At 41.6% G+C, this 72,089-nt stretch overlaps 2 protein-coding genes and 1 non-coding gene across 3 annotated transcripts; 2 read left to right on the forward strand and 1 right to left on the reverse strand.

Moving 5' to 3' along the window:
• Positions 1-8,690: 8,690 nt before the first annotated feature.
• Positions 8,691-8,793, reverse strand: LOC118993735 (U6 spliceosomal RNA). Its single transcript, XR_005067932.1, has one exon. It is a non-coding gene; the product is annotated as a U6 spliceosomal RNA (small nuclear RNA).
• Positions 8,794-21,109: 12,316 nt separating this feature from the next.
• Positions 21,110-32,388, forward strand: LOC118993694 (putative serine protease 47). Its single transcript, XM_037056172.1, is given in 4 exon segments — positions 21,110-21,216; positions 30,477-30,659; positions 32,080-32,360; positions 32,363-32,388. Coding segments are annotated over 4 exon segments (597 nt in total).
• A 1,814-nt stretch (positions 32,389-34,202) lies between these two features.
• LOC118993696 (putative serine protease 47) lies at positions 34,203-41,819 on the forward strand. Its single transcript, XM_037056173.1, has 3 exons — positions 34,203-34,206; positions 34,603-34,769; positions 41,472-41,819. The coding sequence occupies exons 1-3, from the start codon at positions 34,203-34,205 to the stop codon at positions 41,787-41,789; spliced, it is 489 nt and encodes a 162-aa protein (XP_036912068.1). The 3' UTR covers positions 41,790-41,819.
• Positions 41,820-72,089: the final 30,270 nt, after the last annotated feature.

Genomic DNA, 72,089 nt, shown 5'->3' on the forward strand with positions numbered 1-72,089 from the left:
TAGGGATTGTTTCTTTGTCATCCAGTAGTTTGTGAGACTCTTCTTGTTAGCTTCAGCTTCTTAAATTGATTTGTTCTGGTTTCCTGGGTTTATGGTATAAACTTCTTTCATATAATAGCTGTGAGATTCAGTGTTGTAGTTTCCTTGATCTTTGGAGCTCACTGGTCTTGGGCTGTCCTTTATGTTGGCTCTGAGTTTTTTGGGGTTTTGATTGTTTTGGGTCTTTCTTTTCTGGGTCCTTCCCACCAGCTGGTGAACTGATGGTCCATCTGTCTATCACCCATTTTAATTTGTTGTGCTGGTGAGGTGGGGTTGTATTGAAGCTAGTTCTGTGTGTACAGGGTTTTGAGGATTCTCTTTTGCTCTTGTTCAGTTTTTTTGTACTGGGTAGTTTTTCCACTATTTACTTGTATTTCCAGATAGGTCTTGGATTGAGGTTTGTGGGGTTTCCACTCCCTTCTTCACCTTCTTTTGTTGTTATCTGTTGGTGGCTCCTTTGTTGTTGGGTTTCCTCTTCCCATGAGTATCCTGGTGTTCACCACTTCCACCTACTCTTTTTTTTTGTGATCAGTTGGAGGGGAAGGCATAATGGTTTATGACAGCAGGAGAGTGTTCTATGATATTTACAGTAGCAGCCAGTAGAGCAGAGATGGGGGATCCTTTGGGTATGTATAGTGATAACCATAATCTTCAACCCAACTAGCCATATTTTAGAAAGGATGGAAAGAAGATAAGGTTATTGTTGAGGAGGAAAGGTTTGTGACTTGGATCTAGAAAGGAGTGAGGTTGAGGGAGGTCAGATTCTGAGGTAAGGTGAGAATAAAGGATGGTAAATAGGTGTAGTGTATGAGAGAATAGAGTTAACCACTACAGTATTATAATTCAGGAAACAATGAAGTGGGCTAAGATCTGGGAGGGGTGTTGTGTTGTATTTACAATAGTATGGAACAGCTATTATTTACAATAATACTAGAGAAACAATCATATGATAGAATCTATGAGATACCAAGATTAGGGACTATTGGACCTTCAGTAGTGTGCTGATGGAGCAAGGGGAAGTAAAAGACAGTAAATTAGCAATACACTATGAATGAGGGGACAGGGGAAACCTGTCAAAGGATACAATATACCCAGCCAAGGCAAAGAGGACTATAGAGAAAGAGGAGAAGAAATACAGAGACACTATTAAAAGGTGTAAGAATAATGAAAAATAATAATACAAATATACAGTAACTTGTAGTTTCTCTGCTATAGCAGAGTGAAATTTGTCTCTCTGTCTCTACTGTTGGGATGCCCCCTCTTTGGGTCCAACTCTGGTCTTTTTGCTGTTCCAAGTTTTTGTGTCACTTCTGTGGGGGGGATGGCAGCCGAAGGGAGGAAAAGGTGATAAGTTTTGAACTAAAGGACAAAGTAATAAAACAAGAAAGAAGGAAAGAGAGGGGAAAAGTATTGAAAGATAAAACAATAATAAAGTTTAAAAAATTAAAGATTACTTAAAAAACAACAACAAAACAAAACAAAAACAAAAAAAACACCCCTTCTCAGTTTCCAGCTGGCCAAACAGGTTTTTCTGGTCTCATTGGCTGCAGCAGGCTGAGGGGTGATTTGTGTGGCTGTCCTCCCTTATCAGTATACTCAGCCGGTCTCACAAGCACTCTCCCACGATCCGGACCAGTGCTTTTCTCCAGTGCCCCACTGAGGGAATCTAGGTCCTCTTTAGAGCACTCTTTCCCTGGGAGTCACTGCCAAGGGCTGAGTTGTGAGCATGCATGCCTGGCCAGGTTTCCCTGGTCCCCGCAGGCTTGGGCAGGAACCTTTCCCAGTGCTACGGGGAACGCAAGGGTGACTCTTAATTCTCCTAAGCCAGTGACCACAGACTCCAGGGGTGACCAAGGCCCTCACGTTTTCCTCCTTGTGCCCATCCCTCTCTCTCTGACACTTTAAGCAAATAGATCTCTCCCATAGTTTTTCAAACTGTGCCCGGCCCAGTAGAGAGGGAGCTGATGACCCAGCTCTCTCCCAAGGACCTTGCTGCCAGCCCTCACCTTCCAAAGAGTCCTCAGCAGACCCATCCCAGGCCCCTGGCACCTGGCCCAGTGGAGGCAGTAGCCTCAGCCTGTGGCCTCTGTGCTGGTCCGTGTTGGCCTGCAGCCATCTCTTCACCGTCTGGTCTTTCAGTGCCTGCTACAATTTCTGGACTCCTATTTTTCTATATGCTGGGGCACTGTTGGCTATTTGCTGTGTTCCTCCACAGATCAGCCAGGTTCTTCTCCCATGCGTGGGGGGAAGCAGAATCCTCTTTGTCCTACTCCACTGCCATCTTCTCCTCCCAAACATCAACATTTTAAACATTGATTCTTTCCCTCCCTCTCCCTTGACTCTGTTTTCTTGTACTTACTGTTTTTCACTTCTTTCTGTAGCTTAAATAAGAGGAAGAGGAGAAGCAGGCTGAATTTTTTAAGGTCAAGCAATTACGGTAACTTTTCTGTAAAGTTTACTTCTTTTTTTTAAACATATTTTACTGATTATGCTATTACAGTTGTCCCATTTTCCCCCTTCATTCTCCTCCACCCTGCACACTCTCTCCCACCCACATTCCCCCCTTCAGTTCATGTCAATGTGTCTTAAGTTCTTTAGCTTTTACATTTCCCCTACTATTCTTGCCCTCCCCCTGTCTATTTTCTGCCTACCATCTATGCTACTTATTCTCTGTACCTTCTCCCCCTTTCTCCTCCCACTCCACTGTTGCTAACCCTCCATGTAATCTCCATTTTTGTGGTTCTGTTCCTGTTCTAGTTGTTTCCTTAGTTTGTTTTTATTTTAGGTGTGGTTGTTAATAATTGTGAGTTTGTTGTCATTTTACTATACATATTTTTATCTTCTTTTTCTTAGATAAGTCCCTTTAACATTTCATAAAATAAGGGCTTGGTGATGATGAACTCCTTCAACTTGACCTTATCTGAGAAGCGCTTTGTCTGCCCTTCCATTCTAAATTAAAGCTTTGCTGGATAGAGCAATCTTGGATGTAGGTCCTTGTCTTTCATAACTTGGAATACTTCTTTCCAGCTCCTTCTTGCCTGTAAGTTCTCTTTTGAGAAAATTCTTAGCTGGCACTGTGTCGCTTAGAAATTCCACCTAGGAGAAGCACTACAGTGCCACCTCCTGGATAATTTCTGTTCCTCCATGGTGGAGACCAAGCTGATCCCTGTCTTTCCAAGTCAATCAACATGTGTCCCTCTTTCTTTCCACAGTTAATTCAGTACACAAGACCTGACAGATAAAAACAGAGCCAGAGCTCAAGAGAAACTAGAGTTGGTGCAAAACCTCAGAATCAATGGCAACACCTCAAGGTCAGATGAAAGTGGAATCTTCTCTGGTGGTACTCATGCTAGAAGAGTGTTCAGGTCAAGGCTGAGTACTGCCTTCCTTTATCCAGAAGCAGAAGAGAAGAACCCAAAGCTTTCCAATAAGACCATTTCAAAAATAAACAAAATGTGAATGAATCCAAACAAGGTTGGTTTGGCTGCCCCTGGCAGCAGAAACCAAACTGGAGAGACAGGCACTGGTGCAAAACGAAAGAGTTTATTCAAGTGCCAAGCTGAGTGAATAGTGAACTCCCATCCCAAATACCATCCTCCCTTCCTGCTCAAGCCCCCAGTTCTTGTAGGAAGAGAAAAGGGAGGGCTTTCTTTCTCTATCCAATCATCCTGCTAGCCCTTGGCATGCTGGGGTCCCCTTCCTTTCATCCATTCAGCCTCTGTCCCTTCAGTGCAAGAATCTATCCCTGTGCCATCCTACCCAAAGGGTGAGACTCTCGAGTGTCCCACCATGGTCCACGGTATCAGGATCAGAGGAGAGTACGAGGCTGCAGGCCCCCCCAGACAGAAAACCTGGAAGTGCAGTAGCACTCAGTCAGTCTCCTAATGCTGGACACGGCACCTGCATGTCGGGGGGAGCCAGTTGGTGTCCACAGAGCAACCCCAGATCCCTGCCTGCCTATGTCCTCTGTGCTGCCCCCACACAGCCAGCCCCTCCAACTGTCTATGGTAACATGAGGACTGCCCATCTGGATGATTGCCAAAGACTGAACAATTTAGCTGGCAGGTGGGGTGGAAAAGTTTGTTGTATGTAACAAAAAAATCACAGAGATCTGTAGGAGACCATTCTGTGTTGCGTGAGCCCAGCCCCCAGTGGCAAACACTTACTGCAAAGTAACTTCCTAAAAACCATGCTAAACCTTCCAAGGGCCAGTGTAACAGTTCAACCACTCTTGCCTTTTCATTTGCAAATATCCCTCTTCTGTAATGTGATTACCAGCATCCTCTCCTTTTTCTGTATAAGGTAACCACCTACAGCAGACCTGTGCATAGTTAATGAGGACCTTCATGTAATGTGCCCAGTACGACAATAAAAGCTCACTGGGGCAAGGGTTGAGGCTTTTGCTTCCCTTGAGAGAGAAAAGTCGCTTCCCTTTTTTCCCCCACAGAATTCAGTAGTCCATGTAAATTTCTTTTGTTTCAGCTACAACTCCATGGACCCCACGAGAGGGGGTCCATGACAGAGATCAATATAATATTAATATTTTTATCTCAGCTTGCTTTGGTTGGCATTTGTCAGGTATTCCTTTTCCCTCCTTCTGTTTCTTTCCTATGTCTGACACACATTGAATGTAGGGTGAAACATTGTGAGTCTGAAATTATTCTTGTCCTTCTTTCCCCAGCAACTCAGCCATGTGTAATCAGCTATGTGCTCTGAAATGCAGCCCAGGGCAGGAAACCTATAATGCAATGGACATGATATAACGGGGCACAGCCAGGAGGGAGGGCCCAGAAAAGAATTTGGAATGGGGTCCAGAGCTCAGGGTATCCAGGAAATATTAAGATGTCCTCACTCCCCTTCCAGGTGTCAGTTGGGGGAAGGGAAAAATGGAGCAGGGCCATTGAGAGCTGTTTTGCATAGCAACAGCTTCACAGCTAACCTCTAGAATGGTCATTTAACGTATCTATAACCTTTAACTGGTTTCATAGGTATGTTAAATAGCTGTGGCCATGCTCTGAGCCAGGGAGAAAGAAGTGGCTTCTACCCAGGATGTAACTGGGGGCTGGTCCCCTGAGTTACAGTGCCTGCGTGGGAGCTTGGAGAAGATTGGCTCTAGGACATGGGGCCATACCTGCCCAGACTAACCATGGCAGCCCAGTAAACTTGTAATAATATAGAGATATTGGCAGGTGTAACTGATCATGAGAGGAGTCGGAAATAGGGGTACAGAGGAAGATGGGCACGGGGATTTAAACCCAGACATGGCAGCCATTAGGTAGAGAGCCACGCGGTTTCAACAGAGTTAAGATCTCCTCTTGCCCAGGTGAAAGAGGGAGAGCCACACGGTTCAGCAGAGTAAGGGTCCCCTCTTGGCCAGGTGAAAGAGAGAGAACCATGTGGTTTTTGCAGAGTGCAGACCCCCTCTTTCCCAGGTGAAAGGGAAAACCACGCAGCTTTGCCAGCATGGAGATCCCTGCGGCCAGGTGAAAAAGAAAGACACGTGCTTTTGGTGGAGTGTGGACCCCTGCAGCTTTGGTAGAAGAGGCCCACGTGGCTTTGGGGCACTTCCTTTGGCTGCGTGGCCTGGAAAGCAGGAGAGACTTTGACTGGAACTTGGTATAAAGAACTCTTGCCAGTGGAAGGTGCCACATGACTTTGGATTAACTGGAGATCCTGCCTGGATGGTCAACACAGCTGATGATACCAGCAGCCTGGAAAAAACGGACGTGTGCTTCTTTTCCTGAGATATGGTACCAACCCAAATTAGGGCAGGGAGAGAAGGAAGTGGTGTGTGTGTGTGTGTGTGTGTGTGTGTAGGTGTATACCTAAAGGACTTTGATATTTTAATGAAGGCATTAGGCCTGAATAGCATTAAATAAACAATTCATTTCCTTTTCACAAATCTCTAGCATTGAGAGATGTCTTTCCAGTTGGCGACGGACAGACAAGCCCAATAGGTATCAGTATACCATCCTTGGGAGGGGCCCCTGTTGTTCTGTAGCAGTTTTTTTGCATCCCTTGCTGGGCCAAGTATTCCCCCCTCCTTGGATCTCTGTTTGGTAACAATGGGAACCCAGAAGATGTTGCTTGAATTCTTATGTTTGACCTTTCCCCTGTCTTACTTTATGATTGGGAGGACCATGACAAGTGATTGAGTTTGAGTGTTAAAACTTGGTGAAAAATAAGAGACTAACTACAGCTAACTTTTTACTAAATGTGGCCTGATCATATTTCTCTTCCAAGACTTTTCCCAGATTTAAAGACACAATATTTGAAGTAAATATTTAATAATTATCAGGGACCATTTAATCAGTATCTATCCTGTGTGGAACAGTGGCTGGAAGAGTGATTAACAATGGAACAGAAATCTACAAATTTGTTGCCTACTGGGACTGTGACCAAGACTCAAATGCTAAGTTGTTATTAACGAGCCTAGGGATTGAGTACATGGGTTTTGGCATCAGGCCAATTACCTGAGAGCTAATCTCAGGTCTGCAATTTACTAGACTCCTTAGTTAAACTCCATCAGCATCAGTTTCCTCACTCAGATGGAGGCAATAATTCTACTCCACAGAAATTTTGGAAGGACAACATGAGAAAGAGTACATGTTCTACTTTAAAACTAGACTCTTGGTTCATTTGGATACTACACAATGTAGCAATACATAATACAGAATATTTTGATTAAGTCACTCAGAATCATTGTACACCAGCAGCAAAGCCAAACAAAATTCAGAGCCAAATTAATAAGACTTGTGCTTTGTGACTAGGGAGTCAGAGCACTGACAAAAACCCCACACATTCTCACTTTTTTACCATTTTTTCTACTGATGTACTATCACCCTCCTATTTTGGGGGCATAATGTTTTCCTTAGATACATTAATAACATTTATTTATTTATATGTAGCCTTACATCATATTGTATTTTCTTGAGGTCACGTTAAGGTTATCTTGTTGAGCTTTTTAGATGAACAAATTTCCCTCAGTACATATTTACCATCAAATCGGAGGGTTTATCTCATACTCATACACTTAAATTCATGATGACCAGCCACTTCCAGAGCATTAAATTTCTAAACTTACCCAAGAATTTGGCCTGTATAACTTTGTATACTGTGAGAGAACTCAGTGAGCATGAGTAAAAATAGCCATTCAATCCAGCCAGTGTTTGCTTCTTGAGGCATGTGTGACGAATCAAAGGCATTTATTACATGCTTAGTTGCTTAGATGGTATGCCCTAAAGCCTTTTAAAATATTGTTTCATTGTTATTTCATTGTTCAGTTGAAACCTTTATATATATTTTGTCAGTGACACAATAAGAATAAGGTAACTTTAAAATGGGTCTTGTATGGGTCTAAAAATTATGGAGAAGCTATTGGGAGGGAGGAGAGAAGTTTGAAAATACAATGCTATTTCTGCCTCAGGTGGTTCCCAAATATGCATGGTTTTGAAATTCCAAAATCATCAAATGAAAGAACAGCCATTCCAGAGACTTGAGCCCTGTAACTGGACATAATATTTAGCTTCAGCCATTCAGCACCCAGGATCTGCCTCTTATGCCGACATTTCAGAAGCACTCTGAAGAATGCCCACCTTGGGTCTAAGAGACCAGAGTTGGACACACAGATGGCATTCTGGCTGTGTGCACCCAACCCCGTTTAACTTACCATCCACACCAAGAGGGTTTAGTCAAGATTCTGTTACTGAGTCAATGCAGCTTCTTTGGGAACAGCCATTCAGAAGAGGAAGAAACTTTCTGTCATCTGCCCAGTGGAGCAGGTCAGACTGGTGCATAAAGTAGACTAGGCATTCCATCTCTTTTCTCTTGGGAGTAGTCCTGAATCCTCACATGTCAGGTGACAGACATGTCTCAAAGAGAAACATTGTGTTCTGCCAGAAACTACTGTGTGCCTCCATGAGCCTTGAGCCAACACCCTGTACATAGGATCTCCTCTCTGAGGCTCACAAGCTCAATGTGTCCAAAACAAGAATCATGTTCATCTCTCCAAACCCCTTCTAGCTATGCTTCTTGTTCTAGTCACTAGTACCACCATTATCTATCCAGAATCATAGACATCTTTCTTGACTGGTCCCTTCCCTCACCCCCAGAGCAAACCATCAAGTTCATGCATTTGCCCTCTGACTTTTTTGAAATCTATCTGCTTCTTTCCATCTGAACTTCAAAACCCTAGTTAAAGTAGCACTCATCTCTCTCCTGGAGAACCCTTGACACCTTCCCAACTGGTCAACCACATTCACTGCCTCTCTAAACACTGTCCACCCTAGTCCAGGGTGATTTTTTCAAACACAAATTATGTCACTGCCCTGATGGAAGCCCTCCACAATTCCCCACTAGTCTCAGAACACAGATCAATATATAGTTTCAGTGTGAGATGGCCTTTGCCTCATCTTGGGCCACACAACATCCCCCAAATCGTGACAAACTAGCCCTGCTGGCTTTCCTCTCACCCATGCTTCCTCTTCCCACAAGACATTTGTACCTGCTATGCCCACTGTCTACAATAGGACCTTCCCAGCATCACCCCCCCTTTTATCTTATTGTGGCAAAATTTACATAACATAAACTTTAGCATTTTAATCATTTAAGTATACAGTTCACTGGCATTAAGTACATTCACATTGTTGTGCAAAAATGTGGAACACCCTATAAATTTGAGTGTCATTCTTGCATAAGGGCCATGCTGATTTCCTCTGTATTGTTCCAAAGTTAGTCTACATGTTGTTAAAGCAAGCAACCACCCTCTTTTGACTACGAAGTATGTCTCATTCTGTAGATCTCAATTTAAAAGTCACTTTACAATAGCCAAGAGTTGGAAGCAACCTAGGTGCCCGTCAGTAAATGAATGGATCAAAAAACTATGGTACATATACACAATGGAATTTTATGCTGCAGAAAGAAAGAAGGAGCTCCTACCTTTTGCAACATCATGGATGGAACTGGAAAGCATTATGCTGAGTGAAATAAGCCAGGTGTTGAAGGACAAATACCATATGATCTCACCTCTAACAGGAAGCTAAACAACAAAGCAAACAAGCAAGCAAAATATAACCAAAGACACTGAAATAGAGAATAGGCTGAAAGTGACCAGAGGGGAGAGGGGAGGGAATTTCAGGGGAAATAAGGGAGGGATTTAGAGGAACCTATATAAAGGATACATGGACAACAACTGAGAAGAGTGGAAATGGGAGGGAGGGGGGAGGATGGGGGGGTGGGATGGGATGGGAGTAATAGACAGAAAACTGTACTTGAAAAATAATTAAATTAAAAAATTGGAAAAAAAAAAAGTCACTTTAAAAGATTCAGGAAAACCTTCCAAAACCCTGCCCATCACCCTTCACACATCCTCCTGGCTGCTTTAGCACCCAGCATAAGTAAAATGGCTGTTTGCTATCTATCTCCCTGTGATCACCATAAGAGCAGAACTCAGGACCTAGAGTATTGCTAAGCATATAATAGGAGCTCAATACATCCTACTTAAATGAATGAGTGAATAAAAGAATAGAGAAATGCAATTCTACATGTAGTAAAGATTACCTTTGATATTATTGCAGAAAATGAAGTAGTTCTACATTGTGTTAAATTTTGTTCCACAGTATATCTAAGCTTCATCTTTGGAAAATGCAAACTTTATGACATATGTTTTAATTTTCCAAAAAAATTATGAATTTACAGTTTACCTCTCATAAAAGAGGAAAAACACCTGATAGTCTTTAAAGAGTATGTTTTCTTTTGATTTGATTCATCAGAGTTTGAAAACTATTGACTGTGTACTCAGACATCTGCAGCAGTATGCAATTTTCAAAAACTAATGTAAAGAAGAGCTCATTTTAGATAAACACTCAGACAAGACACTTGTCTTGCAAGACACTCAGCTTGATCCTGCCCACTATGTCTGTAGATAAACCTCCACCACTTATTGGGGCTGACAATGGTGTCTAGAGATGGCTTTCTCTGGAATATGAGTTGTACATGGAGAACATCTTATCCTTGACTCCAGGAATCCCTGCTGTGGTCCAGACAGGGTGCATCTGGGCTTTCGTGGGACCAAAGACTCCACCCCTGCATGACAGCAGGAACATCCGACACACATGACCCCTTATACTTGATGTGTTTTTCATAATACTAGCAGCTAAAGATCAACATCATCATCAACAACAATGTCCTAATTTTGCAGAGGAAGGAATGACATGGAGAGGTCAAGCAGCTGGCCTGAGATTCCTCAGCCAGGCAACTGCCTTTGATGTCAAAATACTGCTCTTTTCACCCCACTTTTCTCCATGTCATTAACCACTGTATTTTTAGAGGCAACTTCTATTATAATGGCACCCTTAAAGTATTATAAATAAAGAGGTTCTGGCCACTTTGTCCCATGTGCACAGCCATGGAAAGTAGAAGGAAATGTGGCTGGTGATTATATGTTCTTTAATGTGACTGTACACTTAGTACTTGATTGCACACTGTGGTTAATCAGTGAGTGTGTTGACTCCCTGGCTGGTCATAAATCTGAGAGGAGGTATTATGTAATGATTCAGACTTCCCAGTAAAAACACAAAAACCTAAAATCCCTGGGGACCATGAGCTGTTGTCAGGCATTGTCTCTACTGAAGAGAGTATCCTCATACACACATAGTCTGGGAGCTGGTTCTTGCCCTGGTTTTCTGAAAAGTTTCACTTAATCTTGGGAGAAAAGTTAGGATGCCCTCTGCTTCTAAACATAAGCTCTGGTAAACTAAGTCCCTCAGGTTTTCTCTAAATCCTGGCTGGCCCTACCCTCTTCATGGGGAAAATGGTGAAGAACACACTGATCTCTTGGATCAAAATGAGAACACAGTAATCTCTTGGATCATAATGCTCCTGCTGCAGGATCGGAGCATGCTTACTTAATGTTGTGGGCTCTTGGCTGAGGAGGCAATGAAAGGGAGTGAGGCGCCTGCATGAGATCATGGACTAAACCTTCTGACACCTGTCCCCATTGCCACTAACTCTTGTGTCCAACCTTGGACCCACTGAGCCAAAGGTTCCAGTGATGAAACATGTTCCTCAGGCTGGCATTTCCCATCTTTCCATTAGGTTTTCCATTTTTTGTATCTACAAATCTGCCTTTCATCACCCTTGCCATGTGCTCCCCTGATTGGCATGTTCCCTGTGACCCTCACCATCTCTTCCCCTGGGGATGGCTCATTTCTTTTGATATTAACTGTCAAAACTCCAACTGGAGTAGAATGTAGGTATTGTAGCTTTATTCATAGCAATGCATTCACCACCCCCCCCCCCCAACACACACACACTTTCATTATCTACCTCCTTCTTGCATTTTCCAAATTCCTTTCCCAGGGTTCCTTCATCTTACTTCAGTGTTCTCACCTTTCACCTAATTCTAAAAGGACTTCAGGCTGTTTGGGAAGGGGGAAAGGGTTTTATGTTATTTTCAAGCCTTTAAAATAGTAATTGTTGTCATTATTTAGCATTGATTTCCACTCTGATCCTTACTTACAAAATTATCTCTCCTGACAATAAAAACCTTCTGCTTCTGTATTCCTATAAATATCCCTATAAATTAATGTTTTTTTGTTGATTCTTAACTTTGCCAGCTTAAGAACAGTTTCCATGGATACCTGCATTTTACCATCTGAACCTGCTCATTTTTCCCCTCAGGGGTTTATGTTTAGGTGTTTCATACGTGGGCACACTGGTGTGTAAAAGGCATCAAAAACACACTTGTGGGCAGAGATAACAGTGCTCCAGAGCACAGGACACCCTGGTTGTCCAGGTATTTATTCTTGGCCTATCACTTTTTAGAGAAAATTGATGCCCTGAAAAACCATCAGTGGTTATGGAGTAATTATTTTTTTTAGGGAAAACTCTTACATATCCATCATTAGGTGCTTACTTATTAGAGTTTAAATCGTTTTCCTCTTAAAATTATTCATGAGTATGCATTTTAATTTTTTTCTTTTATTAACTCTAAAGAGGAGAAGGGAGGGAGAAAGAGAGGGAGAGAATCATTGATGTTAGAGAGAAACACTGATTGGTTGACTCTTGCACATAACCTGACCAGGGAACAAAACCACAACCCAGGTGTATGCTGTGGCCAGGAATCAAACCCATGACCTTTTGGTTTGCTGGACGATTCCTGATCAACTTGAGCCACACCAGCCAAGGTGCGAACATTTATTTTAAAGGGCTCATTTAACAACTTGCTATGGAAGTCATGGAATAAAGGGAAAGGATGGACAACAGCATGAAGAATAGCACACTCAGTGGGAAGAACTTGTGGAAACAACTTTCTTGCTGCTCATCCTGAAGAGATTTTCAGAAAGGGAATTAAATTTCTTGTAGTATGTTGAATATTAGCCAAAAGTAGGATTGCTGTGCTTTTCCGAGTATGGTCATTTAGTGTGTGTAGGAGGATCTGTGTCTTGTAACAATAACAAGCTGTATCTTTTTCCAAAAGTGAAAGGTGTCCTCCCTGAGCACAGGCAGCTGGCAGGGAAGGTAGCTGTGATGAAGAGGGCATTGTCCTGAACCAGAGACACTCATCACTGGGTGAATACCAATTTGACCTCTTGGTGCTTCAGAAGCATAGACAAGAAGATGATTTATAAGAATTTAAAATTGAGTTTAGAAGGACAAAATTACTATAATGAAACCAACATGCAAATGATTAGAGTCTAAGAACTGTTCATAGAGAAGAGGTAGTTTCATTCTTTCTCACACTGTCACTTTGACAAGAAGGGTCCTCAGTTTTTGTGCTGTGGTTTGCTTTTATGGAAAAATTTCTTAGGGAGCGACTTTACTGTATAATTCTCTAATTCTTTCTCAGTTGTGTGTTTCAACATTAGCCACAATGCCAATGGAAAACTTATTTTGAATATGTACAGATTGTATTCACTTGGGGTCCAAAAATGGAAGAAGCAACTAGAATTTTTTCTTTTTGTTTTCTTTTAAGTACAGGTTATTGATTATGCTATCACAATCGTCCCATTTTTTCTCCACTTTATCCGCCTCCACCCTGCACCATGCCTCCCTCCAATATTCCTTCCCCTTAGTTCATGTTCATTAGTCATAGATATAAATTTTGGGGGGGGCTTCTGCCAAGATGGAGGCGTAGGTGGAAACACTGTGCCTTCTCCCACAATCAAGTTTGAATACAACAAAGTTTTCATAAACAAAGATGCAGCCAAAGAACAGAAAATTGAACTATACGAAAGTCCAACTACAACAAACCATTCAACCTGACCGGTAAGAGGGGCGGAGCCAGCAGCAGAGTGGGGTCAGGCAGGAAAGATCCCCTGACCCACCTGCGCAGGCAGCCGGGGTAGCAGCGGGAACCCAGTGAGGATACGGGACAGGCTGACTGTGGTCACACATTCCCGCGCAGATAAACCAGCAGAGGAGTGACAGTGAGATGGACCATGTGGGCCCGGAGGCGGCTGGAGGTGGCAGAGGGGACCGCCATTGCTTTCCTTTGACCCCGCCCCCACACACAGCATCACAACCCAGTGACTGAGTTGCCCCGCCCTGGTGAACACCTAGTGCTCCACTTCTCATACGTAATAGGCACAAACAACCCAAAATATGGCTCAAGAAGAACTCAAAGTCCCAGAGCCTATAACTCTAAGTGAAAAACAAATAGCGAACCTCTTAGATGCACAGTTCAAAATACTGGTGATCAGGATGCTCACAGAACTGGTTGATTTTAATAAAAAATTAGAGGAACAAATAAAGGATAAACTAATTGAAATGAAGGGAAGTACACAGGAAACCAATAGTGATGGAAAGGAAACTGGGCCTCAAATCAAGGGAGTGGACCAGAAGGAAGAACAAAAACATCCAAATAGAAAAGAAGGAAGAAACAAGAATTCAAAAAAATGAGGAGAGGCTTAGGAACATCCAGGACATCTTTAAACGTTCCGACATCCAAATTAAAGGGGTATCAGAAGGGGAAAAGAAACAGAAACGAGTGGAAAACTTATTTGAACAAATAATAAAGAAGAACCTCCCCAGTCTGGCAAAGGAAATAGACTTCCAGGAAATCCAGGAAGCTCAGAGAGTCCCAAAGAAGTTGGAACCAAGAAGGAACACATCAAGGCACATCATAATTACATTAGCCAAGACTAAAATGAAGGAGAGAATTCTAGAAGCAGCAAGAGATAAGGGGACAGTCACCTACAAAGGAGTTTCCATCAAACTGTCAGCAGATTTCTCAAAACAGACCTTACAGGCAAGAAGGGGCTGGACAGAAATATTCCAAGTCATGAAATCCAAAGACCTACAGCCAAGATTGCTCTATCCAGCAAAGCTTTCATTTAGAATGGAAGGGCAGATAAAGTACTTCTCAGATAAGATCAAATTCAAGGAGTTCATCATCACCAAGCCCTTATTATATGAAATGTTAAAAGGACTTATCTAAGAAAAAGAAAATAAAAAATATGCACAGTGAAAGGACAGCAAACTCACAGTTATTAACAACCACACCTAAAACAAAAGCAAACTAACAAGACAGCTAGATCAGAAGCAGAACCATAGAAATGAAGAACACATCAGGGGAGTGGGAGGAGGAGAAGGGAGGAGAAGGTACAGAAAATAAGTAGCATAGATGGTAGGTAGAAAATAGTCGGGGGGGGGGGGAAGTAGGGGAAATATAGAATCTAAAGAACTTGAGACAGGTGGTCATAAACTAAAGGGGGGAATGGTGGGGGAGGGGGTGTGCAGGGTGGAGGGGCATGAAGGGGGGGGAATAGAACAACTGTAATGGTATAATCAATAAAATATATTTTAAAAAAGGTTTTTGGCTTCTCCATTACCTATACTATTCTTAACCTCCCCCTATCTACTTTTTACTTGTTGTTCAAGTAAAATTGTTTTCATTTTACTCCCACCATTTATACCCACCCCACCCATACCCACCTCCAACCCTTGATCCTAACCCGCTTTGGCTTTGTCCATGTCTCTGCTATACATATTCCTTGATGACCATTCCCCCTTTCCCCTCCCATTATCACCTCCCACCACCCCTCTGCTTACTGCCAGTTTGTTGTTTATTTCATTGTCTCCGGTTGTATTTTGCTTGCTTGTTTGTTTTGTTGATTAGGTTCCTGTTAAAAGTGAGATCATTTGGTATTTGTCCCTCACCACCTGGCTTATTTCACTTAGCATAATCCTCTCCAGTTCCATCCATGCTGTTGCAAAGGGCATAAGCTCCTTGTTTCTCTCTGCTGTGTAGAATTCCATTGTGTAAATGTACCATAGTTTTTTGATGCACTCATTTGCTGCTGGTGGGCACTTAGGTTGCTTCAGCCCTTGGCTATTCTAAATTATGCTTTTATGAACATTGGGGTGCATAGGTTCTTTTCAATTGGTGTTTCAGTGTTTTTAAGGTATAATCCCAGCAGTAGAATTGCCTGGTCAAAAGGCAGTTCCATTTTTTTGTTTTCTGAGGAAATTCACAACTGTGTTCTACAGTGGCTGCACCAGTCTGCATTCCACCAACAGTCTACTAGAGTTCCCTCTTCTCCACAACCTCATCAGTGCTTGTTGTTTGTTGATTTGGTTATGATGGTCATTCTGACTGGTGTGAAGTCGTATCTCATTGTGGTTTTCATTTGCATCTCTCTGATGGCTAATGATGCTGAGCATCATTTTGTATGTTTCTGGGCTTTCTGTATATCCTATTTGGAGAAGTGTCTATTCAGGTCCTGTGTCTATTTTTTAATTGGATTGTTTGTCTTCCTGTAGTGAAGTTGTTGGAGTTTTTATATATTTGGAGATCAAACCCTTGACCAAGGTATCATTGGCAAATATATTTCACCATATGGTTGATTCACTTTTCATTTTTCTGCTGTTTTCATTAGATGTGCAGAAACATTTTAATTTGTTGTAGTCCCATTTGTTTATTCTTTCCTTTATATACTTTGCTGTAAGGGACATATTGGTGAAAATATTGTTCTGTGGAATATTTGAAATTTTCCTGCTGATGTTCTACTCCAGGACTTTTATGGTGTTGCAACTGATATTTAGAATTTTTTGTTCCTCATGAGTTTATTATAGTGTATGGTGTAAGTTGGTTGTTGACTTTTAGTTTTTTCACATGTAACTGTCCAGATTTCCCAACACCTTATGTTGAAGAGGCTATTTTTACTTCATGTTATGCTCTGCCTCCTTTGTCAAATATTAATTGAAAATAGAGATAGGGGTTTATTTCTGGGCTCTCTGTTCTGTTCCATTGCCCCATGTGTCTGTTCTTATGCCAATAACAAATTCTTCTGATTATAGTGGCATTGTAACATACTTTGATGCCAGGTATTGTGATGCCTCCTACTTTGTTCTTCTTCCTGAAAATTGCTGGGACTATTTGGGATTGTTTATAGTTCCATATAAATTTTTGACATGTATCATCTGTATCTGTGAAACATATCATTGGTATTTTAATGGTGATTGTGATGAATCTATAAATTGCTTTTGGCAGTATTGATATTTTAATGATGTTAAGTCTTCCAATCCACAAACACAGTATAGGCCTCCATTATTTCTGTTTTCCTTAATTTCTTTCAACAGTGTTGTTTAGTTCTCTGCATGCAGGTTTTTTACCTCCTTTGTTAGGTTTATTCCTAGATTCTTTATTTTTGTTGTTGCTATAGCAACTGAGATATTTCTCCTGATTTCTGTTCCTGATATTTCATTGTTGGTGCACAAAAATGCCTTTGATTTCTGAATATTGACCTTGTATCCACTGTTTAGAAAATTTAGTTTGAGTAGTGTTTTGGTGAACTCCATAAAATTTTCTATGTATACTATCATGTCATCTGCAAACACTGACAGCTTTGCTTCTTCCTTTCCAATTTGAATGCCCTTTATTTCTTTTTCTTGTCTGATTGCTGTGGCTAGGACTGCCAATACTATGTTGAATGAAAGTGTCAAAAGCGGACATTCTTGCCTTGCTCCTGATCTTAGTGGGCAAGCTTTTAGATCTTATCCATTGAGCATGATGTTGGCTGTAGGTTTTTCATATATGGCATTTATGATGTTGAGGAATGCTCCACTATTCCCACTTTGCTGAGTGTTTTTATCATAAATGGGTGCTTTACCTTGTCAAATGCTTTTTCCACCTCTATTGATATGATCATGTGATTTTTGTCCTTCCTTTTGTTTATGTGGTGTGTTACATTTATTGATTTGCAAATACTGTACCATCCTTGGATCACAGGGATGAATCCCAGTTGGTCATGGTGTATGACCTTTTGAATGCATTGCTGGATGTGCTTTGCCAATATTTTGTTGAGGATAGCAGCATCTGTGCTAATAAGCAATATCAGCCTGTAATTCTGTCTTTGTTGTGTCTTTGTATGGTTTTGGGATTAGGATGATGCTGGCTTCATAAAAAAAGTTTGGGAGTCTTCCATCTTCTTGGATTTCTTGGAATAGTCTGTGAAGAATAGGGGTTAGCTCTTCCCTAAATGCTTTGTAAGATTCTCCTGTGAAACCATCCAGTCCAGGGCTTTTGTGTGTTGGGAGTTTTTTGATTACTGCTTACATTTTGCCAGCTGTTGTCGGTCTGTTCTGGCTCTCTGCTTCTTCTTGATTCAGTTTTGGAAGATTATATTTTTCTAGAAAATTGTCCACTTCACCCAGGTTTTCAAATTTCTTGGCATATAGTTTTTCATAGTATTATGTTACCATCTTTTGTATTTCTGTTCTATCCATTGTAATCTCTCCTCTTTCATTTCTTATTTTGTTTGTTTGGGCCCTCTCTCTTTTCTTTCTTGATGAGTTATGCTTAAAGCCTTGTGGAATTTGTTTATCTTTTAAAAAAACAGCTGCTGGGTTTATTGTTCCTTTGCAATGTTCCTTTAGTCTCTGTGTCATTTAATTCTGCTCTGATCTTGGTTATTTCCTTCCTTCTACTCACTCTTGGCTTTGTTTGTTGTTGTTCCTCCAGTTCTTGTAGGTGTAGGGGGAGGTTGCTTATTTGAAATGTTTCTATCTTTTTTAGGTAGGCCTGTATTGCTATGAACTTCCCTCTCAGGGCTGCCTTCACTATGTCTCATACATTTTGGGCTGTTCTGAGTTCATTTTCATTTGTTTCCAGAAACGTTTTTATTTCTTCCTTGATCTCATTCTTAACCCATTCATTGTTTAATAGCCTGCTATTCAACATCCACAGATTTGAGTGTTTTTGAGTTTTCTTCCTGAGGTTGGTTTCTAGTTTCATGCCCCTGTGGTCTGAGAAAATGCTTGAAGTGACTTCAGTTTTCTTGCATTTTGTTGAAGCTTCGTTTGTGTCCTATCATGCGGTCTATCTTTGAAAATATTCCATGTGCATTTGAAAAGAATGTGTATTTTGCTTCTTGAGGATGAAAGGTTCTGCATATATCAGTTAAGTCTATTTGATCTAGTGCTTCATTCAGTGCCACAATATCCTTGTTGAAACATTGTTTGGAAGATCTATCTATTGTTGAGAGCGAGGTGTTAAAATCCCCCAGTATAAGTGTGTTGCTGTCAATATCTTCCTTGAAGTCCTCCAAGATTTTCTTTATATATTTGGGTGCTCCTATGTTGGGTGCATATATGTTTACAATGTTTATGTCTTTTTAATGTATTCTTCCCTTGAGTATTATGAAGTATCCTTCTGTGTCTCTTTTTATGGCCTTTGTTTTAAAGTCTATTTTGTCTATATAAGTATTGATCCCCCCCCCATCTATTTTACCCATCTATTCGCCTGGAATACTTTTTTCCCAAGTATTCACTTTCAGTCTATGTAGGTCTTTTGTTCTGAAGTGGGTCTCTTGTAGGCACCATAGGTGTGGGTCATGTTTTGTTATCCATTCAGATACCCTATGTCTTTTGATTGCAGTACTTAATCCATTTACATTTAAGTTCATTATTGGCAGGTACTTAGTCATTGCCCTTTTATCCCCTTTGTATCTGTGTTCCTCTCTCTGTCACTGTTTTTCTTCACCTTCTTAGAGCAGTCCCCTTAAGATATCTTGCAATGCTGGTTAGGTGGAGGTGTATTCTTTTAGCCTCCTTTTCTCTGAGAAACTCCTTATTTTGCCTTTCGTTTTGATTGAGAGGCTTGCTGGCTAAAGTAGTCTTGGTTGCAGACCTTTGCTTTTCATTACTTGGAATATTTCTTGCCATTCTCTTCTATCTTGTAGTGTTTCCATTGAGAAGTCAGCTGCTGGCCTTACTGAGGCTCCCTTGTATGTTACTTCCTGGTTTTTCTCTTGCTACCTTTAAGATTTTCTCTTTGTCTTGGAATTTTGCCATTTTAATTGCAATGTCTCTTGGAGTAGACCTGTTTGGGTTTCTCTTGATTGGGACCCTCTCTGCTTCCTGGATTGGCATGTCTTTTTCTCTCATCAAATTAGGAAAGTTTTCCATCACTACTTTTTCAAACAGGTTTTCTATCCCTTGCTCCCCTTCTTCTCCTTCTGGTATCCCTATTATACACAAATTATTACGTTTCATGCTGTCCTGCATTTCCCTTAATCCCTCTTCTTTTTAGTCTTTTTTCTTTTTGTTGCTCTTTCTGCGAGTTTTTTCTATCTTTCTTCCAGCTCACTGATTCAATCCTTTGCTTCATCTAGCCTGCTTTTGATTTCTTCTACTGTGTTCTGCAATTCAGAAATTGTATTCTTTATTTCCTCTCGGCTCTTGTGGATTGTTCCTGTGTCCTTTTTCATGCTGGTGTAATTTACAGTAAGTTTCTTGTAGCTTCCCTCTAGTTTTTGGTAATTCACAGTGAGCTCATTGAGCTTCCTTATAACCACTGTTTTGAACTCAATATCTGATACTTGACTTACCTGTATTTCATTTAGCATTCTTTCTGAGGCTTCCTACTTTCTTTTCATTTGGGGATTGTTTCTTTGCCTTCCCATTATTTGTGAGACTCTTCTTGTTTGGCTCTGCTTCTTACATTGATCTGATTTGACTCCCTGAGTTTGTGGTGTGAATTTGTATGGTAGGAGACTTGTGATATTCAGTGGTGCAGTCTCCTTGATGTCCTGAACTTGACACTGTTAGGATGTCCTTTATGCCATTTGTGTTGGCTCTCTAGATATAATTGTGTTTTGATTGTTGTTGGGTTGTTCTGTGGGGGCCCTTCTCTCCAGCTGCTTGACTGAGGATATCTCCAGCCACCATGTCTTATATGCCATTGTGCAGGTGCTGCCAGAACAATGTCACAATGACCAGGGAACAAATCCACATCTCCAGAACTATCTGCCCCGCCACCCCCTGCAATTCCACTATCAACAGCAAATTAACCAGTATCAATAAGGGTCTAAAGGCATTAAGACTATTATAAGAAAGAAGAGAAATAAACTGTAATATAAAATCCAGTAACTTAATCTGCACGAGGTTATTGGACAAGAAATTAATGTTAAAAACTATGCATCAAGAAAATATCGCTAATCATGGAGAAAACCACAGTGGATTTCATCTCAGTAGCCTCTAGTATTTTCCAGTGTTTTTTCTTTCTGAATCTGCCTCCTTTTGATATGAAATGTTGACCCCATCTGACCTAGGGCAGCCTGCTCCTAGACTGTCAGGTGTCTACTGCCTGTGGCTTTTTCATTCAGTTATTAGTCTAGTCACTCTTCACTCAGCAGTCAAGCTTAAGACTGAGTGCATGGGGCAGAATTCCTCCTGAGGTCAGGGTTCTTATTTCCCCTCAGGCTGGTGTCACTCAGAGGGGAGTCATCTTTCTGAGCAGGATGGCTGCTGCCGTATGGGAAATGACTTAGCACTGGGATCCTGGTGATTCCTCTCTCAGTTCTTTCTCCAAAGTTTCTGTCTTCAGTCTCTCCTCAAGCATCTCTAGGCCACTTTGCACCCCATTTGCTAGGTATCTACTATTTGTGGCTTTCTCTTTCGGTTGTTATTCTAATCACTCCTCACTCAGCAGTGATGTTGAAGCACCATAGAACTGGGGTAGATTTTCTCCTAGGAGTGGGGCTGTTTTTTCCCCACAGGTTGCTGCTGTTCAGAGTGGAGTTGTCTGCCCGAGCAGGATGGCTCTGACTGTAGGGGGTATGACTCAGCAATGCGATCCCAGAAGCTACTTTCTCAGAACTCTTCCCAAGGTTCTGTCCCCAGTCTCTCCTCAAGTGTCTTTAGCCCACTCTGCTGCCACTTTTACCAGAGCCGTAGGTGAGTGAGTGGATGCAAATGAAATCTTTTTTTTGCCCCTTCACATGGCTCTTTGCATCTCTAGCCACCCTTCTCTGGCATAGAGCAACCCTGACATTTTTTGCCACTGGTTGTTACCTATGTAATTTTTGGGATCTAGTACTATAGGCTGGGGATCCCAGCTTTGGATTTAGACCCCACAGTTCTCAGGGGGATCCAACCAATAGCTTAATTATCCCTCCAATGCTGTTGCTTGTGGGTGCCCAGCCAGCCCTCTCAAGTCTCCACTTCAGCCCTTACCAATAAATTACTGCTGAAGATAATTCTTCTCTCTCTCCAAGGTTATAAGGTTTCTCTCTTGCTATTATTCACTTGTCTGTTTGTGTTGATTTTCCCACAATTTACTTGTAATTTCAGATTGGTACTGGGAGGTGGTTAGTGGGTCTTCCATTTACTCCTCAGCCATCTTGCCTCTCATCTGAGTTTATTCTTGTATATGGTGTAAGAAGCTGGTCTAGTTTCTTTCTATCTTTCTCTCTTTTGCATGCAGCTGTCCAGTTTTTACAACACCATTTCTTAAATACACTGTCTTTACCCCATTGTATATTCTTCCCTTCTTTTCATACATTAATTGCCTATATGGATGTGGCTTTATTTTTGCATTTTTTATTCTGTTGATTGATCTATGTATCTCTTCTTATGCTAATACCATGCAGTGTTATTACTATAGCCTTGTAGTATAGTTTGATATCAGGTAGATTTACACATCCACATTTGTTCTTCTTTCACAGGCTTTCTGTAACTATTCAGGGTCTTTTGTAGTTCCATCTAAATTTTAGAATTATTTGTTCTAGCTCTGTAAGAAGTGCCATTGGTATTTTGATAGGGATTGCATTGAGTCTATAGAATGTTTTGGGTAGCACAGACATGTTAATTCTTTCTATCCATAAGCACAGTATATGCTTACATTTATTTATATATTCTTTGATTTCTTTATTCAATGTCTTATAATTTTCTGAGAATGGGGCTTTTTCCTCCTTGGTTCGATTTATTTATAGGTATTTTTGATGCAATGTTAAAGGGGTTGTTTTCCTAATTTCTCTTTCTGGTAGTTTGTTATTGGCATATAAAAATGCAACCAAGAAAAGCACCTGACCCTGGCCAAATGGACGCATAGGTAGATACACTGTGCCTCCTAGAACAACCAAAATGAGGACAACAACAAATTTAAAAACAAAAACAACCATAACTGACAGAAAATCGAAGAGTATGGAAGTCTGACAACCAAGGAGTTAAATGGGAAACATTCATCCAGACTGGTAGGAGGGGCAGAAAAGGGCAGCTGAGTGGAGAGGATCCATAGCAAGGTGGCAGCTGGAGGAGGAGACAGTCCCACATTTGTGTGTGGATAAACTGGAAATAACAACTGGAGAGTGATACAAACTGTACAACCTAGTGTCCCCGGGTGGGGAAATAAAGCCTCAAAGCATGTGACTAAAAGAAATCCTGTAGAGATTGAGGCAGCAGGAGAAACTCCCAGCCTCACAAGACTGTTAGTTAGAGAGACCCACAGGGTCTTAGAGGGTACACAAACCCATCCACCCAGGAATCAATACCAGAAGGGCCCAATTTGCTTGTGGCTCATAGAGGAGTGACTGAAAGCCAGCAGAAAGGTGAACAAGCAGTATTGTTCCCTCTCTGACCCCTTCCCCACATACAGTGCCACAACACAGCAATGAGGATTACCCTGCCCTGGTGAATACCTAAGGCTCTGCCCCTTACTACATTACAGGTGCACTGAGACAAAAAAAAAAGGTCCAAATGGAAGAACAGATCAAGGGTCCAGAAAATCTACAACTAAGCAATGAAGAGGTATCTAACCTATCAGATGCACAGTTCAAAACACTGGTAATCAGGATGCCCACAGAAATGGTTGAGTATGGTCACAAAATAGAGGAAAAAGTGAAAGCTGTGAAAGTGAAATGAAGGAAAATGTACAGGAGGCCAACAGTGATGGAAAAAAAAACTGGGACTCAAATAACAGTTTGGACCAGAAGGAAGAAATAAACATTCAACCAGAGCATAATGAAGAAACAAGAACTCAAAAAAAATAAGCAGAAGCTTAGAAATCTCTGGGACAACTTTATTTTTTTATTTTTTGTGTGTTTTTTAATATATTTTATTGATTATACCATTACAGTTGTTCTATTGCCCCCCTTCATTCCCCTCCACCCGCACACTCCCTCCCCCACCATTCTCCCCCCCTTAGTTTATAACCACGTGTCTCAGCTTCTTTAGATTCTATATTTCCCCCACTATTCTCACCCTCTCCCCTATCTATTTTCTACCTACCATCTATGCTATTTTCTGTGCCTTCTCCCCCCTTCTCCCCCTCCCACCCCCCTGTTTCTAGCCCTCCATGTGTTCTTCATTTCTATGGTTCCACTCCTGATCTAGCTGTCCTCTTGGTTTGCTTTTGTTTTAGGTGTGGTTGTTAATAACTGTGTGTTTGCTGTCCTTTCACTGTTAATATTTTTCATCTTCTTTTTCTTATATAAGTTCCTTTAGCATTTCATATAATAAGGGCTTGGTGATGATGAACTCCTTGAACTTGCCCTTATCTGAGAAGCACTTTATCTGTCCTTCCATTCTAAATGAAAGTTTTGCTGGATAAAGCAATCTTGGCTGTAGGTCTTTGGATTTCATGACTTGGAATACTTCTTTCCAGCCCCTTCTTGCCTGTAAGGTCTCTTTTGAGAAATCCGCTGACAGTCTGATGGGTACTCCTTTGTAGGTGACTGTCCCCTTATCCCTGATGCTTCTAGGATTCTCTCCTTCATTTTGGTCTTGGCTAATGTAATTATGATGTGCCTTGGTGTGTTCCTTCTTGGGCCCAACTTCTTTGGGACTCTCTGAGCTTCCTGGATTTCCTGGAAGTCTATCTCTTTTGCCAGACTGGGGAAGTTGTCCTTTATTATTTGTTCAAATACGTTTTCCACAAGTGGCTGTTTCTTTCCCCCTTCTGGTACCCCTATAATCCGGATATTGGAACGTTTGAAGATGTCCTGGAGGTTCCTAAGCCTCTCCTCATTTTTTTGAATTCTCATTTCTTCGTTCCTTTCTGGTGGGATGTTTTGTTCTTCCTTCTGGTCCATTCCATTGATTTGAGTCCTCGTTTCCTTTCCATCACTATTGGTTTCCTGGTCATCTCCCTTCATTTCAATTAGTTTAGCCTTCATATGTTCCTCTAATTTGTGGCTATGTTCCTCTAATTTGTGACTATAATCTACCAGTTCTGTGAGCATCCTGATAAATAGTGTCTTGAATTGTGCTTCTGAGAGGCTGGCAATTTCTCGGTCGCTTAGTTATTGGCTCTGGGACTTTGAGTTCTTCTTGCACCATCTTTTGGGCTGTTCGTGCCTGTTCCATAGCAGGATCAGAGCCCTAAAGTGTTCACTAGAACAGGGCAACTAAGTCGCTGGGTTGTGACGTTGTATGTGGGGGCGGGGTCAAAGAGGGACAATGGCTTCCCGTCTGCCGCCAGGGCCCTGGTGCCACAGCCACCACCGTCACCAGGCCCACGCGTTTCATTCCACTGCAAGTGAGTGTGCCACCGCCGTCAGCCCTCCACCTCTGGGTTCGCTCCCTGGGGTCTGTGTGGTCCATCTCACTGTACGCGAATGTGCAACTGCGGTCAGTCTGCCCCACACACCAACTGGTTCCGGGCCACCTGCGCGCCTAGGTTGGGGGATCTGTCCTGCCCGACCCAGCTCCGCTGCTGGCTCCATCTCTCTTACCGTCCCCGTTGAATGGTTCGTAGTTGTCGGACTTCCGTATAATTCCGTTTTCTGGTCTTTGGGTGTGTCCTAGTTCTCCAAACTTTTGTTGTGTTCAAACTTGGTTGTGGGAGAAGGCACAGTGTTTCCACCTATGCCTCCATCTTGGCGGAAGTACCCTGGGACAACTTTAAATGTTTTAACATCCAAATCATAGGGGAGCCAGAAGGAGAAGAAGAAAAACAAGAAATTAAAAAGTTATTTGAAGAAATAATAAAGGAGAACTTCCCCAATTTGACAAAGGAAATAGACTTCCAGGAAGTCCAGGAGGCCTAGAGTCCCAAACAAAGTTGGACTCAAGGAAGTACATACCAAGGCACATCATAAATACATTATCCAACATTCAAGATAAGGAGAGAATTTTAAAAACAGCAAGAAAAACGACACAGCTACCTACAAAGAAGTTCCCATAAAACTAGCAGCTGATTTCTCAAAACATACCTTACAGGCAAGAAGAGGCTCAGAAGAAGTATTCCAAGTCATCAAAGGCAAGGACCCACATCCAAGATTACTCTATCCATCAAAGCTATCATTTAGAATGGAAGGGTAAATAAAGTGCTTCCCAGATAAGGTCAAATTAGAGGAGTTCATCATCACCAAGCCCTTATTATATGAAATGTTAAAGGGACTTATCTAAGAAAAAGAATATCAAAACTATGAACAGTAAAATGACAACAAACTTACAACTATCAACAACCAAACCTAAAAAATAACAACAGCTAAGCAAACAACTAGAACAGGAACAGAATCACATAAATGGAGATCACTTGGAGGGTTATCAATGGGAAAGAGAGGGGAGAATGGGTGAAAAGGTACAGGGAATAAGAAGCATAAATAGTAGGTACAAAATAGACAGGGAGAGGACAAGCACAGTACAGGAAATGCAGGAGCTAAAGAACTTATATGTACGGCCCATGGATATGAACTAAGGTTGGGGAGGGGGTGGGAAATACAGGTGAGAGAGGGTATGCAGAGTGGAAGGGAATAAAGGGGGGAATGGGACAACTATAATATCATAATCAATAAAATATATTTTAAAAATGCAACCAATTTCTGAATATTAATTTTGTATACTGCTACTTGATTCAATTCACTTAACAGTTTTAATAGTTTTTGGTGGAATATTTAGGGTTCTCTCCATATAGTATTACCTCACCTGCAAATGATAAGTGTTTTACTTCTTCCTTCCCAATTTTGATGCCCTTTAGTTCTTTTTCTTGTTTGATTGTTGTTGCCTGAACTTCTACTTTTATGTTGAATGAAAGTGGTGAAAGAGGGCATCCTTGTCTTGTTTATGATCTTCAGGAAAATTCTTTTTGTTTTTCACTGTTGACTATGATGTAAGTTGTGTGTTTGTCACATATGACCTTTTCTATATTGAGGTATGTTTCCTGTATTCAAACTTTTTCTAACATATGCAGATGCTGGGTTTTGTCAAATGCTTTTTCTCAACCTATTGGTCTAATCATACAATTTTTATCCTTCATTTTGTTTATGTGTTATATCACATTAGTTATTCGCATATAGTTAACCCAGGAATAAATATTACTTGGTCATACTATATGATCTTTTTGATTTATTGCTGAGTCCAGTTTACTAATATTTTGTTGAGATTCTTTGCATCTGTGTTTATCAGGAATATTGGCTTACAATTTTCTTTTTTGTAATGTCTTTGGTTTTGGATTCAAGGTAATCTGGCCAAGGTAATTCTTGTAAAATGAGATTGGGAGCCTTCTTGCCTCTTGAAATTTTGTAATTTTGGAGAAAGATAGGTGTTAATTCTTCTTTGAACTTTGATAAAATTTACCAGTGAAGCCATCTGGTTGAGAATTTTGTTTGGTTGTATTTTTTTATTATTATTTTGATTTATCTCTTCAGATATTCTGTTTCTTCTTGATTCAATCTTGGAAGATTGTAGGTTTCTAGGAATTTATCCATTTCTTCTAGATTGTCCAAAGTGTTGGCCTATAATTGTTTATAGTATGTTCTTAAAATCCTTTGTATTTCTGTGGTGTCATTTGTCACTTGTTTTTCATTTATGATTTTATTTGTTTTGGTCCTCTCTCTATTGTTTTTTTATGAGTCTGGTTTAAAGCTTTGTCAATTTTGGTTGTCTTTTCAGAGAACCAGTTCTTAGTTTCATTGATGTTTTGTATTTTTTTAAGTCTGTTTTATTTATTTACATGCTGACTTATTATTCTTCCTTCTACTCATGTTGAACCTTTTTTTTCAACTGTATGTACATATCTTTATTGTTTAAAGTGTGCATGCCCGTGATGTTAAGAGCAGTCACTTCCAAGTGTCATCAGGTAGCAGCTTTCCATGGGTGTCATCATTTGTCACACCCACTTCCCATTTCACACAGAGTTGACAGACTGCTCTAGGAAATTTTTTTTTTAAAGTAAAGGCTTGCTTTTCTTTTTTTTAATTTCTTAATACAAATTTTATTTTTCCTTTTAACCCCATCATTGTTTGCTTGTTTTTCAATGTTGTTTGTCACTGTACTTCATTTACTGTTTCCTGTACTCTTTCTCACTATTTTTAAAATATATTTTATTGATTATGCCATTACAGTTGTTCTAATTCCCCCCTTCATTCCCCTCCACCTTGCACACCCCCTCCCCCACCACCCACTATCCTCCCCCGCCTTTAGTTTATGTCCATGTGTCTCAAGTTCTTTAGATTCTATATTTCCCCTACTATTCTCGCCCTCTCCCCTGTCTATTTTCTACCTACCATCTATGCTACTTACTTTCTGTACCTTCCTTCTGTTCTCCTCCTCCCACTCCCCTGTTGCTAACCCTCCATGTGATCTTCATTTCTATGGTTCTGCTTCTGATCTAGCTGTCCTCTTAGTTTGTTTTTGTTTTAGGTGTGGTTGTTAATAACTGTGAGTTTGCTATCCTTTCACTGAGCATATTTTTTAATCTTCTTTTTCTTAGATAAGTCCCTTTAACATTTCATATAATAAGGGCTTGGTGATGATGAACTCCTTGAACTTGCCCTTATCTGAGAAGCACTTTATCTGTCCTTCCATTCTAAATGAAAGTTTTGCTGGATAAAGCAATCTTGGCTGTAGGTCTTTGGATTTCATGACTTGGAATTCTTCTTTCCAGCCCCTTCTTGCCTGTAAGGTCTCTTTTGAGAAATCAGCTGACAGTCTGAAGGGAACTCCTTTGTAGGTGACTGTCCCCGTATCTCTTGCTGCTTCTAGGATTCTCTCCTTCATTTTCATCTTGGCTAATGTAATTATGATGTGCCTTGGTGTGTTCTTTCTTGGGTCCAACTTCTTTGGGACTCTTTGAGCTTCCTGGACTTCCTGGAAGTCTATTTTCTTTACTAGATTGGGGAAGTTCTCCTTTATTATTTGTTCCAATAAGTTTTCCACTCATGGCTGTTTCTTTCCCCCTTCTGGTACCCCTGTAATTCAGATGTTGGAGTGTTTAAAGATGTCCTGGAAGTTTCTAAGCCTCTCCTCATTTTTCTGAATTCTTGTTTCTTCATATTTTTGTGTTTGGTCATTTTTTCTGTCCTTCTGGTCCACTCCCTTGATTTGAGTCCCAGTTTCCTTTCCATCACTATTGGTTTCCTGTGCATTTCCCTTCATTTCAATTAGTTTAGCCTTCATTTGTTCCTCTAATTTGTGACTAAAATTGACCAGTTCTGTGAGTATCCTGATCACCAGTATTTTGAACTGTGCATCTGATAGGTTGGCTATTTCTTGGTTGGTTAGAGTTATTGGCTCTGGGGCTTTGAGTTCTTCTTGAGCCATGTTTTGGTCTGTTTGCACCTGTTACATACGTATGAGGGATGGAGCCCTAGGTGTTCACCAGGGTGGGGCAACTCAGTCCCTGGGTTGTGACGCTGTATGTGGGGGTGGGGTCAAGAGGGACAAGGGCAGTCTCCTCTGCTGCTTTCCGCTGCTGGGACCTGTGTGGTCTGTCTCACTGCTCCCTCCTTCACTGGCTTATCTGCTTGAATATGTGACGGAGGTCAGCCTGCTGCCTTGCACCTTCACTGGGTCCACCTGTTGCTATCCCACACCTGGGATCTCCCCACGGCTGCCTGCGTGCCTAGGTCAGGAGATCTTTCCTGCCTGATCCCGCTCTGCTGCTGGCTCTGCCCCTCTTACCAGTCTGGCCGAATGGTTCATTGTTGTCAGACTTCCATATAGTTCAACTTTCTGTGTTTTGGCTGCGTTTTTGTTACTGAAACTTTGTTGACTTTAAACTTGGTTGTGCAAGGAGGCACAGTGTTTCCACCTATGCCTCCACTTTGGCAGAAGTCTCATGTTGAACTTTGTTGTTCTCACTCTAGTTTCTTTAGGTGTAAAGTTAGATTGTTTATTTGACCTTTGTTTTGTTTCCTGAGGTAGACCCACATTGCTGTGAATTTCCTTCTTACAACTGCTTTTGCTCTGTCCCATATACTTCGGTTCATTGTGTTTTCACTTTCTTTCGTGTCAAGTTATCTTTTGATTTCTTCCTTGATCTCATTTTTAACCCATACACTGTTTAGTAACATTTTATTTAGCCTCCATGTGTTTGTTTTTCAATTTTCTTTTTGTAATTACTTTGTAGTTTTATACCCTTGTGGTTGGAGAATTTGCTTGATATAATTTAAATCTTCTTAAATTCATTCAGACTCTTTTTGTGGTCTACATATAAAATATTACATGTGTGCTTGAAAAGAATATATATTCTGCTGCTTTGTATTGAAATGGTCCAAAAATATCAATTAAAGGCATATGGTCTAATGTGTCATTTAAAGCTGCTGTTTCCTTGTTGATTTTCTGTCTGGATAATGTATCCATTGGTATCAATAGGTGTTAAATTCCCCTGAAATTATGGCATTACTGGCAATCTCTTACTTTATGTCCCTCAGTATTTGTTTTATAAATTTAGGAGCTCCACTGGTACCACTCCTCTTATTTCAGAAATGTAGAATCTTGAGTCAAATATGGGGAGCAAATTTCCCCAAGTCACATAGCACCAGACTCCTACCCATGAAACTGTCTGCCTGAGATACTGGAGTAAGGTGGTAGGGCAAACACTTAGAAGCCACAACCTTAAGCAAGGCACATTGTTACTCTCTGAGGCCTTTAGTTCTTTGATCTTCAGAGTAGGCATAGCATGTGCTGTTGAGGAAAATAATGCCTTTGATGTGCCCAGCCCTTGGAAGACCCACTCAGGGATATCTGTCTTCTAGGAAATACTATTGTGAGCTGCTGTGGCCACCCTTGTTTCCTCTTGCCCCACCCTATGGGACTTGCTCAGCTATGCTCTGCTATCCAGTCTTTGGCAGCAACCAGTGAAGGCAAATTCCAGGTAGTCCTGTGATTTTCGCCAAGCCACTTGAACTTTGGCCTTTCTTTCCCCATCTATGAGGTAGAGAAGGGCCTCCCTGGTAGTGGCATTTGGGATACAGCTGATGTCTCTAACATAGGCCAGGTGTTGTCTCCACAGTGTGTGGGAAGCCCAAGGTGATGGGGAAGATCTATGGTGGCCAGGATGTTGTGGCTGGCCAGTGGCCATGGCAGGCCAGCCTGCTCTACCGAAACTTGCACATCTGCGGAGCTGTCCTCATCGACTCCTTCTGGCTGGTTTCCACTGCCCACTGCTTTCTCAAGTGAGTCCTCCTCCCTGGGGCTCCAGCAGATGGTCTGGTAGGGGAGGAAGATGCAGGGAAAGAGGAAAAAAAGGGGTGATGAGTATACCATGTCAGCTCCTCTAGGCTTTTCTCTGAAGCAGCCTATGGCCTTCAAAAACATGTCATTCCCTCCTTTCAATCTGCATTCCTTCAATCTGGAAATCTTTTCTCCACTCTCCTGTCCAGAACCTCCTCATCCTTCATTCCTAGCCTCTGTACCTGTCCCCCAGCTGATTGGCTGTGTCCATTCAAGCTGCCATGCACTGGCTCTTTGCCACCGCAGACCACAACTTCTCCTTAGTGTCCTCATATTCCTGAGTGTCAGAATACAGGTAGGGACCTGGGGCTGCAATGACAGGCAGCAACTGAGCAATTTTCATCACTTCAGCAAAACTGCATGCTTGGGAGAAGCTGTGGTGCAAGGCTGTGTGGGTGACCTTAGTGAGTGACATGGTTACTTAGGAGTCTTAACTTTTTCAGCTCCTCTAGGAATGGCTCAATGTCCAACTTCTGAATAGGCAAGGAATAAGCCCAAGGAAGAAGAGACATCACAGCCTTGGTCAGGGTGTTGGGGTTCATGTAGCAATTGGCTTTGAAAGTCCAGAGTCCTGTTGGTACCTTCTCTGTGCCACACTTCATGTGAGCCCCTCTGTGGCATAGAGGTTGGGAAGACCCTACTTTTCTATGCTTCCATTCTGTCAGGAAAGAAAGTCCAACATGGGGTGAGAAGGGCCAACCCCACAGGAGAAGCAGGAAGGTAAGGAAATATAGTTGGTATGGAGCAGAAGGGGCTTGACCAAGAAAAAGAGTTTGGGTCTGGGGAGTAAAGGGAAAGGCTTTCCAGGTGGATGAGCCATGCAAACAAAGTCAGGAAGGTGGAAAGTTTTATCACACATGTTCAAAGATCAAGGTGAGGTTTTGTTTCCTGCACTCATTTGCTCATTGAACACATCTTTTGTGAATGCTTATAACCAAGTGAACAAGCAGCCCTTGGGCAAGAAGGTGTTTGAAGAAAGGAGAGGGAGGAAAAGTGTTGGGACGAGGTGGTAAGTCATGGGGAGCCTTGGAAAGGGTCCAGTTAAAGCTTAGGGTTGTATACCTCCTCTTTTGTACAACCCAGAGACACTTATGTGATGGCCCCACCAAGGGCCCCTCTAGCATTAGGTATCTCTGTTCCTTCAATTCTAGGGTATGATGGGGAAGCTGTGTGTCCTGGGGTTGTGAATAGACCATCATTCAGCCTAACTTCCCTGATAGTTAGAAAGGGAAGACAAAAGCTGCCGGCACCATGAGGAGTGGGGAGACCACAAGGGTGTGGACAGGTAGACAAGGATGCAGGGAGAGAGAGTTGGCCCAAACACTCAGAGATGATGCTGACAGTGGCCCTTTCTTCCTATAGCAAATCCCATTTCCCAGAGGACTACCAGATTCTGTTGGGAACCACCCAGCTGTACCAGCACACCCAGCACACCCAAAAGATGGCCGTGAACCGGATTATTATGCACCCAGACTTTGAGAAGTTCCACCCCTTTGGGAGCGACATAGCCATGTTGCAGCTGCACCTGCCTGTGAACTTCACCTCCTACATTAGTCCTGCCTGCCTCCCAATCCCTGGAGTGCAGCTGCCCAGTTACTCGTCCTGCTGGATAACTGGTTGGGGGATGCTCAGCGAGGACAGTGAGGGGGTGTGGGAGAGGTGGGTGGGTGAGAGCAGGGAGGGAAAATGAGGGGTGCAGTGGTGGGGGAGGGGCGGGAAGGAGGGAGGAATAACTGATTGAAAGGTCCCCATGCAAAGAGACCACTGGTCTTTGGCCCTTAATGCCTCATTTCCAGAGGACTGGACCATTCTAAGTCTTAGTTCTGAAATGTGTGTGATTCTAAAGCATCAGAGTTCCCTAAGTTGAAGAGTGTGAAAGTCTGGGACTTTCACTTTTGAAATCAAGAATCTGGAGTCTTAGAGTCTTCATAGTTCCAAGATTTTAATCATCCATTTATCTGAGATGACTTTGTATTACTTATACATCGTGCTTGGGGCCTGGCCCATTCCAGGCCACTGCCAACACCCTGATTTCCCATTTCTGGACAAGGTGCTTGGGAGAGGGGAAAAGAAAACATATTTATGTCTTCTGACCTCTGAGCCTAAAATGATCAAGTTAGAACCTCATTTTGGTAAATTGTCTACTTTATGAGCTCTTTAGGTGAACTGAATAACATAGAAAAAAACATTTGTTATTTTTTAGGTTGAAGGGAAAAACATAGGTAAAGACTTATGGACAGGAGTGTTTATTAAAGAAAGGAGTGTTAATGGTTTCAGGAAATACTCATGTTATACAGGGAAGAAATAACATATTTATAACTATTCATAGGCTCATAATTTGGTATGGTGTTTCTCAATAGAGGTAGTACAGGCATTTTGGACAGACCATGTCTTCACTGGGTGGGAAATGCCAGAATCCCTGGCCCTTGCTTACTAAGTTTCAGGAACTCCTAATCATAGGACAACCAGGGCACCGACATATTTATTTTCTCTCTCTCTTTCTCTCTCTCTCTCTCTTTCTCTCTCTCTCTCTGTCACACACATATACACACATGCACACACATAGAAGCTGATTCTTCCTTGAAGGTGGGGATAGCATCTTACTCATTTAAATATCACAGTCTGTGTCACAGGGCCTGGCACGTGGTAGGTACTTCACCACTGTCACGCTGGCTCAATAGAACATCATTGCTGGCCTGGACCTCCAGAATGGTCTCCCAGCTCCCACCCTGTGTTCTCTGCTTTAGTTTCTACACAGCTGTCTGTTTGAGTTAAAAGGAGTCATGCCACTTCCCTACTCAGCACCCTAAGTGCATTTTCATTTGTGCTTAGAAAACAGTCCAAGCTCTATAACTTAGCTATCAGCCTCTGCATGATGTTGGCCCCAATCCTTCTCTTTTATTTCCTACTGCATCCCGCATGCATGCTATTCCAGTTACCAGGTCTCTTTCCTGCCTTGAACATACCAAGGTCATCCTCATCTCAGGGTCTGGTCCTTGACTCTCATCTCTGCTGATGATCTTTGCATGACTCATTTCTACATTACATTTACAACTCAGCTCCTCCTCCAAGGAGATTTACTTGATTGTGAGCTATAATAGACAATTCCTACTATCACATCTTCTGTTTTATTTCCTTCACGCTACTTATTAGATGTGAAATAATTGTATTTACATCACTTAGCCTATCTCCTCCAATGAAAAGTTTCTCCTGTATCATTAGTGCCTAAAAGATGACTACTACAAAGATAGATAAATAGATGAGTGGCTGGGTGAAAGGATTGGGGGTATAGGTGAGAGGGTGGGTGAATAGAAGGAAAATATATGGGTGAGTGGGTGGGTAGGTGGCAGGCAGATAAATAGAGAGGGTAGATATATTGATAGATGGAGATAGGAATGGGCAGGAGAATAGAAGGATGAATGAAAAGGTGGTTGATGGAAAAAATGGAGGGAAGGATGAGTGGATAAGTGGAGGTCTGAGGAAAGATGGGTAGGTGGATGGAGGAACCAATAGATGTCTAAATATAGACAAATGGAGAATGGATAGAATGGTTATGAAAAGTGTAGATGGGTTGACAAATCGTTGCTAGGCCCCAGTGAATGGCATGTGTCCCTGGGATTTACCCTTTTTCTTTGTGGAATAGAAGAGGTATAATCTAATGTTATGAGAGAGGTGGAGAATAGGAGGAGTTGGAAAATGTTTGAGAAACAGGGGATAAGCTAACTGAGGGTGGTAGAAAACTGAAGCCATGTCGAAAGATCAACTGTGCTGAAAAAAGCCCATGTGAAGGGGGCAGTGGTGAGCAGTAAGAGAGAGTGGGGTTCAGAGTAACCTGGCCTCCTCAGCCAGGCTACAACACCCTTCACGATCTTCTTATCCTCACAGAGCATCTACTCCCACCCTTCCATCTCCAGGAGGGCAAGGTGAATATTATCCAGAACAAGCTCTGTAATATGTTATATGAACAAAGACTTGGCAAAGGCAAGACCTACCCTGTGCATGAGGAGATGCTGTGCTCCGGGGACTTCTTGACTGGAAAGGCCATCTGCCAAGTGAGTGAGGTCGTTACTGTTCTTCCCTTGCCTGAGCTCAGGGCCTCAGTTTCCCCAGGGGGAGCCTGTGTTGCCTCTACTCCCTTGCGAGACACCTAGGACTACCTGTTCTTTCCCTTTGCATGTCTTTCCTAGGCTCCACCTCTCAGCAGTGTTCCCCAGGCTAGTCCCTTCCTAAGCCCATATCCCATGACTGTGTCTGCTGGAAGGACCCACAAACAGCATCTATTTTTAGGCATATTTTAAACTTAAAAAAAAGATTTTATTTATATTTAGAGAGAGGAGAAGGGAGGGAGAAAGAGAAGGAGAAAAACATCAATGCGTGTTTGCCTCTCACATACCCTTAACTGAGGACCTGGCCTGCAACCCAGGCATGTGTCCTGATTGGGAATTGAAGTGATGACCCTTTAATTCGCAAGCTGGCACTCAACCTACTGAGCCACACCAGTCAGGCTGTATTTTAAACTTTTGATTGAAGTGTAATATACATTCAAAAGAATATATAATTGAGAATGTAATTCTTAAGTACATAGTTTAATGAGTGTTCACATACTGCCACATGTGACCAACTCCACAGATTCCCCACTAACACCCCTTTCTCTCACTAACACCCCAGGGAACCACTATCTTCACTTTTAACACCTTAGATTTGATTATGAATTTTCTATAAGTGGACTTTATTTCTCTTGGCCATCATTTGTGACTTTTTTATTGATGATGCTATTACAGTTGTCCTAATTTTTTCTCCTTTGCCCCATTCCACCCAGCACCCCTACTCTCTCAGGCAATCCACACACCATTGCTCATGTCCATGGGTTATTCATAGGTTCTTTGGCTATTCTGTCTCCTATACTGTACTTATCCCCATGACTATATACCAATTTCTACTTTTTTTCTTTAAAATTTTATTTATTTATTTTTAGAGAGAGGGAAGGGAAGGAGAAAGAGAGGGAGAGAAACATGAATGTATAGTTGCCTCTTGTGCACCCCTTACTGGGGGCCTGGCCCACAACCCAGACATGTGTCTTGACTGGAAATTGAACTAGCGACCCTTTGCTTCCCAGTCCGGCACTCAATCTACTGAGCCACATGAGCCATGACCATATTTCTACTTCTTAATTCCCTCATTTTTTCACCCATTTCCCTACACACCCCTCTCATCTGGCAAATATCAAAATGCTCTCTGTATCCATGATTCTCTTTGTTCTTTTTGTTTGCTTAGCTTGTTTTTAGATTCAGTTGTTGATAGATATGTATTTATTGCCATTTTTGTTTCTAGTTTTGATCTTTTTCTCAAATAAGTCCTTTTAACACTTCATATAATGGTGTGATGAAGAACTCCTTCAGTTTTTCTTGTCCGGGAAACTCTTTATCTGCCCTTAAATTCTAAATGATAGCTTTGCTGGGTAGAGCAATCTTGGCTATAGGTCCCTCCTTTTCATGACTTTGAATATTCCCTGTCAAACCCTTCAAGCCTGAGAAGTTTCTTTTGAGAAATCAGCTGACAATCTTATGGGAACTCCCTGTAGGTAATGGACTGTTTTACTTTTGCTGCTTTTAAGTTCCTCTCTTTATCTTTAACCTTTGGCATTTTAATTATAATGTGTCTTAGGTATGGGTCTCTTTACTTCCATTTCACTTGGGACTCTGAGCTTCCTTGACTTGTGTGTCTATTTCCTTAATCAAATTAGGGAAGTTATCTTTCATTATTTTTTCAAATAGATTTCCAGTTTTTTTGCTCTTTCTCTTCTCCTTCTGGTACCCCTATGATGCAAAAGTTGGGCCTGTTTTGGCTCAACTTGTCCCAGAGGCTGTTTATACTATTCTCATTTTTCCTTCTTGTGGTTCTTTGCTTCCTTGTATTTCATATCACTGATTTGATTATTGGCTTCATCCACTCTACTATTGTTTTTCTGTAAATTATTCTTTATTTCACTAAGTGTATCCTTTGTTTATGACTGGATCTTTTTTATGCTATTGAGGTCCTCACTAAGTTTCTTAAGCATCCTTATAACCAGTGTTTTGAACTCTGCACATTGTGTGATAGATTGCTTATATCCATTTTGTTTAGTTCTTTTTCCAGAATTTTGATCTGTTCTTCCATTTGGGTGATGTTTCTTTGTCTCCTCATTTTGGAAGCCTCCCTACATTTGTTTCTATGTATTAAGTAGAGCTGCTATAACTCCCTGTCTTGGTAAGATGACCTAATGTAGTAGGTGTCCAGTGACACAGGGTCCAGTGACACAGCCTCCCCTATTACCCAAGCTGTGCCCTTCATATGGGCTGAGTACACCTTCCTTTTGTAGCTAAGCCTTAATTGCTGTTGGCAAGTCAATGACATGGATTTACCCAGGCTAGTCAACTTCAAGGATTGGCTGTGACCACTGACCACCAATCTCCATCCTCTATGGAGGATCAAGTATGCAGATGCATGGTGGTGGTGCTCTGACATGGTTGGTAGCTGCCCACTGGGTGTGTGGGCTCTGGGGTTACCCAGGTGTTGCAGGCCAAGGTCATAGCCAGCTGGAGCCACCTAGCATGAGCTATAAAGCAATCTGAGATGGCTGCTACTTGTGCTGGGCTCGGATATTCCTAGGCAAGGTGAAGCCAAGTTGTGAATCTAGGCTGGCTGCTGCTAGTATAGGGTCTGGGGTCACTTGGAAAAAGTACAGTAGCTGGGGGCTTACCAGGCCAGCTACTGCCTTTTTGATAGGATTTAGGAAGTTGTGAAGCTTGAGCCAACACAGCCATTCATATGGAAAAGTCATGGTTAACAGTTTGGTGTCTCTGTAACTTGGATTGGATGGAGTCCCAGGGGATCCCAGTGTGGGGCAAACAATATTAACCAGGTTGATAGAATCTCAGATATGGCACCCACATGCCAGCTCTGTGGCTCTGTGAAGTGAGGGCTCAGAAAACAGACATGACCTATGCCCTCCTTTTTGTCTGGGAGAATGCTGTCTCCCAGCTCCCATTTTGATGATCCAGGGAGGAAGTGAAGTGTATGCCACTGGTGCACCCAGAGGCAAAGCAAAGGGCTCACTCCCAGAATCCTTGTATGGCTGCCATGCTAGACCTCCTTTCCAGTTTGGGCCTTCACCTGACTTCCCCTGAAAAGGTCCTGTCTGTGGAGTGCAGCCCAGCACACTTTGTATGCCCCTTTACCCCCATACCTCCTCTAGTTTCTCCCCAGGCTGAGGAAACAAATGGGCTGGACACCTGGTAGTCCTCCCTCCTCCCATTAGCCTTTCTGTCACCACAGTCTGTTCTTGGGATTTCCTCTGAACTCGTCTTCTGGATTCATCTTTGCCTGCTCTGGACCCCATCCTCCACCCTGGGGCTCCCTTCTCCCCCCTAAAGTGTCCCTCCTCTTACATGGGGCACCCAGAAACAGCACTTGTTGGGACAGTTGGGGCCACAGTGTGACTTGCAGCTCAGACTGCGGGGCAAGACAGATCTGGTTCCAGTCTTTGATCTATTGTATTCTGTCACTGTGACTCGCTGTTTCCTCACCCATGAACTGAAGTTGCTAACAGTCTCCTCTTCATAAGGTTCCCGTAGAAAATTTATCACAGTGCCTGGCATTTATTAGGTGGTGAACAAGCACTCGCTGTTCTCCATAGTATGCCTCCCTCCATCTGAGTTGTACTCATTCTTCTCAGTCTATGTTACACCCATCCTCTCACTGGAAGTGGAATTCACTGCCCTGCCCCTGTGTGTACGCGCACACACACACACACACACAGTTTGCTCTGTCTCTATGCTGATGCAAACCACTTTGCATGGGATATGTGAATCCTGATGTTTTTTCTGCCTTCTGAGAGCTCCCCTGGAGCCAGAAGGCTGTTGTAGCTTTTGCCATCTCTCCCAGACTGGCCCAGAATCCATTGTCATTTCAGCAACCACATAGTTCATCTGTGTGAATCACTGAGGCCTGGGGTGAACAAGGACTGCTGCCCCAGCCAGGGACCAGGCCTTCTCAAGGCCTCAAATAGATGGGAGTGTGTACACTGTCAGGAAGGTCAAGGACACTCCAACTGGGGACCACTGAGGAGAAGAGCTGTGGTAATGCTGGTGCAGACTCACTATCCCCATGTATGAGTTTCTTGAAGTTGTTATGACAAATAACCTTAAACAGAGTGGTTAAAACAACAGACTTGTATTATTTTACATTTCTGGATGTCCAAAGTAAAAAAATCAAAAAATAGGCAGGGTATGTTTCCTCTGGAGCCTCTAGGGGAGAATGTTCCCTTGCTTTTCCAGGCTTCTAGAGGATGCCCACATTCCTTGGCTCTTGGTTCCTTTCCCGTTCTTGAAAGGCATCAGCTCAGTCTCTGCTTCTGTCATCACATCACCTTCTCTGGCTGTGACCTCCCTCCCCACTCTTTCCTCAGGGGACCCTTGGGATTACATTGGACTTTCCCAGATGACCCATAATAATCTCCCTATTTCAAGATCCTCATCTTGAAACTTCAAACTGTCTTTTGCCACATAAGGTAACAAAATTGTAGGTTCCAGGGATGAGGGTGCGCATTTTGCGGAGGTGTCACTCTTTGACAGCCACAACAAAAACCCCTCTCTCTCCTTTGAGCCATCCTTCCCCAACCCTCCCTGTCACTTGGAAAGCTTGCTTCTTATTTCACCAAGAACACTGGAGCAGTCTGACTATCACCTGCTCATCTTCACCCTCAGCCATAAGGCCCTGCACCCCCTACACTTCATCCTGCATCTCTCCTGTGCCTCATGTCCAGCTGACCCCTCCTGGAGCACTAGGCACTCAAAGGCTCTCCTGCTCCTTGTCCTCTGTTTCTCCCTTTCATGACTGCTGTGCAAACTCTCAGCAACAATCTCCTCCTGCTACTGCCCAGTTTTTCTGCCCCTCTTCCCAAAAGATTGCTCTGACAGCACTGAGTCTCTTTGACCACTCCACCGAAGTGTGTCACCACCATGCCACCAAAGCCATGTGGCCAACATCCTCACCAGCTTCAGTCTTGCAGAGCAAGGTTGTTCTGAGTCATCTGCTGGCTCAGCACATCAGGAGGTCTCCCTCCCATTTCTGGGGCCTCAAACTCCACAGCTGCTCCACTCTGCTCCTGGTCCCCTTCCCACCCACCATGAAATATTGGAGATCTCTGGAATCCATGCTGAGCTTTCCCCCTTCTCTCTCTGTACTTTTTGTCTGGTTGGTGATGAAAGCTCAGATTCCACAGGTCCCACTGGCTCCTCCTTCAAAATATTATCCCAAGTCTGACTGTTCCTCAGCATCCTGGCCACTCCCTATAAATCATCTCTCATCTCTCTCCTGTGACCATTTCCTGACTGGTCTTTCCTCTTTAATTCTTGCTCAGGGCTGTCCATTCTCCACAGTGCCCCAGAGTGATCCACCTAGACAGGTCAGGTCACCCTTCACCCCCACTCCCTTAGGACAGTTTTCCATGAGGGGAAAACCCAAACCCCTAGCCATAAGGTCCTGTGACAACACACTCTCTGCCCCCCCTTGTTTCCTGCATGGTCCCCTCACTGCTCTTCTTCCCATCCACCTGTTGAGTGCCCTCTGCTCCTGAATCAGAAAGGTAAGTTGTTTTCTGTTTGGAGTCTCAGCTCAGGAAAGCCTTATGCCATCACCATGAGATATCCTCCCTGACCCTATCCCTTCCATGGCTTTTTCCCACATGTCACATCTGACCATGGTGGGCTAATTAGCTTGTTTACAAAACACGTTGTGGGAGGGGCCTTGTCTTCTCACCTCTCTGCTCCCAAGTGTGGACGCTGTCTTGGGTGTTCCCCATGCAGGTTGGGTGTGGGGGTACCATGCTTCTGTACACCCCAAGGATGAGTCCCTCCATTTGGTCAGTGAAGTAAGGGGACTTCCAATTTGGTGGTCCTTGCAAGACAGCATCTTAGGACTTCAGTTACCCCCAGGATCTTTCTGGGGATCCCTGCTCATTCCCCTAGCAATGCAGGCTGCCTCCACCATGCTTTCACCTGGGCATTTTCTAAAGAACCTGAGGGCAAACCAAAGGCCTAAATAATTGTAAAAGGGCCCTGGCTGGTGTAGCTCAGTGGACTGAGCGCGGGCATACGAACCAGAGGATCGCAGTTCGATTCCCAGTCAGGGCACACGCCTGGGTTGCAGGCCGGTTCCCTGCAGGCCAACTCCCAGCAGGGTATGCACGAAAGGCAACCATACATTGATGTTTCTCTCCCTCTCTCCTTCCCCTCTAAAGATAAATAAATAAATAAAGTATTAAAAAATAATAATTGTAAAAGGAAAAGGACCCAGGTGGGGAGAGACTACTGCAGCTCAGTGTGTGGCAGGAGATGGGGATCATTAGAGGCTTTTGATGGCCAGGTATTCTCACAGGCCAGCCCTCCTGAGCCTTGTCCATGTAGCTGTCCCCAAATGGCCTTGGGCATTGCCTTGTCCTGAGCCACTGGACCCTCCCTGGGTACAGGGGCTGAGAGTGGGGTCCATGTACTGATAGATGTAGATCCAGGATCTTCCTAGGGTCAATCAGAAGCTCTCTGAACTGTGATGCCAGTGTCCACCAGGGTGACTTTGATGGAGTCTGCAGTGGGACACTTGTATCTGGACTTTCACAGTGGGCCACAAGTATGGCCTGGATAGTAGAGACTTACAAGCCCCACCTGTCCACTTGGTGTGTCAGACTGTCTTCTCATTAACTCTTTTCTCTTACTTAGGGTGATTCTGGGAGCCCCCTCGTCTGTGACGTCCTCAATGCCTGGGTTCTGGTAGGGCTGGCCAGCTGGGGCTTGGACTGCCGGCACCCCATCTACCCCAGTGTGTTCACCAGTGTCACCTACTTCTCTGACTGGATCAGTGAGATCCAGAGGCTCACACTTCCTCCTGATCTCACAGCTGCTCTTCCTCAGACCCCGTTTCCACACCAGCCTCTACAGGCTGCGGGCTCTTCCAGGCCTGGCATGGCCATCGTGCCAACACTGACTTGGCTCTCATTGCTGTCTGTGCTCAGGACCCAATGGCAGGCCCTGCAGTGACCCACTGAGCCCCACTGAGCCTGATCTCTGCCTCAGGCCCTGGTTTCCATGCCTCCCCTACCCCAGCCCCACTAGCTCTCAGGGAATCCTTCTCCTTGGCTTTCTTGTCCCTCAACTCCCATCCCCTTCCTCCAACCAAGCCTGAAAAACAAAGCAAAAGCAAATAAAAGATTTATTCGCCTCCTGTATCCCAATACCCCTCTTCCCCTACTGTAACTTAGTACTCATCCTTTCCCTTATGGTCAGTCATCTGGCTTCTTGGGCATGGGAGCAGGGCCTGGGAAGGACACTGTCCCAGGAGAAAGGCAGGGATGGGACACTGAGTGGGGGTAGCACAGGACCTGGGGAAAGAACAGGCTGCCTTTACTCACAGACTCTTCTCCTGTTGTGTGGCACATGCAGGCCTTCAGAGGGAGCTTGTCAGTCAGTGTGGGCTGCTATAAACAAACACCACAGCCTGTTAAGCAACAGGAATTTATCATCTCACAGATGTGTAGGCTAGAAGTTCAAGGTCAAGGTGAGGGCAAAGTTGGTTTCTCATGGCGCCTCTCTCATTGACTTGTAGATGACTATCTTCTCCCTATGTTCTTACATAATTCTCCCTCTGTATGTGTCTTTGTCCTAATGTCTTCTTCTTATAAGAACAACAATCATATTGGATTAGAGCCCACCCTAGTGACCCCATTTTAATTTAATCACCCTATCTCCAAATACAGTCACATTCTGAGGTTCTGGGGGCTAGGACTCCAACAGATGGATTTTAGGAAACACAATTCAGCCCATAACTGGAAGTAAGACATTTTCCCAGATGTATGCAGTGCAGTGGAACAAAGGTCTTCCCCAAAGTAGAGAAGCATCTTTCCTAGGGTTTGGAGGGAAAAAAACTGACTCCCAGTGGAGGTGGAGGGAAATTCCCAGGGCAACTGAGCTAGACTAGGGTCCATGACCCAAACCAGGAGGAAGAGGGCTCTGGCCTGTGGTATAGTGGGCTCTCAGATGGGGGAAGAAGTCTGGGAGAGTGAGTCAGAAGCAGACAGAGAAGGATAAATGCCAGACTGAAAGCTAAGGTTCAGGCCAACAGTCTCTAGACCTTTGCTTCTAGAGTTGACTCCCAGCACTCTCCCCACCTGTCCCCATATCTCCACTCTCCCAATATGAAGAGACTCAACCCGCTTCCCACTTCCATGGTGCCCAACCCCATGTGAAAATGTTCCTTCTGTTCAAAACCACAAGCTAACCTGACCTGTAGTGTCTGCATACTCCCTGCAGTTGTACCTGGGTGTCACCTTTTCAGCTAAGCTAATGTAGGACTTAGTGGCCAGGCAATAAACCTTGAAGCAATGTCCTAGGTCATCTTTCCTGGCAACCTGCCTGACACAGGATCCTTGTGCAGCCATCAGAATCCAACCAGGCCTCATAATGCACACAGCCCAGCCTTCAGAACCCCTGAGAAAGTGGAAAAGCTTCCATTTAGTGCATGTCCAGTATGCACTAGATGCCATTCAAAAGGTGCAGTACAAATTCTTTCCAATTCTGGCATTTCCCAAATATCCTGGACCCTCACCTACAGGTGGTTACAGATGGATTTATGTGCCCATTAATACTGAGATTCCACCGGCTTGAGCCTCAAATTTGCACCAGAACTCCCTTCCCAAGGTAATGTGGGGAGGCCTCAAGAAAGTGTCTTCCCAATGTCCACACCTGTATAGGCATTTCTGGTTGTCTTCTCTCTGGCTGTCTCTCTGGCTGGAGCTCAACCAGAGTGGTACCACTATGTGTACCTGTGCACCTAACACCAGTGTCAGCCCTTAAGAACTGGAGCTCACCTGTTTCTGGAAGGAGGAAGATAAACATTCTCTCTCTTGATGCCAAACTCAGTTAGGGGGTCTCTGGCAGAGTGGCTCAGGCTCTTGGATGTCAGTGAGTTACTGGGGCAGCATTGTAGTTCACACACATTCTCTGATTCACATAATGAAACTTCCTGAAGAGTTGAAAATGTTATGTATTTTGACCTAATCTAGGTGATAGTTGTACAGGAATAAATTCGTGTAAAAAGGCACTAAGCTGTACACTTAAGATTTGTGAATCTTACTGTCTATAAATTATACTTCATATAAGCTATAAAAATTTTTAAATAATTTAAATTTATCTAGAACAACTGATGATTTTAAAACATTCCTGCAAATTGTTTGATACTCCTCCTTTCAAAATGTGAAACTTCATTTTCCTCCCCTTGAATAAATAGAAGTGATCCTAAGTGACTTTTGAGGCTGAGTCCTAAAAGTGATGTAGCATTCACCTGACTCCTCTCTCTCAAAACATTTGCTATTTAAGAAGGCAGCACCATGTCACAGAGGCATTCAAGCAGCCTTGCAGAGAAGAATTCAAAGTGAAAAACTGAGGCCTCACACCAACAACCTGTAGCAACTTGCAGCCATGTGAGTTGACACATAGGTCCTTCAGCCTGTCAAACCCTCAGATCCCTAAAGCCATTACCAGTTTGCTTTATTAATCAATTAATTAATTTTAGAGAGAAGGGAATGGAGGGAGAGAAACATTTGTGTGCAAGAGAAACATCAATTGGTTGCTTCTCACACACCCCCACCCATGGACCTGGCCTACAATCCAGTTATGTGCCCCTACCAGGAATCAAATCAGTGAACTTTTGCTTTGCAGGACAACATGCAACCCACTGAGCCACACTGGTCAGTGTGTCACCAGCATTTTGACTACAACTCATAAGAGACCTGGGGCCAAAAATACACAGTTAAGCTGCTCCTAAGTCCTTGTGCCACAAAAACTGCCAGAGATAACAAGTGTTTGTTGTTGTTTTAAGCCAGTAAATTTGGGGGCAATTTGTTACACAGTGACAGATCATATCTGTTGTCAGGGTTAGGATTCTATTTGAGTAGGATGCTTCACAACTACAAATGCTTGAAATTTTGAGGTTCTTTATATTTTAGATTCTAATTCAGAAAACTAGTTTAGAGTGCTTTGTAGAAGGCATTATTTATATTAAAACATATTTGAGTCTGAAAAATTAAAAAATGCAAGTAATATTATGTTATTAACTTTCTCGTGTTTTCAACTTCTGACCAAATGGAGGCATAGGTAGGTATGCTTTGCTTCCTCATATAACCAAAAAGCCAACAACCAATTTAAAAACAAAAAATAACCAGAACTGCCAGAAAATCAAATTGTATGAAAGTCCAACAACCAAGTAGTTAAAGAAGAAACATTCATCCAGGTTAGTAGGATAGGGTGGAGACAGGCACCCAGGGCAGGGAGGACATGTGCAAGGTGCTAGCTGACAGACTGAGTGGGTGAGGTTGTGGCCCATGGACCAGGCAGTTCCACATTTGAGATAGAACAACTGGAAAGTGAGATAGACTACACAACCCAGGGTTCAAGCATGGGGAAAGAAAGCCTCAAAACCTGTAGCTTTAAAAGCCTACAGGGGTTGTGGTGGCAGAAGAAACTCCCAGTTTCACAAGAGATTCTGTTGGAGGGACCCCCAGGTCCTAGAGTGTACACAAACCAGTCTACCTGGGAATCAGTGCCAGAAGGACCCAAGTTCCCTATGGTTAGCAGGGGAAGTGACTGAAAGTGGGGAGAGAGCCAAGCAAGTGACATTGTTCTCTCTCTGACCCCTCTCCCACATACAGCACTATGACACAGTGATGTGAGTTACCTCTCCCTGGAAAATACCTAAGGCTCCACCCCTTACAATGTAACAGGTATGCTGAGACAAAGAAATATGGGCAAAATGAAAGAATAGATCAAAACTCCAGAAAAATAAGCCTGGCTGGTGTAGCTCAGTGGACTGTGCACAGGCTGCAAACCAAAAGATTGCTGATTCAATTCCCAATCAGCACATGCCTGGGTTGTAGGTGAGGTCCCCAATGAAGGATGCATTACAGGCAACCACACATTGATCTTTCTCTCCCTCTCTTTCTCCTTCCTTTCTCCTCTCTCTAAATAAATAAATAAAATCTTTAAAATAAGAACTCCAGAAAAATAACTAAGTAACAAGGAGACAGACAATTTATCAGAGGCAGAGTTCAAAACACTGGTAATCAGGATGCTCACAGAAGTCGTTGAGTTCAGTCACAAACTGAAGGAAGAAGTGAAGGCTATACAAAGTGAAATAAAGAAAAAATATATGGGGAACCAACAGTGAATGGAAAGAAACTGGGACTCATATAAATGATTTGGAACAGAAGGAAGAAATAAACATTCAACTGGAACAGAAGGCAGAACCAACAAATCAAAAAATGAGAAGCTTAGGAACCTCTGCGATAACTTAAAATGTTCTGACATCCAAATCATAGGGGTGCCAGAAGAAGAGGAAGAGCAAGAAATCAAAAACTTATTCATAAAAATAATGAAGGAAAACTTCCCCAATTTAGCAAAGGAAATAAACATGCAAGTCCAAGAAGCTTAGAGTCCCAAAGAAGTTAGACCCAAGGAGAAACACACCAAGACACATCATAATTAAATCACCCAAGATTAGGGATACAAGATGGTGGCAGAGTGAGTGGAAGATACATTAACCTTTTCTCAGGAACAGACTAGATTGTAACTAAATTGTGGAGATATCACCCAGAACAAACAACTGAACAATAGTGAGAGAGAAGCCTTATAACCACGGTCAGACAGAAGAATCGGTGTCAGCACAATGTGACTGGTAGGGAGTGTGGTAGAGATATGAGAGGACTGGCTTGGCACCCACAGGCAGCAGGTGACGCACCAAAGGGTTAATTAAGTGGCCAGTTGGATCCCCCTGAAAAGTGTGGGTCTAAACCCTAAGCTGCGACCCCCAGCCAAGAGCACCAGGGCCTGGAAAGTACACAGATGACATGCAGCTGTGAAAAGCATCAGGGTTGCTCTCTGCCAGAGACAGATGGCTGGAGATGCAACGAGCCCTTTAAAGAGGCAATGCACAAAGTTCACTTTGCAGCCATTTACCCTGGGCCTGGAAAAAGTGGGGTTCAGAGTGGCCTAGAGATGGTTGAGGAGAGACTGAAGACAGAAACTTTGGAGAAAGAACTGAGAGAGGAATCAACAGGATCCCAGTGCTAAGTCATTTCCCATACTGCAGCAGCCATCCTGCTCAGAAAGACAACTCCCCTTTGAGTGACACCAGCCTGAGGGGAAACAAGAACCCTGACCCCAGGAGGGATTCTGCCCCATGCACTCAGTCTTAAGCTTGACTGCTGAGTGAAGAGTGACTAGATTAATAACTGAATGTAAAAGTCACAGACAGTAGATCCCTGACAGTCTAGGAGCAGGCTGCCTAAGGTCAGATGGGGTCAACATTTCATATCAAAAGGAGGCAGATTCCGAAAGAAAAAACACTGGAAAATACTAGAGGCTACCGAGATGAAATCCACTGTGGTTTTCTCCATGATTAGCAATATTTTCTTGATGCATAGTTTTTAACATTAATTTCTTGTCCAATAACCTTGTGCATATTAAGTTACTAGATTTTATATTATAGTTTATTTCTCTTCTTTCTTAAAATTGACTTAATGTCTTTACACCCTTATTTATACTGGCTAACTTGGAGGACTTCCACCAAGATGGAGGCGAAGCTGGAAACACTGTGCCTTCTCCCACAACCAAGGTTAAAGACAACAAAGTTTTAGTAAACAAAAACACAGGCAAAACACAGAAAATTGAACTATATGGAAGTCTGACAGCAACAAACCATTCAGCCAGACTGGTAAGAGGGGCAGAGCCAGCAGCAGAGCTGGATCGGGCAGGAAAGATCCCCCGACCCAGGCACACAGGAAGCCATGAGCATATCCCAGGTGTGGGGTAGCAAGAGGTGGACCCAGTGAAGGTGCAAGGCAGCAGGCTGACCACGGTCACACATTCACATTCAGATAAACTAGCAAAGGAGTCAGCAGTGAGACAGACCACACAGGCCCCAGCAGCGGAAAGCAGCAGAGGAGACTGCCATTGCCTCTCTTGGACCCTGCTCCCACATATAGCATCACAACCCAGCAACTGAGTTGCCCCGCCCTGGTGAACACCTAGGGCTCTGCTCCTCATACATAACAGGCATGAGCAGTCCAAAATATGGCTCAAGAACTCAAAGCCCCATAGCTGATAACTCTAAGTGACAAAGAAATAGACAACCTATCAGATTCACAGTTCAAAACACTGGTGATCAGGATGCTCACAGAACTGGTTGATTTTAATAACAAATTAGAGGAACAAATGAAGGATAAACTAAATGAAATGAAGGGAAGTGCACAGGAAAACAATAGTGATGGAAAGGAAACTGGGCCTCAAATCAAGGGAGTGGACCAGAAGGAAGAACAAAACATCCAAAAAGAAAAGAAGGAAGAAACAAGAATTCAAAAAAATGAGGAGAGGCTTAGGAACATCCAGGACATGTTTAAATGTTCCAACATCCGAATTGTAGGGCTACCAGAGGGGAAGAGGAACAGCCATGAGTGGAAACTTCTTTGAACAAATAATAAAGGAGAACCTCCTCAGTCTGGCAAAGGAAATAGACTTCCAGGAAATCCAGGAAGCTCAGAGAGTCCCAAAGAAGTTGGAACCAAGAAGGAACACACCAAGGCATATCATAATTACATTAGCCAATATTAAAATGAAGGACAGAATTCTAGAAGCAGGAAGAGCTAAGGAGACAGTCACCTACAAAGGAGTTCCCATCAGACTGTCAGAAGATTTCTCAAGAGTCTTTACAGGCAAGAAGGGGCTGGACAGAAAAATTCCAAGTCATGAAATCCAAAGACCTACATCCAAGATTGTTCTATCCGGCAAAGCTTTCATTTAGAATGGAAGGACAGATAAAGTACTTCTCAGATCAGATCAAATTCAAGGAGTTCATCATCACCAAGCCCTTATTTTTTTAAAATAATTTTTTATTTAATTCTTGTTCAAGTACAGCTTTCTGTCTTATATTCCCAACCCTGCCCGCCCCCCACCCAATGCTCCCCACCTCCCTCCCATTTCCACCCCCACCCTTAGTAATTGTCCATGTGTCCTTTATACTTGTTCATGTGAGTCCATCCCCTTTTCCCTATGATTCTCCCCCCTCTCCCCTCTGGACCCTGTCAGCCTGTTCCATATTTCAGTGTTATTGGTCATATTTTGCTTGCTTGTTTGTTTTGTTTAGATCCCTGTTAACACTGATATCATATGGCATTTGTCTTTCACCACCTGGCTTATTTCGCTCAGCATAATGCTTTCCAGTTGCATCGATGATGTTGCAAAGGGTAGTAGTTCCTTCTTCCTTTCTGCAGCATAAAATTCCATTGTGTAAATGTACTACAGTTTTTTGATCCAGTCATTTACCGATGGGCATCTAGGTTGCTTCCAACTCTTGGCTATCATGAATTGTGCTGCTATGAGCATTGGGGTGCATAGGTTCTTTTGGATTGGTGTTTCAGGGTTCTTAGGATATACTCCTAAGAGTGGAATTGCTGGGTCAAAAAGCACGTCCATTTTTAGTTTTCTTAGAAAATTCCATACTATTTTCCATAGTGGTTGTACCAGTCTGCAATCCCACCAACAGTGAACTAGGTCCCCTTTTCCCCACAACCTCTCCAGCACTTGTTTCTTTGTTTATGATAGCCATTCTGACTAGTGTTAAGTGGTATCTCATTGTGGTTTTAATTTGCATCTCTCTGATAGCTAGCGATATCGAGCATCCTTTCATGTGTCTCTGGATCCTCTGTATGTCCTCCTTGGAGAAATGTCTATTCAAGTCCTTTGCAAATTAATTTTTTGCAAAAAAAATTAATTTTTTTAATTAAGTCCATTTTTAAATCAGGTTGCTTGTCTTCTTTGAGTGGAGTCCAGTGAGTTCTTTGTATATTTTGGAGATTAAACCTTTGTCTGAGGTATCATTGGCAAATATGTTTTCCCAAGCTGTTGCTTCTCTTTGTGTCTTCATACTGTTTTCCTTAGCCATGCAGAAGCTTTTCATTTTGATGAGATCCCATTTGTTTATTCTTTCCTTTATATCCCTTGCTCTAGGGCACATATCAGTAAAAATATTGCTACGTGGAATAACTGAGATTTTCTTGCCAATGCACTCCTCTAGGACTTTAATGGTTTCACAGCTTATGTTTAAGTCTTTTATCCACCTAGAATTTATTTTGGTGTATGGTGTAAGTTGGTGCTCAAGTTTCATTTTTTTGCATGTAGCTGTCCAGTTTTCCCAACACCATTTGATGAAAGGGCTGTCTTTACTCCATTTTATGTTATTGCCCCCTTTGTCGAATATTAGTTGACTGTAGAGAGTAGGGTTTATTTCCAGGCTCTCTGTTCTATTCCATTGGTCTATGTGCCTGTTTTTGTGCCAGTACCAGGTTGTTTTGATGACAGTGGCCTTGTAATACAGTTTGATATCAGGTATTGTGATCCCTCCCACTTTGCTCTTCTTTTTCAAAATTGCAGCTGCTATTTGGTCTCTTTTATGGTTCCATATACATTTTGAAGTGTTTGTTCTATGTCTGTGAAATATGCTGTGGGTACTTTAATAGGTATTGAATTGAATCTGTAAATTGCTTTGGGTAGTATGGACATTTTGATGATGTTAATTCTTCCAATCCATGAGCATGGTATGTTTCCTTTTGTTCGTGTCTTCCTTGGTTTCTTTCTTCAGTGTTGTGTAGTTTTCTGCATACAGGTCTTTTACTTCCTTGGTTAGGTTTAGTCCCAGGTATTTTATTTTTGTTTTTGCTATATCAAATGGGTTTTTTTCTTGATTTCTGCTTCTGCTGTTTCATTGTTAGTATGCAAAAATACCTTTGATTTATGGATATTGACTTCGTATCCCGCTGTTTTGCCAAATTCATTTATTAGTTCCAGCAGTTTTTTGGTAGAGTCTATAGGATTTTCCATGTACACTATCATGTCATCTGCAAACAGTGACAGTTTTGTTTCCTCCTTTCCGATTTGGATGCCTTTTATTTCCTTTTCTTGTCTGGTCGCTGTGGCTAGAACTTTTAATACTATATTGAATATAAGTGGTGAAAGTGGGCAACCTTGTCTTGTTCCAGATCTTAGTGGAAAAGCTTTTAGTTTTTGCCCATTGAGTATGATGTTGGCTGTAGGTCTTTCATATATGGCCTTTATTATGTTGAGGAATGCTCCCTCTATTCCCATTTTTCTGAGTATCTTTATCATAAATGGGCGTTGAACCTTATCAAAAGCTTTTTCCGCATCTATTGATATGATCATGTGGTTTTTGTCCTTGCTTTTGTTTATGTGCTGTATTACATTTACTGATTTTCGAATATTGAACCATCCTTGCATGCCTTGGATGAATCCCACTTGGTCGTGGTGTATGATCTTTTTCATGTATTGTTGGATGCGACTTGCTAATATTTTATTGAGGATTTTAGCGTCTATATTCATCAGCCATATTGGCCTGAAGTTTTCTTTCTTTGTTGTGTCTCTATCTGGCTTTGGAGTTAGGGTGATGCTGGCTTCATAAAAAGAGTTGGGGAGTTTTCCCTCCTTTGGGATTTTTGGGAATAGTCTGTGAATAATAGGGGTGAGCTCTTCCTTAAATGCTTTGTAGAATTCTCCTGTGAAACCATCTGGTCCAGGGCTTTAGTGTGATGGGAGTTTTTTTATTACTTCTTCAATTTCATTTGCTGTTATTGGCTTGTTCAAGTTTTCTGCTTCTTTTTCAGTGAGTTTTGGAAGATTATATTTTTCTAGAAATTTGTCCATTTCACCTAGGTTTTCAAGTTTCTTGGCATACAGTTCTTCATAGTAATTTCTTACAATCCTTTCCATTTCTGTTGTATCCATTGTAATCTCTCCTCTTTCATTTCTGATTGAGTTTATTTGGGTCCTCTCTCTTCTTTTCTTGATGAGCCTCCTTAAAGGTTTGTCTATTTTCTTTATCTTTTCAAAAACCAACTCCTGGATTCATTGATCCTTTGAATTGTGCTTTTAGTTTCTATGTCATTTAATTCTGCTCGGATCTTGGTTATTTCCTTCCTTGTACTTGCTCTGGGCTGTCTTTGTTGTTGTTCCTCAAGTTAATGGAGGCGTCGGATTAGGTTGTTTGTTTGAAATGTTTCTGTCTTATTTACGTAGGCCTGTATTGCTATGAACTGCCCTCTCAGGACTGCCTTCACTGTTTCCCATAGGTTTTGGGTTGTTGTGAGTTCATTTTCATTTGTTTCCAGAAACTTTCTGATTTCTTCCCTAATTTCAATCTTGACCATTCGTTGTTTAATAGCATACCATTCAGTCTCCATGCTTTTGGGTGTTTTGGGTTTTTTTCCTGTGGGGTTGGTTTCCAATTTCAGTTCTTGTGATCAGAGAAAATGCTTGGTATGATTTCTATTTTTCTGAATTTATTGAGACTCGTTTTGTGTCCTATCATGTGGTCTATCTTTGAAAATGTTCCATGTGCATTTGAAAAGAAAGTGTATTTAGCTTCTTTGGGATGGAGGGCTCTATATATATCAATTAGGTCCATTTTGTTTAGGGTGTCATTTAATGCTGCAATATCTTTGTTGATATTTTGTTTGGAAGATCTGTCCACTTTAGACAGTGGGGTGTTAAAATCCCCTGCTATAATTGTGTTGCTGTCAATATCTTTCTTGAGGTCCTCCAGAATTTTCTTTATCTATTTGGGTGCTCCTATGTTGGGTGCATATATATTTACGATGTTAATGTCTTCTTGGTGTATTCTCCCCTTGAGTATTATGAAGTGACCTTCTGGGTCTCTCTTTATGGCCCTGTTTTTGAAGTCTATTTTGTCTGATATGAGAATTGCCACCCTGGCTTTTTTTTTTTTCGTGTCCATTTGCTTGGAAAATTTGTTTCCATCCTTTCACTTTCTGTCTGTGGTGGTCTTTTGACCTGAGGTGGGTCTCTTGTAAGCAGCATATGTGTGGGTCATTATTTCTTATCTATTCAGCTATTCTATGTCTTTTAATTGGTGCATTTAATCCATTTACATTTAAGGTTATTATTGAAAGGTACTTATTAATTGTCATTTGTGTACCTGTGTTCCTCTCTATCTCTCTCTTTTCCTTCCTTTCCTAAAGCAGCCCTTTTAGTAATTCTTGTAGAGCTGGATTGATGGAGGCATAGTCTTTTAGACTTCTTTTGTCTTGGAAGCTCTTTATTTGGCCTTCTATCTTGATTGAGAGCCTTGTTTGGTACAGTAGCCTTGGGTGTAGACCTCCGTTTCTCATTACTTGGAATATTTCTTGCCATTCTCTTCTTGCCTGGAATGTTTCCATTGAGAAGTCAGTAGCCAAACTTATTGAGACCCCCTTGTATTTTACTTCCTTTTTCTCCCTTGCTGCCTTTAGGATTTTCTCTTTGTCTTGGAGGTTTGCCATTTTAATGATGATGTGTCTTGCAGTAGGCCTCTTTGGGTTCCACCTGATTGGGACTCTGCGATTCCTGAATCCATGTGACTTTCTCTCTCCTCAACTTAGGAAAATTTTCCATTATTACTCTTTCAAGTAGGTTTTCTATCCCTTGTTCTTCTTCCTCTCCTTCTGTTATTCCTATTATTCGGATATTATTACGTTTCATATTGTCTTGCATTTTTCTTAAATTCTCCTCATTTTTTCTGATTCTCTTGTCCATTATTTGGTCTGTCTGGGAGATTCTTTCTATCCTGTCTTCTATTTCACTTATGCGATCTCCCACCATATCGATTCTATTCTTCATACCTTCTACTGTGTTCTTTAGTTCAGAAATTGTATTCTTCATTTCCTCTTGGCCTTTATTGATGTTTTCTATTTCCTTTTTCATGTTGGTGTAGTTTGCAGAGAGTTCACTATAGCTCCACTGTAGTTTCTGGTAGCTCGTTGTAAGCTCTTTGAATTTCCTGATAACCAGTGCTTTGAATTCAGTATCTGATAGTTGGCTTGCCTCTATTTCATTTAACATTCTTTCTGAGACTTCCTCCTTTTCTTTCATTTGGGGATTGTTTTTTTGTCTTCCCATTGTTTGTGTTGCTCTTCTTGTTGGCTTCAGCTTCTTAAAGTGATCGGTTCTGGTTTCCTGGGTTTATGGTGTGAACTTCTGTGGAAGGATGCCTGTGAGAGTCAGTGGTGCAGTCTCCTGCAGGTATCTTAGTGTTCTCCACTTCCACCTACTCCTCTTGTTGTTTTCCAGCTGGTCAAATCTTTTCTTCTGGTCTCCCTAGCTGCAGCAGCCTGAGGGGCTATTTGTGTGGCCTTTCTCTGGTCTTGGTGAACTTAGCTGGTCTCACCAGTGCCCTCCCAAGATCCAGAATGGTTTCTCTCTCCCATGCACGCCTGAGAGCAGGTTTTTCCCCAGGCTTCCCAGCTCTGGCCTGGCATGAGGGCACACACTCCCAGCCAGGCTTTCCTGGTCTCAAAGGCTTGGGCTTGGACCTTTCCCAGTGCTGTGGCTGCACACACAGGGCAACTCACAATTCTTTCAAGCCGGCAGCCACAGCCTGACTCCAGTTGCTTCTCAGTCTGAGCTCAGCTAGGTAGGGATGGAGCTGGCGACTGGCGCTCTTTCAGAGGCCCTGCCAGCATCCCGCAGCTCCCCAAGACTGCAGGAGCACAGGCTCAAGTCTCGTGCTCTCAGTTCCCCACTGGCGCTCTTTTAGGGGCCCTGCCAGTAGCCTGCAGCTCCCCGAGGCTGTGTGAGCGCAGGATCAAGTCCTGAGTCCTCAGTTCTCCAAGCTGGCAATAACAGCCTCACTGGCAATAACAGCCTGACTCCCGGTGCCCCTCAGTCTGCAGCAGGCTGTGTAGGGATGGATCTGGTGACTGGCACTCTTTCAGGAGCCCTGCCAGTAGCCCGCGGCTCCCCGAGGCTATGTGAGCACCGGGTTGAATCCCCCGCTATCAGGAATGTGCACCACCAGGAATGCGAGCTACCGGGAATGCACGGGGACTCCTAGATCTCCAAGCCGGTAACTACAACCAGACTCCCGGTGCTTCTCAGTCTGCACCCGGCTAGGGAGGGAGGGAGCTGGTGACTGGGGCTCTTCCAGGGGCACTGCCAGTATCCCGAAGCACCCAGAGACTGTGGGAGTGCCGGCTCAGGCTACTGGGAATGCGGGGGCCGCTCAGTTCCCCAAACTGGCAACCACAGCCTGACTCCACGGGTCATCAGAGCTCTCTGGTTTGCTTCCCAATGCCCACTCCTGTCTCTGCCACGACAGGCAAACTGATATCTCCTGGTGTTTTCCAATCCGCACACTGCTGGTTAGAGAGGGTGCCAGTGACTAGTTCTCTCCTAGGGTTGTTGTTGTTGCCCGGCCTCGGCTCTCAGAGATCAAGGCGGCCCTGCCAGGGCCCTGGCGCAGCCCGGAACAGGGCCTACAGCTTCTGTGCTGTTCCCTCGTACTTTGTTGGTCTGTGATCCATCTCCTCTCCTCAACCTCTGGTCATTCAGTGTCCACTATACTTTCTGGGGTCCTGGCTTCCCTTATGCTGGGTCCCTGCTGGGTGTTCGCTGTGCTCCTCTGAAGAGCAGCCCGATTTTTCTCCGGTGCATGAAGGGAAGCGAAATCCTTTGTCCTACTCCACCACCATCTTCTTCCTCCTCTTCCTCCAAGCCCTTATTATATGAAATGTTAAAGGGACTTATCTAAGAAAAAGAAAATAAAAATATACACAGTGAAAGGACAGCAAACTCACAGTTATTAACAACCACACCTAAAACAAAAGCAAACTAACAGGGCAGCTAGATCAGAAGCAGAACCATAGAAATGAAGAATACATCAGGGGAGAGGGAGGAGGAGAAGGGAGGAGAAGGTATACAAAATAAGTAGCATAGACGGTAGGTAGAAAATAGATAGAGGGAGGGCAAGAATAGTAGGAGAAATATAGAATCTAAATTTAGTTTATAGACACGTGGTCATAAACTAAAGGGGGGAATGGTGGGAGACGGGTGTGCAGGATGGAGGGGCATGAAGGGGGGAAATAGAACAACTGTAATGGCATAATCAATAAAATATGTTTAAAAAAAGAAAAAATACTGGTTAATATGCTGTCGATAGTGGAATTGCAGGGGGTGGTGGGGCGGATATTTTTGCAGATGTGGGTTTGTTCCCTGGTCATTGTGACGTTGTTCTGGCAGCACCTGCACAACGGCATATAAGACGTGGTGGCTGGAGATATTCTCAGTCAAGCAGCTGGAGAGAAGGGCCCCCACAGAACAACCCAACAACAATCAAAACACAATTATATCTAGAGAGCCAACACAAATGGCATAAAGGACATCCTAACAGTGTCAAGTTCAGGACATCAAGGAGACTGCACCACTGATTATCACAAGTCTCCTACCATACAAATTCACACCACAAACTCAGGGAGTCAAATCAGATCAATGTAAGAAGCAGAGCCAAACAAGAAGAGTCTCACAAATAATGGGAAGGCAAAGAAACAATCCCCAAATGAAAAGAAAGTAGGAAGCCTCAGAAATAATGCTAAATGAAATACAGGTAAGTCAAGTATCAGATATTGAGTTCAAAACAGTGGTTATAAGGAAGCTCAATGAGCTCACTGTGAATTACCAAAAACTAGAGGGAAGCTACAAGAAACTTACTGTAAATTACACCAGCATGAAAAAGGACACAGGAACAATCCACAAGAGCCGAGAGGAAATAAAGAATACAATTTCTGAATTGCAGAACACAGTAGAAGAAATCAAAAGCAGGCTAGATGAAGCAAAGGATTGAATCAGTGAGCTGGAAGAAAGATAGAAAAAACTCGCAGAAAGAGCAACAAAAAGAAAAAAGACTAAAAAGAAGAGGGATTAAGGGAAATGCAGGACAGCATGAAACGTAATAATTTGTGTATAATAGGGATACCAGAAGGAGAAGAAGGGGAGCAAGGGATAGAAAACCTGTTTGAAAAAGTAGTGATGGAAAACTTTCCTAATTTGATGAGAGAAAAAGACATGCCAATCCAGGAAGCAGAGAGGGTCCCAATCAAGAGAAACCCAAACAGGTCTACTCCAAGAGACATTGCAATTAAAATGGCAAAATTCCAAGACAAAGAGAAAATCTTAAAGGTAGCAAGAGAAAAACCAGGAAGTAACATACAAGGGAGCCTCAGTAAGGCCAGCAGCTGACTTCTCAATGGAAACACTACAAGATAGAAGAGAATGGCAAGAAATATTCCAAGTAATGAAAAGCAAAGGTCTGCAACCAAGACTACTTTAGCCAGCAAGCCTCTCAATCAAAACGAAAGGCAAAATAAGGAGTTTCTCAGAGAAAAGGAGGCTAAAAGAATACACCTCCACCTAACCAGCATTGCAAGATATCTTAAGGGGACTGCTCTAAGAAGGTGAAGAAAAACAGTGACAGAGAGAGGAACACAGATACAAAGGGGATAAAAGGGCAATGACTAAGTACCTGCCAATAATGAACTTAAATGTAAATGGATTAAGTACTGCAATCAAAAGACATAGGGTATCTGAATGGATAACAAAACATGACCCACACCTATGGTGCCTACAAGAGACCCACTTCAGAACAAAAGACCTACATAGACTGAAAGTGAATACTTGGGAAAAAAGTATTCCAGGCGAATAGATGGGTAAAATAGATGGGGGGGGGGAGCAATACTTATATAGACAAAATAGACTTTAAAACAAAGGCCATAAAAAGAGACACAGAAGGATACTTCATAATACTCAAGGGAAGAATACATTAAAAAGACATAAACATTGTAAACATATATGCACCCAACATAGGAGCACCCAAATATATAAAGAAAATCTTGGAGGACTTCAAGGAAGATATTGACAGCAACACACTTATACTGGGGGATTTTAACACCTCGCTCTCAACAATAGATAGATCTTCCAAACAATGTTTCAACAAGGATATTGTGGCACTGAATGAAGCACTAGATCAAATAGACTTAACTGATATATGCAGAACCTTTCATCCTCAAGAAGCAAAATACACATTCTTTTCAAATGCACATGGAATATTTTCAAAGATAGACCGCATGATAGGACACAAACGAAGCTTCAACAAAATGCAAGAAAACTGAAGTCACTTCAAGCATTTTCTCAGACCACAGGGGCATGAAACTAGAAACCAACCTCAGGAAGAAAACTCAAAAACACTCAAATCTGTGGATGTTGAATAGCAGGCTATTAAACAATGAATGGGTTAAGAATGAGATCAAGGAAGAAATAAAAACGTTTCTGGAAACAAATGAAAATGAACTCAGAACAGCCCAAAATGTATGAGACATAGTGAAGGCAGCCCTGAGAGGGAAGTTCATAGCAATACAGGCCTACCTAAAAAAGATAGAAACATTTCAAATAAGCAACCTCCCCCTACACCTACAAGAACTGGAGGAACAACAACAAACAAAGCCAAGAGTGAGTAGAAGGAAGGAAATAACCAAGATCAGAGCAGAATTAAATGACACAGAGACTAAAGGAACATTGCAAAGGAACAATAAACCCAGCAGCTGTTTTTTTAAAAGATAAACAAATTCCACAAGGCTTTAAGCATAACTCATCAAGAAAGAAAAGAGAGAGGGCCCAAACAAACAAAATAAGAAATGAAAGAGGAGAGATTACAATGGATAGAACAGAAATACAAAAGATGGTAACATAATACTATGAAAAACTATATGCCAAGAAATTTGAAAACCTGGGTGAAGTGGACAATTTTCTAGAAAAATATAATCTTCCAAAACTGAATCAAGAAGAAGCAGAGAGCCAGAACAGACCGACAACAGCTGGCAAAATGTAAGCAGTAATCAAAAAACTCCCAACACACAAAAGCCCTGGACTGGATGGTTTCACAGGAGAATCTTACAAAGCATTTAGGGAAGAGCTAACCCCTATTCTTCACAGACTATTCCAAGAAATCCAAGAAGATGGAAGACTCCCAAACTTTTTTTATGAAGCCAGCATCATCCTAATCCCAAAACCATACAAAGACACAACAAAGACAGAATTACAGGCTGATATTGCTTATTAGCACAGATGCTGCTATCCTCAACAAAATATTGGCAAAGCACATCCAGCAATGCATTCAAAAGGTCATACACCATGACCAACTGGGATTCATCCCTGTGATCCAAGGATGGTACAGTATTTGCAAATCAATAAATGTAACACACCACATAAACAAAAGGAAGGACAAAAATCACATGATCNGACCTACATAGACTGAAAGTGAATACTTGGGAAAAAAGTATTCCAGGCGAATAGATGGGTAAAATAGATGGGGGGGGGATCAATACTTATATAGACAAAATAGACTTTAAAACAAAGGCCATAAAAAGAGACACAGAAGGATACTTCATAATACTCAAGGGAAGAATACATTAAAAAGACATAAACATTGTAAACATATATGCACCCAACATAGGAGCACCCAAATATATAAAGAAAATCTTGGAGGACTTCAAGGAAGATATTGACAGCAACACACTTATACTGGGGGATTTTAACACCTCGCTCTCAACAATAGATAGATCTTCCAAACAATGTTTCAACAAGGATATTGTGGCACTGAATGAAGCACTAGATCAAATAGACTTAACTGATATATGCAGAACCTTTCATCCTCAAGAAGCAAAATACACATTCTTTTCAAATGCACATGGAATATTTTCAAAGATAGACCGCATGATAGGACACAAACGAAGCTTCAACAAAATGCAAGAAAACTGAAGTCACTTCAAGCATTTTCTCAGACCACAGGGGCATGAAACTAGAAACCAACCTCAGGAAGAAAACTCAAAAACACTCAAATCTGTGGATGTTGAATAGCAGGCTATTAAACAATGAATGGGTTAAGAATGAGATCAAGGAAGAAATAAAAACGTTTCTGGAAACAAATGAAAATGAACTCAGAACAGCCCAAAATGTATGAGACATAGTGAAGGCAGCCCTGAGAGGGAAGTTCATAGCAATACAGGCCTACCTAAAAAAGATAGAAACATTTCAAATAAGCAACCTCCCCCTACACCTACAAGAACTGGAGGAACAACAACAAACAAAGCCAAGAGTGAGTAGAAGGAAGGAAATAACCAAGATCAGAGCAGAATTAAATGACACAGAGACTAAAGGAACATTGCAAAGGAACAATAAACCCAGCAGCTGTTTTTTTAAAAGATAAACAAATTCCACAAGGCTTTAAGCATAACTCATCAAGAAAGAAAAGAGAGAGGGCCCAAACAAACAAAATAAGAAATGAAAGAGGAGAGATTACAATGGATAGAACAGAAATACAAAAGATGGTAACATAATACTATGAAAAACTATATGCCAAGAAATTTGAAAACCTGGGTGAAGTGGACAATTTTCTAGAAAAATATAATCTTCCAAAACTGAATCAAGAAGAAGCAGAGAGCCAGAACAGACCGACAACAGCTGGCAAAATGTAAGCAGTAATCAAAAAACTCCCAACACACAAAAGCCCTGGACTGGATGGTTTCACAGGAGAATCTTACAAAGCATTTAGGGAAGAGCTAACCCCTATTCTTCACAGACTATTCCAAGAAATCCAAGAAGATGGAAGACTCCCAAACTTTTTTTATGAAGCCAGCATCATCCTAATCCCAAAACCATACAAAGACACAACAAAGACAGAATTACAGGCTGATATTGCTTATTAGCACAGATGCTGCTATCCTCAACAAAATATTGGCAAAGCACATCCAGCAATGCATTCAAAAGGTCATACACCATGACCAACTGGGATTCATCCCTGTGATCCAAGGATGGTACAGTATTTGCAAATCAATAAATGTAACACACCACATAAACAAAAGGAAGGACAAAAATCACATGATCATATCAATAGAGGTGGAAAAAGCATTTGACAAGGTAAAGCACCCATTTATGATAAAAACACTCAGCAAAGTGGGAATAGTGGAGCATTCCTCAACATCATAAATGCCATATATGAAAAACCTACAGCCAACATCATGCTCAATGGATAAGATCTAAAAGCTTGCCCACTAAGATCAGGAGCAAGGCAAGAATGTCCGCTTTTGACACTTTCATTCAACATAGTATTGGCAGTCCTAGCCACAGCAATCAGACAAGAAAAAGAAATAAAGGGCATTCAAATTGGAAAGGAAGAAGCAAAGCTGTCAGTGTTTGCAGATGACATGATAGTATACATAGAAAATTTTATGGAGTTCACCAAAACACTACTCAAACTAAATTTGCTAAACAGTGGATACAAGGTCAATATTCAGAAATCAAAGGCATTTTTGTGCACCAACAATGAAATATCAGGAACAGAAATCAGGAGAAATATCTCAGTTGCTATAGCAACAACAAAAATAAAGAATCTAGGAATAAACCTAACAAAGGAGGTAAAAAACCTGCATGCAGAGAACTAAACAACACTGTTGAAAGAAATTAAGGAAAACAGAAATAATGGAGGCCTATACTGTGTTTGTGGATTGGAAGACTTAACATCATTAAAGTATCAATACTGCCAAAAGCAATTTACAGATTCATCACAATCACCATTAAAATACCAATGATATGTTTCACAGATACAGATGATACATATAAAAAATTTATATGGAGCTGTAAACGACCCCAAATAGTCACAGCAATTTTCAGGAAGAAGAACAAAGTAGGAGGCATCACAATACCTGGCATAGAAGTATATTACGAGGCCACTGTAATCAGAAGAGCCTGGTAATGGCATAAGAACAGACACATAGACCAATGGGGAGCCCAGAAATAAACCTGTTGGGAAATGTGCAGCCTGGTTTCAGAGGCTGTAACTAACCCCCCATGGCTAAGACTAAATGAGTGATCTTCAGACCATAAGCCACTAAGGAAACCGAGCTTATCTCCCTGGCTGGGACACTGCCTCTGCTCCTTTTACTTCACTCTGCCTAACCCCCAAATGCTTGATCAGTTAGCCAATGACAGGTAAGATTCCCCAAGGGGAGAACTACCTAATACAGGCACGATCATGGGATGGCTGGAGAGAAGGACTTGGAGGGCTATAGCAAAAGGGAGTGATGGACCCTCACCTCTTGGCTTTGACATAGCCTATGTCCTCATTCTGTCTTCAAGAAGTCTCCTAATCTCTTGGCTGCCTTAATTCCCCTTCCTGACTTAAACCTGAAACAATGACAGAGGGCGGTGCAGCCATGTGCTGAAAAGCGGGGGGGGGGGGGGGGGGGCGGCGGGNGGGGGGGGGGGGGGGGTTCCCGGGTGATCAGGCCTAAGAAAGAATACATAAAATCCTGTGAAACCTGCTTTGCTAAGAATGCTCTCAATTAAATGATAAGTGTCCGAGCAGGAAATGAGAGTTTGTTTTCTAAAGTTTTGTAACCATTTAGCTATATGACCCTGACTCAAAATAGGCCCTTGGAGTTCTTTGTATGTTACCAATTGTCTGATCTTTAGTGCCTGATAATAATTAATGAACTTTACCTGTATTCCTGTGCAAAATGAACCCAGTCAAAGCCCATTGAAGAAAAGGCTCTTGGCTTTTCTCCTTTGAAAGATTGGCCACCTTTCCTCCCCGAGCAGATCGTGGAGGAATGGTGGACTTATTCTCATCCATGGTCGGTGGGGGGCTCTGCAGGCAGAGCTCCCGCACATAAACCCATGTCTATATGTTCAAGTAATATTCAACAAAGGGTGCAGAAGCATAAAATGGAGTAAAAATAGCCTCTTCAACAACTAGGGTTGGGAGATAGGAACAGCTAGATGCAAAAAAAAAAAAAATGAAACTTGACCACTGACTTACACTGTATACAAAAATAAACTCAAGGTGGACAAAAGACTTAAATATAACTTGTGACATCATAAAAGTCCTAGAGGAGAATACAGGGAGGAAAGTCTCAGATATTCCACACAGCACTATTTTTACCAATACATCTTCCAGAGCAAGAGACATAAAGGAAAAAATAAACACATGGCACTTCATCAAAATAAAAAGCTTCTGCATGGCTAAAGAATACATGGCTAAAGAATAACTAGGAAACTATCCATATGAGGAAATATATTTGCAAATTATACCTCAGACAAGGTTTAATGTCCAAAATATATAAAGAACACATGGAACTCCACTCCAGGAAGATAAACAATCCAATTAAAAAATGGGCACAGGACCTGAACAGACACTTCTCCAAGGAGGACATACAGAGGGCCCTGAGACATAGGAAAGGATGCTCAGCATCATTAGCCATCATAGAGAAGCATATGAAAACCACAATGATATACCACTTCTCACAGGTCAAAATGGCCATCGTAGCCAAATAAACAAACAAGTGCTAGCGAGGTTGTGGAGAAAAGTGAACCCTAGTACAGTGTTGGTGGGAATGCAGACTGGTGACAACAGTATTGAATTTCCTCAGGAAACTAAAAATGGATCTGCCTTCTGACCCAGCAATCCCACTGCTGGGATTATATCCCAAGAATCCTGAAACACCAATTCAGGAGAACCTATGCACCCCAGTGTTCATAGAAGCACAATTTACAATAGCCAAGTGTTGGAAGCATCCTAAGTGCCTATCAGTAAAGGAGTGAATAAAAAAGTTATGTACTTTTACACAATGGAATACTACACTGCAGAAAGAAACAAGAAGCTTCTAACCTTTACGACAGCATGGATGGATCTGGAGAGCACTATGCTAAGTGAAATAAGCCAGGTGGTGAAAGACAAATACCATATGATCTCACCTGTAAGTGGAACCTAATCAACAAAACCAACAAGTAAGCAAAATATAACTAGAGATATTGAAATTAAGAACAAACTGACAGTAAACAGAGGAGAGGTGAGAGGGGATAGCAGGTAGAACATTGGGAAGGGTCATCAAGGAACATGTATAAAGGACACATAGACAAAGCTAAAAGGGGTAGGATAAAAGTTGGGAGGTGTGATGGCTGGGGTGGATGGGACTAGTGGGGTGAAAACGGAGACAATTATATTTCAACAACAATGAAATAATAATAAAATAAAATAAAAAAATACAGAGGATCTAGAGACACGTGATGCTCAGTATCTCTAGCTGTCAGAGAGATGCAAATTAAAACCACAATAAGATACCACTTCACACCAGTCAGAATGGCCATCACAAACAAAGCAACAAACAACAAGTGTTGGAGAGGTTGTTGAGAAAAGGAACCCTAGTGCACTCTTGGTGGGATTGCAGATTGGTACAACTACTACAGAAAACAGTATGGAATTTTCTCAGAAAACTAAAAATAGATCTGCCTTTTGACTCAACAATTCCACTGCTAGGATTATATCCTAAGAACCCTGAAACACCAATCCAAAAGAACCTATGCACACCAATGTTCATAGCATCACAATTTACAATAGCCAAGTGTTGGAAGAAACCCAGGTGTTCACCAGTAAATGAATGGATCCAAAAACTATGGTACATGATGTAAGTTGGTGCTCGAGTTTCATTTTTTTGCATGTAGCTGTCCAGTTCTCCCAACACCATTTGTTGAAGAGGCTATCTTTACCCCATTTTATGATACTGCCCCCTTTGTCGAANAGCCAGGTGGTGAAAGAGAAATACCATATACTCTCACCTTTAACAAGAAACTAATCAACAAAACAAACAAGCAAGTAAAATATAGCCAAATACACTGAAATAGAGAATAGGCTGATAGTGACCAGAGGGTAGAAGGGAGGGTATTTCAGGGGAAATGGGGAAAAGTTTGCAGGAACAAGTATGAAGGACACATGGACAAAAACAAGGAGGGGTGGAAACAGGAGGGAGGTGGGTAGGGTTGGCAGGGTGGGCTGGGCTGGGAGTAAAAGGCAGAAAACTGTACTTGAACAACTATTAAAATTTAAAAAATAAAATATAAAAATAAAAAATAAACTGAACATGGTTTCAAGAATGTAATATAAGACCTGAAACCACAAAACTTTTAGAGGAAATCAAAGGCAGTAAACTGTATCATATTGCTTTTAGTTATTTTTTTATAGATCTCCTTGAGCAAGGGCAAGAAAATGAAAAATACACTAATGTTACTGTATCAGACTAAAAAGTTATTGTGCAACAAAGAAAATTATCAATAAAACAAAAAGAGATTTTCATCACTGATATATAACTAAAGTGTTAATATTCAAAGTTTATAAGAACTCATACATCTTAAAATCAAAAACCCAAACAATCCATTTAAAAAATGGGCTGAAGACCCGAATAGACATTTCTCCAAAATGGACATGCAGATGGCCAATAGACATATGAAAAAATGCTCTATGTTACTAATCATCAGACAAATGCAAATTAAAACTACAATGAGATATAACCTTACACCTGTCAAAACGGTTACTATCATTATATCAACAAACAATGAATTTTGACATGGATGCAGAGAAAGGGAACCCTCTTTTATTATTTTTGGGACTGCAAATTTGTGCAGTTGCTATATAAAAACAATATGGAAGGACCTAAAAAAATAAAAATAATTCTACCTTATGACCAAGCAATCCCACCTCTGGGTATTTATCCAAAAAATATCCAAAACACTAATTCAAATATATACATCTCTATGTTTACTGCAGCATTATTTACAATCACCAAAATATGGAAACAACCTAAAAGCCATCAATATATGATTGGATAAAGAAGAGGTGGTACAAACACTGTATACTATGGAATATTTTTCAGCCATGAGAGAAAATGAAATCTTACCATTTGTGACATGGATGGACCTACAGGGTATTATACCAAGTGAAATAAGTCATATAGAGAAAGACAAATATTATATGATTTCCCTTACATGTGGAGTGTAAAGAATAAATTTAATAAACTAAACAAAAACTCTTGTACATACAAAGAAAAAACTGATGGTTGCTAGTTGAGTGGGGGTTTGAGGAAACTGGGTAAAAAAAAGTGAAGGGATTGAAAAATACAAGTTGCTAGTTACAAAATAGTCACAAGAATCTAAAAAGTACAGCACATGGAATATAGTCAATAATGTAATAACTATGTATGGTGTCAGGTGGGTACTAGATGTACTGAGGAATTACTTCATAAATTACACAAATGTGTAACACTATGTTGTACACCTGAAGCTAATATAAAATAATATATTGAATATCAACTGTAGTTTATTGCATTCTTTTTTTTAACATTTTATTTATTTATTTATCTTTAGAGAGGAAGGACAGAGGGAGACAAATATCAATGTATGGTTGCCTTTTGTGTGTCCCCTGCTGGTAGTTAGCCTGCAAGGAACCAGCCTGCAACCCAGGCATGTGCCCTGACTGGGAATCGAACCGCGATCCTCTGGTTCGCAGGCCCGCCGCACTCAATCCACTGAGCTATGCCAGCCAGGGCTGAATATCAACTGTAGTTTAAAAAGAAGGAGTGGGCTATGACTATAACCCTGGTTCTAGGACTCACACCCAAGAAGGATGGGGCGCAGGGGTGTACTAGGCCCTCTGAGAGGTGAGTTCTCATCCAGGGCCTGTGTTTAGGTCTCAGGGAGAGGATTGGGATGCCTGGGCCCAGCTCAGGGCCCTTCATTCATCAGTCCTGGTGCTTTACCTCACCCAGCAAGGGTTCCACAGCACCACCCTCAGGTCTTCCCGGCAGTTTCCACCAGTAACTATTCGAGATCCACCTGTGCTGAGTGGTCTCTGGGCTGTCTAGTGTAGAGGAGGACAGAGAGGAGATGAGACTCTGGTGACCCCAGGCACTGAGTCCCTGTCCTAAGTCTGGCCCCCTATCCCTGTAGTGTCTCTTGTTCACCCCACTCAATGCTGCCCATGCACCTGGGGCTCCAGGGGCCAACTGCTGCATAGTGGAGATGAGGGCACCGTGCTCCAATGTCTCGCGGGAAGCCAGGGCAGGAGTGGTTGTGGATGGGGACCGTTGCTGTCCCGAGGTGGCCAAGGGCAGTAGGTGCAGTAACCAAAGCAGGGACACTCGATGGCCTAGGCCCGGGTGGGTCGACGCCTCGGTACCCATTGTCGGGGCCACTGAACTCGACCTGACCTCGGCCCAACCCTGGCCCTGACCCCGTCCTTGGTTGACCCCAACCACGGACAACCTTCTACCTCAGAATGACCCATCTCTGACCCCTCCCAGAAGGGCTCCTGACACCAACCGTGACTGGTCTTTGACCAGGAAGTCGTATGGCCTAAACCACAATGCAACCAGAGCTCTTACAGATTAATGAGAATACAGTAGACTATGCACAGAAAAATAGGAAAGGGTATGAAAGGTAATTCATGGATGGAAGGATAGATTAAAAAGACCCATAAACAGGAAGAAATGGTCAATCTATTTAGTTATCTAGAAAATGAAAATGAAAACGGCATTTTCAACCATCAAATTCTAAGCATTTTCTGATTGATAAAGAACCCTAATCTTCTGTTAATCAGAGATTTTGCCATGGAGTGAAGGAAGCATCCAAATTTAAAAAACATATCTACTTCAGGATGCAATTCCTTGGAATTGTTGTACTAGAGGTAAGATTCTGTCATTTCTCATTCATTTTCTGTATTTGTCTTCATAACTAGACTGTAAACTCTAGACTACAGGGAAATTATTTTATTCACCACTGAATCTAAGGGTAAGAGAGTTACAAAAATAGCACTGGACACAGTCTACACTAAAATATCAAGTTAATAACTACTGTTCTTACTTACTGTTCTTACTAATAACTACTGTTCTTTTTAAATGAAAGTAAAAACCAAGGGTACCATAATCTTACTTACCGGGTAAGAACTCTAATTTCAATAAAGTTTTTAAAATATGCAGGGTCTGATAAAGTTGTACTAGTGTTAGGAAAAATTTATACTTCAATATGGAGACTGTAAGAAGCATTCCTATTGTAATAGGAACTATAGGATTGACAGTGAAGAAAGATAATGAGGACCACGTTAAATGAGTTGAGAGTGAGGTATCTATGGAATATTGAGTGGGATTTGTCCAACGGACGTTTAAACTGCCACTTTAGAATTTGGGGAGTGTATTTGGGTTGCAGATATAGACACAGTTTAGTAGGAGATGTAGTATTTTAGAAATTGAGGTGACAGTTGAAGCCATCAGATAGGAAAATCATCAAAACAAAGGTCATAGAACAAAATTACAGACCAATACACAGAAGAGAGCCAAATTAAAAAATAAAAAGGAGCCAGTAAGAGAATGAGGCCTGCATGTGGTCAATTTAAACATAAAAAAGATTAAATATATATGACTTCTTATTAACTTTTTAGAAGCTTCATTGAGATTTAATTTATGTACCTTGAAATTCACTCATTACAAGAGAAAATTCATGACTTTCAGTTAATTTTTAGAATTGTGCAACTATCAGGAAGTTTACATTAATCTCTACTCCCACTCCCAGCTCTAAATGAGTGATCTGCTTTATGTCTCTAAATGTGTGTTTTCTGGGCATTTCATGTAAATGGAATCACACAATATGTAGTCTCTGAAGTCTTACTTCTTTCACTTAGCATAATGTTTTTGAAGTTCATCCATGTTGGGGTGCATATAAGTATCTTGTTCCTCTTCATTTCATTGTATTGTTGTAACATATTTTGATTATCTATTGATGGACATTTGGATTGTTTTCAGTTTCAGGCTATTATGAACAAAGCTACTGTGAGTATACATGTACAAGTCTTTGTGTGGATATAAGTTTTCATTTCTCTTGGGTAGATTCCTACAATGAAATTGCTGGTACATTTATCTTTGAAGTTTTAAAAACTGCCAAGCTGCCTTCCAAGGTGTCTGTTAACATATAAATGATAACATTTATCATTTTATATTCCCACCTCAGTTCCACTTTTTCTGCATGATTGCCAACACTAGATGTTATCCATCTTTTTTTAATTACAGGCATTCTGTTAGGTGTGAAGTAGTATCTTATAGTACTTTTATTTGCATTTCCCTATTGACTAGTGACATTGACCATATTTTTATCCACTTAATGGATGCTCATATATCATCTTTAGTAAAATGTCTATTCAAATATTTTTCTTATTTCAAAAAGTGTGCTGTTTGTCTTTTCATTGTTGTAAAAGTTCTTCAAATATTGTATTTTGGATATAAGTTCTTTACCAGAGACATAATTTGCAAGTATTTTCTCCAATATGTGGCTTAACTTTTCATTCTTTCAGCAATGGTTTTAAAAAAGCAAAAGCTTTTAATTTTATGAAGTTAGATTTATCAATTTTTTCTTACATAGATCACACTTCTAATGACAGATATAAAATGTCAAAGATTTTCTCATATTTTCTTTAAAAAATTAGAAGGGTTGGTTATATATTTGGGCCTGTAATTGATTTTGAATTCATTTTTTGTGTAGTGTGATTTAAGTTGTGTGTATGTGTGTATGTGTGTTTGGTTTGCCAGTGGATATCCATCTGACCCAGCACCACAGCTTTATTTAAAAAAAAAAAGATAAGATTGTCCCTATTGAATATTTATGAGGTCTTGTTAAATTCTGATGATAATAAAAAATAAGGCTGATTCCTGAACTCCTGATTCTGTGCCATCGGTGTACAAGTCTACCTTTGTGTCAGAACCTCATGATCTACCTGGCTGGTGTAGCTCAGTGGATTGAGCGTGGGCCTGCAAACCACATGATCGCGGTTCGATTCCCAGTCAGGGCACATGCTTGGGTTGCAGGCATGTTCCCAGCAGGGGACGCATGAGAGGCAACCATACATTGATATTTCTCTCCCTCTCTCCTTCCCTTCCCTTCTAAAGATAAATAAATAAAAAATCTTTAAAAAAAAAGAACCTCATGATCTAGATTAATATGGGTTGCAGTACACTTTGAACTGGGTAGCAAAAGCCCTAAGATTTATATTTTCCAAACTAGATAGGCAATTTTATGTTTTTGAATTTTCATTTGAACTTTAGGATCAGCTTGTCAATTTCCACCAAAAAAAGGTCTTCTGGGACTCTGACAGGGACTGCATTGAATGTATTTTTCTTATTAACTTCCTCTTTAACTATGATTTGTTCAGAAGTGTGTATCTTAACTTCCAACTGTTTAGAGGCTTTCTTTTCTTATTCTCATTTTCATATAACTTTAAACTTAAACTTTGGACATAGTGGAGAAAAATGCAATTATGTTTATTTAATAACCCCATATAGGTTCTTCAGATATAATTGGAGTAAACTTTCTTTTTTAGTTATATTTTATTGATTATGCTATTACAGTTGTCCTGATTTATGCCCCCCCCCACCTTTGCCACCCCTCCACATAGCACCCACCAATCCCTCAGGCAATCTCCACACCATTGCTCATGTCCATGGGTCATGCATATAAATTCTTTGGCTACTCCATTTCCTATACTGTACTTATCGCCATGGCTATTCTGTAACTATCATTTTGTACTTCTTAATTCCTTCACCTCTTTTTCCTTCCCCCCAAAACCTCTTCCTGTCTGGCAACCATCAAAATGCTCTCTATATCCATGATTCTGCCTCTGCTCTTTTTTTGCTTAGCTTGTTTTTTTTAGACTCGATTGTTGATATAATTGTATTTTTTTGCCAATTTATTATTTATAGTTTTGATGTTTGCCTTAAATATGTCCCTTTAACATTTCATATAATAATGGTTTGGTGAGGGTGAAATCCTTTAGTTCTTTTCTTGCCTGAGAAGCTCTTTATCTGCCCTTAAATTCTAAATGATAGCTTTGCTGGATAGAGCAATCTTGACTGTAGGTCCTTGCTTTTTTATGACTTTGAATATTCCTTGCCAAACCCTCCTAGCCTTAAAAGTTTGTTTTGAGAAGTCAGCTGACAATGTTATGGAAACTCCCTGTAGGTAACTAATTGCTTTTCTTTTGCTGCTTTTAAGATCCTCTCTCTATCTTTAACCTTTGGCATTTTAATTATGATATGTCTTGGTGTGGGTCTCTTTGCTTCCATCTCATTTGGGACTCTGAGCTTCTTGGACTTGCATGTCTATTTCCTTCACTAAATTAGGGAAGTTACCTTTCATTATTTTTTCAAGTAGATTTCCAATTTCTCTTCTCCTTCTGGCACCTCTATGATGCCAAGAAGTTGGACTTCTTGAAGTTGTCCCAGGGGTGACCTATACTATCAATTTTAATTATTTATTTGAGGGGCGGGGGAATTCTTTTTTCTTTCTTTTGTTCTGATTGGTTGATCTTTGCTTCTTTATGTTCCATATCAACTGATTTGATTATCCACTCTACTGTTGTTCTCCTGTAAATTGTTCTTTATTTCAATTAGTGTATCCTTAGTTTCTGACTGGATCTTTTCTATGCTTTTGAGGTCTTTAAATCACCTAGTCTGTGGTACATTGTTATAACAGCCTGAACTAATGAAGACATACAGATATATAAGATGTTATAATATACATGTATATTGGGTTCCAGAAATAGAGACAAGAAAGGACAAGAAGCCATTTTGAAAAGATATTATGTTCTAGAGCTGATGAAGAATATGTATTATCAGTTGATGAAGCAAAAGAGATCATGTGGAGGACAGAAAAATTTTTAACCAGCCCTGGCTGGTGTGGCTCAGTGGATTGAGCACTGGCCAGTGAACAAAGGGTCTCCAGTTTGATTTCCAGTCAGGACATATGCCTGGGTTTGGGGCCACATCCCCAGCAGGGGGTGCATGAAAAACAAGGACACATTGATATTTCTCTTCCTCTCTTTCTCCCTCCCTCCCCCTCTCTCTAAAAATAAATAAATAAAATCATTTAAAAAGAAAGAAAAAATCTTAACCAGAAAATAGCCAACCCTTTCTAAACAGTAGAACTCAAAAGACAAAAAAATCTTAAAGTTAATTAGCAAGGAAGATGATCACCTACTAAGAAAGGGTTATTAAAATAATGGCATAATTTTCAATAGCCATTACAAAAGGCTTAGATTGAACAATTTTTCAAAGCCCTTGAACAGAAAACCTTTGTATCTAGTACTGATTATCCTGTAATATTATAATTTATAAAAGTTCAAGAAAAAGATAATAATAAGTTATTTTTAATATTCACACACAATGAGAAATTATCAAAAACTCAAAAACTAAAAATATTAAAATACATCAATTTTATTGCGTTGAATTCATAAGGTTAAAAGAAAACTAAGGCAATATAAAAATATATACAGTACAACAATATATATAACCCCCCAAATTACCACTATATATAATTTTGATTATCTACATCTGCAATAGAAGCATAAGAACTTTTATAAGGTGGACATACACCAAATTGGGATTTTTCTCAAAAAATGAAAAACATAGCACTACCATGTGGTGCTACAACCCACTTCTGGATATTTATCCAAAAGTATTCAAAGCAGGATCTCAAAGAGATATTTGCATAGCCACATTCATTGCAGCATTATTTTTAGTGAGAGAGAAG

This window comes from Sturnira hondurensis, unplaced genomic scaffold (assembly GCF_014824575.4).
Source record: "Sturnira hondurensis isolate 20B ecotype Veracruz unplaced genomic scaffold, ASM1482457v3 Scaffold0008860, whole genome shotgun sequence".
NCBI lineage: Eukaryota > Metazoa > Chordata > Mammalia > Chiroptera > Phyllostomidae > Sturnira > Sturnira hondurensis.

What these genes read in the sequence shown, in the direction of transcription:
- LOC118993696 (XM_037056173.1), top strand. An exon ending in CTGGAAAGGCCATCTGCCAA is followed by an intron (nt 34,770 to 41,471) that starts GTGAGTGAGGTC and finishes TCTCTTACTTAG; the next exon opens with GGTGATTCTGGGAGCCCCCT.